This window comes from Lithobates pipiens, unplaced genomic scaffold (assembly GCF_037356315.1).
Source record: "Lithobates pipiens isolate NorthernLeopardFrog02 unplaced genomic scaffold, aLitPip1_a1.2 Scaffold_25, whole genome shotgun sequence".
Classification (NCBI taxonomy): domain Eukaryota; kingdom Metazoa; phylum Chordata; class Amphibia; order Anura; family Ranidae; genus Lithobates; species Lithobates pipiens.
The window spans coordinates 76,506,688-76,578,776 of record NW_027507787.1 but is presented as its reverse complement, the minus strand read 5'-3'; positions in this window follow the sequence as shown (position 1 = coordinate 76,578,776).

Genomic DNA, 72,089 nt, shown 5'->3' with positions numbered 1-72,089 from the left:
TATAGCCCTTCTCTTCTGTGCCTTCCAAAGTACCATTGTGTGTCTTTTGATGACCCTCTATGCTATTCTCCAGCAACACAGCACTTTTTGCTTCAGATTAGTCAGAGCGATGCCCTTTGTCAACTAGTTGGATCTTTTCCTGACTCCAGTGGGTTCCCAAAGAATGTCCCTGCCATGTCACTGATTTCCATTATGATTATGCCGTGCAATAACTCACAATTTTTTGTCTTTAAACACCAGGAGCCTTAATCACCCTGAAAAATGCTTCTCTATGTGGAAAGAAGTCTGCACATCAACAGCTGGCATCCTATGTGTCCAGGAGACCCATTTTCAGGCCAATGCCATCCCTAAGTGTTCTCATAAAATGTCCCACGTGTCTTCCTGGCCTGTGCATCTGAGAATTAAAGAGATGTGCTTTTGGCAATTCCAAACTTTCCAACTGAAAGACTCCATCCTGGATTCAGACCAACAATATATAATTCTTACCTGTGACATCAATGTTAAGCCTTACGCCATACCAGCCATTTATGCACCCAATCCATGCCAACTTTGCTTACTTCGCAAAGTGTTTAACACTGTGGCATTGGTTACGTACAAGGATTTCCTTATGGGTTGAAACTTTAACTTCACAGTGGACCCACGCCTGGCTAGCTGCCCAATTGAAGGTTGTTATATTAACAGTATATACAGTCTCTGTTTCACAAGGAAGAGGTGTATGATGTTTGGAGATGCCAGCATGCCTCTGAGAGGGTTTACACCTTTTTCTCCTCCAGACATTAGACTTGGGGTTGATTTACTGAAGGCAAGTCCACTTTGCCATACAAGTGTACTGCAAGTGCACTTGGAAGTGCAGTCACTGTAGATATGAGGGGGACATGCAAGGAAAATAAAAAACAGCTTGTACATGATTGGATGTTAAAAATACACAGAGCTTCCCCTCATTTCAGATTTTCCCCTCAGATGTAAAGTGACTGCACTTTCAAGTGCACTTGCAGTGCAAAGTGGATTTGCCTTTACTACTTTAGTAAGTAGTATAATGGCAGGCTTTCTAAAGTTCTCTCAGACATCTACTACTTTGAACTCCAAACAAATCTGGTCCTACTGTTTCCTTATTCAATACCCTTACAAAATTGAGGGGAGAACTTTGTGAGCTTTTCTGTGAGCTATATGACAAGTATATTTGCCATTTAAAACTTTGCACATATGCAAGTAATAAAGCTAGAAAACACCTAGTAAATAGGATTAGGTAATAAAATCTAAAATTATAATCTCTCATCTGATCCATCCTACCTTTAAAGATATATGCAAATAAATTGTAGGTGTTTTAATGGGGAGCTTTAATATGTGTATTTAAAAGAAATGATGGTACCCTACTAGTACTAATAATTCATATACTGTATATACAGTGTAGATACATAGTGTTTCACAGCTATTTTAATCTCCTATTTGTTAAATAGATATACCATCAATTCATATATATATATATATATTGTGGTAGTGTGGTACCCCACCAGCAGAAGGATGCAGGGTTCTCAACCAGACAGGTTGAGGGGCTCCAGGGGAGTTGTTTATTTGGGAGGAAACTGGCTTTTCAGCTTCCTCATTGTTTACTAAAGTCCACTTTGAGATCTGGAGCCCAAGGATTTCATAGTGATTCAGGTGGGATGAAATCCCCAGTCCTGGGTCCCAGTTTTGAGATCCACCAGCAAACTGACTGGTCAGGTGTGTGCTGGGCTATTTGTAGACACCTAACCATGGTTCTGGGCTCCACCCTCCCGAGGAGTCCAGGCAAGCAAGGGAGAAGTGTGCATGTCCGCACAGTTCTGTCAGAGCAGACAGAGGGTCCAAGCCTGTGGGCTGGAACAGCAAGGAAGCTGGAAGAGTGCTGAGGTATAGAGTGTACAGGAACTCCATTATAGAGCCGAGAGGGCTGAAGCAAAAACCAGAGCAGCAGTGCTGCTAAAGAGAGCCAGGTGGCTTGGTATTTTCTGTTCAACTTTCTGTGTTTTCTGTGGAAAGCTGATACCCCTGTGTGGGCAACCCTTCTGTTATTGGACTTGTTTTATTTTTTTTTCATTTAATAAAAGTGGGCCAACAAGCCCTTAAATGGCATGACTGACGTTGACTCTGCTCACTGGTGAGCTCTACACAGAAGCTAAAGAACCCCCAATATCACTATATATATATATATATATATATATATATATATATACACATAAAGTACAAATGCAAGAGTGCTCCTTATTACTTGTGCAAAATTATTTGTAGTTAGCCCTACTGGGAGTTGATACCACTATCGCAGCACTGTACATTAAAGTGCAAAAAGTTATATGCAGAGTGACAAATAGCTATAAACAATTATAAGTAACAATCCCGTATCTTCAAATTATCAGTGAAAATGTCTCTAATGCCCAGTAGACATGAGTGGATTTTCCGTTGGAAAAAACTTGGATAGTTTTTCTGACGGAATTCTGCTCAAGCATGGCTTGCATACACATGGTCACACAAAAGTTCTCTGAACTTTCGACCATCAAGAACGTGATGACGGATGGGGGCCGTGGCTACCGAGCTACTGCATGGACGTGTAAGCAGATAGCTCCGTGCCAGAGTCGGGGAAAACATCGTTTTAAGGGGTTCATCCCAGCTCATCCTCTCGCCATCCCTTCAGGAGACACCCCTCACTCTTTCACCATGGCTAAGAAGAGGAAAGGAGCCTCTTAATTGCATCAACGCCCAGCCCGAGCTCCTGGAAGGCCTCACACCAACAACCTCCGGAGATCTCCACTCCACTATCCCGCAGCCCGGCAAAATCAAAACCACGGCTGACGACGGACTCAGACGGCGATAAGGTGAGCGGAGACCATGATGGGCTAGATGATACCAGGGAGCTGGCTGAGACGCTCCACTCCTTCCCTACTACTAATAACTAATAACTGGTGTCCGACACCACGATGAAGGACATGCCCTATCTCATGCCCATACCATCTTGCAAAGTTTTAGCCGAATTTCATATTACAAAATCAATTTTTCCAAATCATTAATCCTACCTATCAATGTCCCCTCCGACCTTAAGGCTAGATTACAAAGATTATTCCCTTACACCTGGAGTACAGGATGTATAACCTACTTAGGCCTCCAGTTAGTTGCAGACCCAACTAGACTGGCTGAAGTCAACTACCACCTACTTTCAGACCAATTACTTAAAGAAACCAATCGATTAGCTAGAGTGGAGCTTACGTGGTCGGGGAGACTGGCATCATTTAAGATGCTCCTCCTCCCACGGATCTTATATGTCTTTAGAACTTTGCCATTGCCTCTTTCAACCACACACTTAAGAAAGTAAGGCCGCGTACACACGCGGGGACTGTTCGCTCAACTTTGTCCGTCAAACAGTTTCAGCGGACAGTCCGCTCAAAATTAGCATGGACGGACTTGCCCACACACGACGAACGAACAGTCCGCTGAAACCGTGCGCGATGACGTGAACGGCACATACGACGGGACGAAAAATACGACGTCCTATACACTGCAATGCAAACTTCGGCGTGTAAATCCTTTCTGAGCATGCGCGGAACTTAGTTTGACGAACAAGCCTACACACGAGGGGACTGTTCGCTGAAACAGAGTTTCAGCGGACAGTTTTTCGGAATTTCCGAAAAACTTTGTTCAGCAGACTGTCCGCTGAAACTGTCCGCTGAAAGCCCACACACGAGCGGACTGTCCGCCGAAACACTGTTCAGCGGACAAAGTTGAGCGAACAGTCCCCGTGTGTGTACGCGGCCTTAGACTCTATATTGACCAAATATGTCTGGCAATCCAAAAAACCTAGATGCTCAAAAGCTCAACTAGCGAAACACAGGAATGCAGGAGGGATGGGATACCCAATCATTTTAGACTATTACAGAGCATCAATACTTGTCCAAATTAGAACGTGGCTTCTTAACACAGAAGTCTCTCCGTGGGGTGCTATTGAACGGGAAATGGGCCCTACTAAGGACCTATCGTCTATGCTTTTAGTGGACATGTGGAGACCAATGGTTCCCCATTGACAACGTCAGATGTGACGAAACGCGTCTGGGAGGGCACGCAGTGACGCTACCACGCTGTTTGAGAGGAGGACGGGCTCCTGTTTCTGCCAGCCGGCTTTTCATGTACCGTTTATACAAGCTGTAAATTATCCATACACATGTAAGTGTGCTACCTTTTTTTCTTTTAATAAACTATCCAAACGATATTATGCCATGTTAGCTCCTTTCTTTTTTGGGCATTACTGAGCACCCCATTTGGGATCACGAAGTATATTATTATCTGGAGGGCACTATTATGAGATGAAGAGTTGACCCACTAAAAAGGAGGATATCTTCTGATGGGACCCATTGAATATATACAAACGCCCTAACTTGCCTATTTTCTGGTAAGCGCATTTAATATACGGTGACGGGCACTTTATGCGCTTTTGGATCGTGTTGAATCACTGTGGTGTCACAAACGCTTATCCGGATTCACATACGAACTTTTCATGATTGGACTTTTGTTTATGACACTATTTCTTTATGCATTGCTGTGTTTTATTTTGCACTTAAGGTGTTTTTATTGTTATAATCATTTGTGATAATCACCTACACATTTCGATAATATATTTCATATTTTTTATTTTTTTTTTATTTATTATTTTTTTCATTATTATTATTTTTATTAGTATAGGGTTGGCGCAGTTTTCTATTTTTGCATATCTGTTGGGTGTTATATCACATCCATTGCTGCAGCCTGTTTCACATATAGTTTATTTGTATTTATGTTTTTTTCTTAGCGCGGTATATTTTTTCCATGTGGAGACCATTCCCACTTAAAAAATTGCCTTTGACTATCCAGGCCTCTATACAGGCCTGGAGAGCACTTTGTAATACCCTGTCACCAAGTGATAACAAAACTGACGTTCCAATACCCCTAGAAATAATAGCAGATATCATCCCAAATGTGCCACTCGGGAGATGGCGGTCCAAGGGGATTAAGACTATAACTGACTTGTTTCATAACAACTCCTTACGTTCCTTTGACACTCTCCAAATAGAATACTGGCTTCAAACTAACGACAGGTACGCATATGGTCAAATTTCTCACTTTTTTGGGTCTCTTCAAACCCACAAATTGTTTGTCCACGAGACCGCGTGGAAATATCTTACTTCACCACAGACCCAAAAGAGGGGAATATCCATATTCTACTTGCTCTTCCAACACAAGACTGTGTTTGCTAAAACAACGCCATATCTAAAATGGGAAAAAGAGGTGGGGACCACATATACCACTCAACAATGGCAATCCGCCTTTACAACTCTGTATAAAGCAACTAGGTGTATTAACCATTGGGAGCTTTACCAAAAGGTAGTCTTGAGGTGGTACCTAACACCTTAGGCCGCGTACACACGGGCGGACTGTTCGCCCAACTTTGTCCGCTGAACAGTGTTTGGGCGGACAGTCCGCTCGTGTGTGGGCTTTCAGCGGACAGTTTCAGCGGACAGTTGGACGGACAAGGTTTTTCGGAAATTCCGAAAAACTGTCCGCTGAAACCTTGTTTGAGCGAACAGTCCGCCCGTGTGTAGGCTTGTTCGTCAAACAAAGTTGCGCGCATGCTCAGAAAGGATTTTCACGCCGAAAGCTATAATGCAGTGTATAGGACGTTGTATTTTTCGTCCCGTCGTACGTGCCGTTCACGTCATCGCGCACGGTTTCAGCAAACTGTTCGTCCGTCATGTGTGGCCATGTCCGTCCATGCTAAGTTTGAGCGGACTGTTTGCCGAAACTGTTGGACGGACAAAGTTGGGCGAACAGTCCGCGCGTGTGTACGCGGCCTTACTGTATGAATAAATTCTCCCACAGTCACTCACAGCTATGCTGGAGGGGATGTGGAGAAATTGGAAACCTTGTACATATTTTATGGTCTTGTAAGAACCTGCATAGTTTCTGGAATTCAGTATTTCACTTGATCTCTTCAGTCACGGGGATGATTACCCATCCAAATGTAAGCCTAGCTCTTCTGAATTTGGGAATTGAGGTTTTCCCCCCGGATCTCCACGCAGTGGTTATTCATGTGCTTTTGGCCGCTAGACTGCTTATAACCAGAAAATGGAGAAGCGATGCGGCACCAAACATATCTGAAATCTACTCAACTATACTAGACTCACTCTGTGTATGAAATCCTTTTGGCCCGGAGAGGGGGATCGGGGGGGGGGGGGGGGAAGGCCACACGCCAGTGGAAAATTTGGACAGAGCAATTCCCTGTATAAGATTAATGATGACTACTTATTGTAACTTTGTGATCTCCTTCTTTTTCAATTTAACATATTGGCAATATATATATCTCTGCTGCATGCCACAATGTGATAAAGGACCATCCGAAACCCACTCCTATAGTACCCTGTTAGTTTCCCTTATCCTTTTCCTGTCCTCTCTTTATTTTTATGTTTTCTTTCTTCCTTTTACATACACTTGAATAGCTACGCTCTAAGCCCACGTACACACGGTCGGAGATTTTGCCAACCAAATCCGTCGGATGTTGCCCGTCGGATTTAGTCCGACGGATTGTGTCCGAAACTGTTGCATACACACGGTCGGGCCAAGTTGGCGAAAAATCTGAGCTAGTAGCCAATAGCTTTGATGTAGGAATTTGATCTGAGCATGCGTGGCACTTGGTCCGATCGGAATTCTCTACACATGATCGGAGTATGTCCGATCAGACCAGTTTGTCGGAAAATATTTCCAGCAAGTTGGAAAATTTGGTCCGACGGATATTCCATCGGAAACAGTCTGATGCATACCACACACAGTCGGATTATCCGACAAAACGGTCCGATATGACACATTCCAACGGATTCTCCGACCGTGTGTACAAGGGCTAAGAACGATCAAGCAGCAGGACAGCTGCCATGATTGTTCTTATGGTGTAGGGAATCGCCGGCTGAAAAAGCTGATATCTGAATGATGCCTGTAGCTACACTCATCATTCAGAAATCCCTGCACAAATTCAAGGACATCATACGACGGCTGGCTGGGTATTGCGAGATATCACCGACTATGGCTGGGTATTGCAGGGTATCACCGGCTATTGCTGGGTATTGCAGAGTATCGCCAAGTATGGCTGGGTTTAGATCCGTCCGGCCCAGTTGGTCGGGAAATATTTCCAACATGTTGGAAAATTGGGTCGGACGGAGATTCGGACGGAATCAGTCCGATGCATACCACACACAGTCGGATTATCTGACGACACGGTCCGATAAGACTCATTCCGACAGATTCTCTGACCGTGTGTACAAGGGCTCAGAGGTACTTCTCTTTAACGTATCTTTGTAATGTGTAGATGTGACTGTATAATCCATTACTACTGTTATTACTGAGAACACGATATTATACAATCCCAATGGAGCGATTCTCATTAGGTCAATACTAATTTTAGTTTGAAAGGTGTTTATTTGAATGCTGTACGTTGTATTTTTGATACGGCACTTTCTAATGTATGTACAGATTTCTGTTCTTTGTTTTCTAAAAACCCTTAATAAAAACGAATGTGAAAAAAAAAAAGAACGTGATGACGTACAAAACTACGACTAACTGAGAAAATGAAGTTCAATGCTTCTGAACATGCATCGAATTGTTTCCAAATTTTGCGCGTCAGAATTTGTACAGACGATCGGAATTTACGATCGGAATGTTTTCTGACCAAAAAATAGAGAACCCGCTCTTAATCTTTTGCTGGCTGGAATTCTGCCAGCAAAAGTCCAATGGAGCATACACACGGTCAGAATTTCTGACCAAAAGCTCACATCTGACTTTTGCTGGCAGAATTTCTGATCGTGTGTATGGGGCTTAAGTGTCCATAACCAAAGGTTTCCATCTTCCTTCAAAAAGAATATCCAGCATAAATAACCTCCTTATATTGTGTATTCCAACAACAACTTATATCCACTACATGCTCCACCCTTGTGCTAAAGTGGCAGCTCACCTCTAATATAGACCCATACTCTCATATAGGTCAGAAACGCTTGATAGTAAAATTCTCCTAGGTATTAGGATCTCCCATGTGTTCACTGTATACCTCTGCTCTTACTCTTATTGATGGTATATCCCACAGCAGCATTCACATAAATAAAATAAACTTTTCTACAGCGTAAATCTGTAACACTAATTGTATTAAGAACACACAGATTTACACTCACATTTTAGATAAAAACACCCATCTACTGGGTGTAAGCTCTTAATACACAATGCAATGTCTCCTCTGCGGACTGCTTGTCTCGGCTGTGACACAGACGTGATGTCAACAGGCTCCTCCAGACCCATTCTGTCACAACACAGGTGACTTCTTAAGGGGTAGAGTTGAGTGGATAATGTCCAAGTATTTATAGCCATATATTGTTTATTTGTTATGGTTACCCATCGTGATTGCAAATACAATTGTACACCAGTTAACTATAATATTTCATTCTCTCAATGCCTTAAAGGGGTGTTTCTGCCTTTTTTTTTTTTAAAGTCAGCAGCTGCAAACACTGTAGCTGCTGAATTTTGATAAGGACACTTACCTGTCCAGCAATGTCAGTCGCCCCGAGGCCGATCCGTCCATCGAATCGGCTGACGGCACTGCCATTATAACTAAGGGAAATAGGCAGTGGAGTCTTGCATCTTTACTGCCTGTTTCTTACTGCGCATGCCAGAGCCGTGCAGCACTTTGTGGATGGCCCCGTTGTTTCCTGGGACACACACATGTCCCAGAAGATAACGGGGCCATGCACCGATAAGGAGGAATTGAAGAAACAACGTTGTGGAATAGGAAGAGGCAGATTAGGAAGACTGCCTAGCAACAGGGGTTTCTGGTGAGTAAAAAAAGTTGTTTTTTTTCAAAAAAAAATTATATTTTTTTAAGAATGTTTTAGGGTGGCCCTCCACTTTAAACTTCATTTAGATTTACATTTTTAGAAAACAGGCTGATTAATTTAAATTAGGTATTTGAAAACAAGACACTAAATAGGAGACCTAGAAAGTGCCTTTAGGAAATTGAGCCGCCTCATAGAGAAAAAAGATCTATGCAAATCTGTCGGCCAGACGCCTGATGAATATTATGCCTTTCCTGATACAACATGATCAGATGGGCTTTAGAGGGAGGCAGGTCTCTGATGCTACTAGTAGAATTCTGAATATTATATATAATGCAGAGAGAGGACGTCGTCTCTGCTTCTTTCCATTGATGTACAGAAGGCATTTGATAGAGTCCATTGGACCTACATGTCTAGGGTTCTTTCAGAATATGAATTCCAGGTCACCATTTTATCTACTAAAATGGCATTATTCTCCAACCCATCTGCTCAAGGTTATACCTCCAGCCTTCTATCAAAGCCTTTCCATATCTCAAATGGTACATGACAAGGATGTCTCCCACAATACTCAATCTCACGATTGAACCATTAGCAGAGGCGATCTGATCTCACCTTTCTATCAATGGCTTCCAGTTCCTCAACAGACCTCATAAAATGAATCTGTTTGAAGATGGTGTAATCTTGTTTCTGACCAACCCTGCAATCTCATTACCAAAAGCTTACCAGAACTTAACTCAGTTTAGCCATGTATTCTATTACAAAGTGAACTTTACAAAGTCTTTAATTCTGGAACTTGGTGTTGACATCGCCTCTAAGAATATCGTACACATGGACTACACAAGGTCTAATGTTCCTAGGTAATACTCTTACTCTTATGAGGGCCTCCCTTGTAACTTCTAACTTTAAAGTGGTATACAAGTTTTTTTTTGTTTTTTTAATAAAAAAACATGTTATACTTACCTGCTTTGTGCAGTGGTTTTGCACAGAGCAGCTCCAATCCTTTTCTTTTTCGGGTTCCCCCACTGGTGCTTCTGGCTCCTCCCCCTTAAACAGTGCCCCAGAGAAATCCACTTGCCCTGGGGACACCACTGTGTGCTCACTCCCAAGTGGCTGCTCTATGCGTCCATAAGACACATAGAGCTGTGGCTCAGCCTCACCCCCCCCCCCATTCTCTCCTCATTGGCTCACTGGCTGTGATTGACAGCTGTGGGAGTCAATGAGTTCTCGCTGCTATCTCAGCCAATGAAAGGGGAGAGTCCTGAGATAGCCGAGACCATGAACATTGCTGGATCAGAGGCAGCTCAGGTAAAGATTGGGCACACAGAAGATTTTGTATCTTCATGCATTGAATGCATAAAGGAAAAAACCTTCAGCCTTTAGAACCACTTTAAGCCCTTTATAGCGAAAGTGGAATCAGAACTTATGCACCTGTTTCAATTTGACCTTTCCTGGTCTGCATAGCCTAAGAAGACAATTCTGTCTCAATTTATGTATGTTTTTAGGGTACTCCCCATCTCCATAGCAACCTCTTATATGACATCCTTGTCGGGCGTACTATGAAAATATATTTGGAAGGATAATAAAGCAAGATGCTGGCATTCCCAACTAAGCAAACATATAAGGGTTGGGAGAGCGGGACTAGAGGATATCAGAGATTATTATCTAGCGGTCCACATGCACCAACCTAAGTACTGGTTTATTAATATGGAAAGAGCGCTATGGTTAGAGTTTGAATCCATTTAAAACCCTACGCCCAATTTACGCACAATGATTATGGTTGATCTTTGGAAACCATGGGACCAATGGTCTCATCCTCCGACAACTCAAGCTTCACTATTAGCTTGGAGAACCCTCAACAGTAAAAGAGTGTGTGAGTCACCTAATAGAGATGTCTAAGTTCATCTAACAGCCTTAGTCAATTGTCCCTATGCTCTCTATACAATCTTTGATTCACTATGGTATATCAAATCTAGATGACGTCATGTATGGGTCCAGTCCCAAAAGCCTGGAGAGGCTAGTGAAGGACTTTAATCTGTTGAGAGCAGTACACTTTACTGTTCGTATTCTGTATTTCCTAGATAAACATCCTATCCCACTGATTACACTACATCCTAAAGCATGGTAATTTTATATTTTAGTCAGCCCCATAAATATAGTATCTCCCTCTTCTATACTCTACTAAGACAAACATGCTTTTAGTAAAACACCTGCAATGATAAAATGGGAAAATTACCTCAAAACCACATTCACTCCTCTCCAATGGCAAACAGCCTTCTGCTCTGTATACAGGGCAACACACTGTGTTATCACTGGGGAATAGTATATAAGATCACTGCCAGGTGGTACCCTACCCTATACTGATTGTCCATATTTTCTTCCTCTAGCTCCCCCGCATGTTGATGGGGCTGTGGAAGAGTGGGACACTTATTACACATTCTATGGGATTGTCCTAGCCTTTCCAGTTTTTGGAAGCATATTTTCCAGATAATATCTACTGTCACAGGGATTCTAACTTCTAACTTTTTATCTTTATACATTTTTTCATTTATATTCAATGCCTTAGAGAAATATGTAACATTCCCTTGTGATTGTGCCACATTAGAAACATTGCGTTATGTCCAGTTATACACCATTAAGCAGATGTTGTTCTCTTGTATGCTCAGATTACCTGTAATATATATTTACTATTTAGCGGTTGTCTTTATTTGATATAGTTTCATTTAACATGTGCTCTTTTTACTTGCTGACAGGATGTCCAGACGCACCTCTCCTTTCTTTCCTCTAGATGGTGCCACCTGTTGTGCTCTCTTGGCGTCGCTTATAGGGCGGACCCCTTCGGCATGGCTTCCCGGCCAGAGAAGGGGCGGGGCATATTGTGCACGCATGCCCCTCCCCTGTGATCCCAGGTATGAGCGGGGTGATCCCACCCGCCCCCCTGGGGGATTGTATCTGGCCGGCGGCATTCTGGGACAGCTTTGGACGCGGCGCTTCACTGCGCACGCACGTTTTGCGCGTGCGACATGACGTGCCGACGTCACGCCGGTGCGACAAAGCTGGGTACCCTTCCGCCATGTTGGAAGGGTCATTTCCAGAACGCCGGGGGGACCACATCCGGTCGCCCAAGATGGCGACCGAATTATTAGACTGACAGAAGGGCAGGACTCCCTGATAGGGCTTGCAACTGATTCAGCTGGGCTTGTAATGGAGCCAGCTGAACCAATTAGATATAAGGTATTTATACCTCCCCTTCATGGATAAGGAATTCATTCCATCTGTGACAGGACACCTGATACACTGACATTATGCTTGAGGGTAAGCTACTGGTCTGTCTTTGCTGACACTGCAACTTCTTTTTGATACAATCGGGTTGTTGTATTGCTCACTCTTCATTATTTTTATTTATTTGTAGACGAAAGTCTCCCTCTGTTTTTGCACGGTTCCTAAATAGAAAGGGGTGGACTTGCGCAAATCCGCAGGACCTCTTCCTCCTGTTTTAATATATTGCCTTTTTTTGGGCTCATCCAACACATGAGCACGTATTGCAAGATTACATAGGTAATTACACAGACAGCTTCACCATTTCATTCAGCCTTTTCTGATCTGTGCTCACTGTGGCATGTGATGTATTTGGCTTTTCTTTTTCCTTTCTTTCCTTTTTCTTTTTTTGTTTTTTCTTTCCCTTGTTTTGTTTCTTTGCCCTCACGGTTATAGTTTTTTCACACTTCCATGTTATTCACAGGTGTTCTTTCTATGGTTGTTCACTCTTTTTGGTTTCATAGTGTGCTGATCTATCTGGGAATCCATACACAAGTTTCCCTATATTTATACACTATTCTGGTGGGACCTGTGTTCTCCATTTATAGACTAGATAGTACCCAATTAGTGTACCTTATATACACTTATACATATAAACTTTTTTATTACCTTTATATTTTGTCCTATTGCAGGGTGTCGCCCTTGACCCTGGGCTGTCCACGTCTATACTCCCCTCCAACCTACACACAGGAGGTGGAATTAGGGATGTGATCCCCCGCAAGCCATCCCGTTTGTTGGATTCCGTTTCCCTGCCCTCCTTTGATGGTAGGACACAGCGACCTATACCAGCTAGATGAGCTGTGGCACATCAATGAATGATTGATATGAGGGATGTGTCTGAGCATATTCCTGTCTTTTAAAGAGGATCTCCACTGTTGATTATACAGGTATTCACCTGTGATATATAGTAACCAATATTTGTACAATATCACTATATCAGACATTCACTCTGTCTATAGTAGGTTACCTTCAATATATCATAATGTATGGATATATATTTATGTTTGTCCTCTCTTTTACAATAGATAAACCTTCTGAAGAAGACCCCTGAGTGGGTCGAAACGCGTAAAGGATTACTTTTATCTATGTTTTACTGTGTATACAGATGTAATAGGGTTCATATGATGTAATTTCCCTGTCTATACATGTACCATTATTCACCAAGTGGAGTTCAATTTCCTGACCACTGTGTCACCCATTTAATTCTTTTATCAATAAATAATTGTATTACAAACTTTCCGCGTCACTTCAGTAGTTATTCCTACTGTGTATATACATCAGTCCTTACAGGTAATATATGCTGTTAAAAACCCCACCTAGGGGATATCTTTTTGTTTTTTCTTTACTTACTAGGGGTGACCAGCGCCCTCTGACCCTTTATTGGGGTGTTACTGCCTTTTCTCTTTTTTCTAGTACGAAACCGGGTGGTTAAACACCCTTCCCCATTCGGTAACACAAGAGGTTTGAGATATGAGTTCAACTTGGTGTAATACTGTTTGAATTGGCACTCATTCGGTAATTGTTGTGTTGTTTATTAACCACAACGAATAGTTTTCAAGGTGATGACTGGAATAACACAATGTCCAGTTTTGAGACTGAGTTTGATACTTTGCGGCTTTGCGATTTAATCGCCATTTAGGAATTTCCTTGTATTCCTTAAGAGTAGATACATGACTCATTATATATTTACGTATACATTTATGGAAATTGGGCTGCTTACTTACCCAGTCATTTATCTATTTATATTTTATTTTTATCTTTATACATTTTTTCATTTATATTCAATGCCTTAGAGAAATATGTAACATTCCCTTGTGATTGTGCCACATTAGAAACATTGCGTTATGTCCAGTTATACACCATTAAGCAGATGTTGTTCTCTTGTATGCTCAGATTACCTGTAATATATATTTACTATTTAGCGGTTGTCTTTATTTGATATAGTTTCATTTAACATGTGCTCTTTTTACTTGCTGACAGGATGTCCAGACGCACCTCTCCTTTCTTTCCTCTAGATGGTGCCACCTGTTGTGCTCTCTTGGCGTCGCTTATAGGGCGGACCCCTTCGGCATGGCTTCCCGGCCAGAGAAGGGGCGGGGCATATTGTGCACGCATGCCCCTCCCCTGTGATCCCAGGTATGAGCGGGGTGATCCCACCCGCCCCCCTGGGGGATTGTATCTGGCCGGCGGCATTCTGGGACAGCTTTGGACGCGGCGCTTCACTGCGCACGCACGTTTTGCGCGTGCGACATGACGTGCCGACGTCACGCCGGTGCGACAAAGCTGGGTACCCTTCCGCCATGTTGGAAGGGTCATTTCCAGAACGCCGGGGGGACCACATCCGGTCGCCCAAGATGGCGACCGAATTATTAGACTGACAGAAGGGCAGGACTCCCTGATAGGGCTTGCAACTGATTCAGCTGGGCTTGTAATGGAGCCAGCTGAACCAATTAGATATAAGGTATTTATACCTCCCCTTCATGGATAAGGAATTCATTCCATCTGTGACAGGACACCTGATACACTGACATTATGCTTGAGGGTAAGCTACTGGTCTGTCTTTGCTGACACTGCAACTTCTTTTTGATACAATCGGGTTGTTGTATTGCTCACTCTTCATTATTTTTATTTATTTGTAGACGAAAGTCTCCCTCTGTTTTTGCACGGTTCCTAAATAGAAAGGGGTGGACTTGCGCAAATCCGCAGGACCTCTTCCTCCTGTTTTAATATATTGCCTTTTTTTGGGCTCATCCAACACATGAGCACGTATTGCAAGATTACATAGGTAATTACACAGACAGCTTCACCATTTCATTCAGCCTTTTCTGATCTGTGCTCACTGTGGCATGTGATGTATTTGGCTTTTCTTTTTCCTTTCTTTCCTTTTTCTTTTTTTGTTTTTTCTTTCCCTTGTTTTGTTTCTTTGCCCTCACGGTTATAGTTTTTTCACACTTCCATGTTATTCACAGGTGTTCTTTCTATGGTTGTTCACTCTTTTTGGTTTCATAGTGTGCTGATCTATCTGGGAATCCATACACAAGTTTCCCTATATTTATACACTATTCTGGTGGGACCTGTGTTCTCCATTTATAGACTAGATAGTACCCAATTAGTGTACCTTATATACACTTATACATATAAACTTTTTTATTACCTTTATATTTTGTCCTATTGCAGGGTGTCGCCCTTGACCCTGGGCTGTCCACGTCTATACTCCCCTCCAACCTACACACAGGAGGTGGAATTAGGGATGTGATCCCCCGCAAGCCATCCCGTTTGTTGGATTCCGTTTCCCTGCCCTCCTTTGATGGTAGGACACAGCGACCTATACCAGCTAGATGAGCTGTGGCACATCAATGAATGATTGATATGAGGGATGTGTCTGAGCATATTCCTGTCTTTTAAAGAGGATCTCCACTGTTGATTATACAGGTATTCACCTGTGATATATAGTAACCAATATTTGTACAATATCACTATATCAGACATTCACTCTGTCTATAGTAGGTTACCTTCAATATATCATAATGTATGGATATATATTTATGTTTGTCCTCTCTTTTACAATAGATAAACCTTCTGAAGAAGACCCCTGAGTGGGTCGAAACGCGTAAAGGATTACTTTTATCTATGTTTTACTGTGTATACAGATGTAATAGGGTTCATATGATGTAATTTCCCTGTCTATACATGTACCATTATTCACCAAGTGGAGTTCAATTTCCTGACCACTGTGTCACCCATTTAATTCTTTTATCAATAAATAATTGTATTACAAACTTTCCGCGTCACTTCAGTAGTTATTCCTACTGTGTATATACATCAGTCCTTACAGGTAATATATGCTGTTAAAAACCCCACCTAGGGGATATCTTTTTGTTTTTTCTTTACTTACTAGGGGTGACCAGCGCCCTCTGACCCTTTATTGGGGTGTTACTGCCTTTTCTCTTTTTTCTAGTACGAAACCGGGTGGTTAAACACCCTTCCCCATTCGGTAACACAAGAGGTTTGAGATATGAGTTCAACTTGGTGTAATACTGTTTGAATTGGCACTCATTCGGTAATTGTTGTGTTGTTTATTAACCACAACGAATAGTTTTCAAGGTGATGACTGGAATAACACAATGTCCAGTTTTGAGACTGAGTTTGATACTTTGCGGCTTTGCGATTTAATCGCCATTTAGGAATTTCCTTGTATTCCTTAAGAGTAGATACATGACTCATTATATATTTACGTATACATTTATGGAAATTGGGCTGCTTACTTACCCAGTCATTTATCTATTTATATTTTATTTTTATCTTTATACATTTTTTCATTTATATTCAATGCCTTAGAGAAATATGTAACATTCCCTTGTGATTGTGCCACATTAGAAACATTGCGTTATGTCCAGTTATACACCATTAAGCAGATGTTGTTCTCTTGTATGCTCAGATTACCTGTAATATATATTTACTATTTAGCGGTTGTCTTTATTTGATATAGTTTCATTTAACATGTGCTCTTTTTACTTGCTGACAGGATGTCCAGACGCACCTCTCCTTTCTTTCCTCTAGATGGTGCCACCTGTTGTGCTCTCTTGGCGTCGCTTATAGGGCGGACCCCTTCGGCATGGCTTCCCGGCCAGAGAAGGGGCGGGGCATATTGTGCACGCATGCCCCTCCCCTGTGATCCCAGGTATGAGCGGGGTGATCCCACCCGCCCCCCTGGGGGATTGTATCTGGCCGGCGGCATTCTGGGACAGCTTTGGACGCGGCGCTTCACTGCGCACGCACGTTTTGCGCGTGCGACATGACGTGCCGACGTCACGCCGGTGCGACAAAGCTGGGTACCCTTCCGCCATGTTGGAAGGGTCATTTCCAGAACGCCGGGGGGACCACATCCGGTCGCCCAAGATGGCGACCGAATTATTAGACTGACAGAAGGGCAGGACTCCCTGATAGGGCTTGCAACTGATTCAGCTGGGCTTGTAATGGAGCCAGCTGAACCAATTAGATATAAGGTATTTATACCTCCCCTTCATGGATAAGGAATTCATTCCATCTGTGACAGGACACCTGATACACTGACATTATGCTTGAGGGTAAGCTACTGGTCTGTCTTTGCTGACACTGCAACTTCTTTTTGATACAATCGGGTTGTTGTATTGCTCACTCTTCATTATTTTTATTTATTTGTAGACGAAAGTCTCCCTCTGTTTTTGCACGGTTCCTAAATAGAAAGGGGTGGACTTGCGCAAATCCGCAGGACCTCTTCCTCCTGTTTTAATATATTGCCTTTTTTTGGGCTCATCCAACACATGAGCACGTATTGCAAGATTACATAGGTAATTACACAGACAGCTTCACCATTTCATTCAGCCTTTTCTGATCTGTGCTCACTGTGGCATGTGATGTATTTGGCTTTTCTTTTTCCTTTCTTTCCTTTTTCTTTTTTTGTTTTTTCTTTCCCTTGTTTTGTTTCTTTGCCCTCACGGTTATAGTTTTTTCACACTTCCATGTTATTCACAGGTGTTCTTTCTATGGTTGTTCACTCTTTTTGGTTTCATAGTGTGCTGATCTATCTGGGAATCCATACACAAGTTTCCCTATATTTATACACTATTCTGGTGGGACCTGTGTTCTCCATTTATAGACTAGATAGTACCCAATTAGTGTACCTTATATACACTTATACATATAAACTTTTTTATTACCTTTATATTTTGTCCTATTGCAGGGTGTCGCCCTTGACCCTGGGCTGTCCACGTCTATACTCCCCTCCAACCTACACACAGGAGGTGGAATTAGGGATGTGATCCCCCGCAAGCCATCCCGTTTGTTGGATTCCGTTTCCCTGCCCTCCTTTGATGGTAGGACACAGCGACCTATACCAGCTAGATGAGCTGTGGCACATCAATGAATGATTGATATGAGGGATGTGTCTGAGCATATTCCTGTCTTTTAAAGAGGATCTCCACTGTTGATTATACAGGTATTCACCTGTGATATATAGTAACCAATATTTGTACAATATCACTATATCAGACATTCACTCTGTCTATAGTAGGTTACCTTCAATATATCATAATGTATGGATATATATTTATGTTTGTCCTCTCTTTTACAATAGATAAACCTTCTGAAGAAGACCCCTGAGTGGGTCGAAACGCGTAAAGGATTACTTTTATCTATGTTTTACTGTGTATACAGATGTAATAGGGTTCATATGATGTAATTTCCCTGTCTATACATGTACCATTATTCACCAAGTGGAGTTCAATTTCCTGACCACTGTGTCACCCATTTAATTCTTTTATCAATAAATAATTGTATTACAAACTTTCCGCGTCACTTCAGTAGTTATTCCTACTGTGTATATACATCAGTCCTTACAGGTAATATATGCTGTTAAAAACCCCACCTAGGGGATATCTTTTTGTTTTTTCTAACTTCTCCCCATCCAGCTTTTGCTCTCCTAATATAGGTTTTGACAAATACCCATCAACTTTCTGCTGTGTTGTCACACATATTCTATTGGCAGCACATACAGTCATACTTAGGAATTGGAATTGTCATGTTGTGAAAAATATGGACAGACTGGTATAAATTTTAATGTATACTGTTACTGAAATGCATGATTTAACTGTGTATTGGGCCTTTTACTTAAGCTTACATTTGGTCGAACATATTTCACCCCTTTCTCTACTGTATGTGTATTGTTGTCATCATTAGCTTTTTCTTTGTAGTTTCCCTATACTCTTTGTAATTGTAAAACTTTAATAAAAAGTATTGTCATAAAAAAAGAATTCTACCAAACGTTTGTGACTCCTGAACTTTAAAAGAACAATTTTAACAGCAAAACCACATGTGGGTCTGCACATATTCCTTTATACTTTGGACAAAAAGCAAGAACAGCATCTCCAAAATTACATATTTTGTGTTAAGTACAGCATGTGGCAAGAGTAAGTGTAAGCAAAAGTAAGACTGTGTAAGCTGCTGGTCTGCTGTCAGGTTAATAGGTAACAAGACTCGGATGAACAGACCAAAGGCAAATAGAATCATTCTGGGACACCTTCTCCACAATTGAAATAAAATCTAAAATTCAGTTAAATATTTACTGTTCCATGAGAAAGAAAGAAAAGAGAACGAGTATATATTGGATCTCTATTGTATTATCTGGTTGAATTCTATATAGTTAATAAAAAAAAAAAAAAAAAAAAAACTACAAGCCTTTTGAGACTATGAAACAGTTTGTGTTGCTTGGCTAGATCTTGTATGCAGTATAATATAAAATTTTTAAAGTTATCAAAGTTTATCTCCTTGCAAAAACTTTTGTAGCTTTTTGTAGATCGTTGAAGAGTTAGAACCTCTGTCAAGTGTAGACCAGCTAAGCTTCCCTAATTTCTGGAGAGAATTTCTATTTTGAGGATGCTGTCCCTTGAAAAAAGTTTCTTTAGATGTTTTCTTATTTAAAAAGATAGAACCCCAGCCCAAAATTCTTCCAGGTGCACTACTGGCCAACCCCATCTCCTTTTTGCATCCTGGCAGAGCCCTGGTTCATGATGTGAAGCTCAATGCAGATATCCAGTTCTATTGCCTGCTTGGGGTGGAATTTTGTGAGCAGACTTCTTTTTCCCCCCAATTGAACGATCAGTAGAACACATAAGTGGAGTTTACAGTGGAGAACACGTGTTGCGGTTAAGCTACTGGAGTGGTAATTGTCATTTAAACCACTTAAGCCCTGAATCATTTGGCTGCCCAAAGAACAGAGCACATTTTGCGATTCATGACTGAGTCGTTTTAACTGACAATTGTGCGTTCATGCGACGTGGCTCCCAAACAAAATTGACATCCTTTTTTCCCCACAAATAGAGATTTCTTTTGGTCGTATTTGATCACCTCTGCATTTTTTTTGCGTTATAAACAAAAAATAGCGACAATTTTGAAAAAAACTCATTATTTTTTACTTTTTGTTATAATAAATATCCCCAAAAAATATATTACATTTTTTTCCTCAATTTAGGCCGATACGTATTCTTCTACATATTCTTGGTTAAAAAAATCGCAATAAGCGGTTATTGATTGGTTTGCGCAAAAGTTATAGCATCTACAAAATAGGAGATAGCTTATGGCATTTTTATACATTTTTTTTTTTACTAGTAATGCCGGTGATCAGCAATTTTTATCATGACTGCAACATTATGCTGGACAGATCGGACACTTTTGGCGCCATTTTGTAACCATTCACATTTATACAGCGATCAGTGCAATTAAAAATGCATTGATTACTGTGTAAATGTGACTGGCAGTGAAGTGATTAACCATTAGCTGGCGCTGTAGGTGTTAAGTGTGTCCTAGGGAGTGTTTATAACTGTGGGGAGGGAGGGGCTATGTGTGACATGACACAGATCACCACTCCTGATTACAGGGAGCTGGGTCACTGATTACCGCTCCTGATTACAGGGAGCTAGGTCCTCTCCATGAGACGATCGTGGGTACCCCCATGGACAATGAGTCTGTGGGATCCATGATCACACTCACAGAGGTCGCAGCAGGAGCCCGCAAACTGCTTCTTAAAGGGCAGCATACAGATACGTTAATATGCCTGTACCTGCCCTTCTGCTGACGTATATCGGCATGAGCCCCGTCGGCAAGCGGTTAAATAAAACTTTTAAAATGGTAATAGACTATCCAGTTTCCTCTGTTTTCCATATGAATATTGTTGCAAGCAACCTTCCAAGGATCTGAATGCTGACCATAAACCCAGAGGTGGTTTAACCGCTTCCCGACCGGCGCACGCCGATGTACGTTGGCAGAATGGCACGGGCAGGCATATTGGTGTACAGGTACATCCAATCTTCAATGCCGACCTGCCATCACGAGCGCACCGCCGGCGATGCGCTCGCGTGCCTGTCGGGACCCCCGTGAGTCCAGTCGCGGGTCCCGCAGACTCGATCGCCGTGGGCATACCCGTGATCGTCTCACGGGACGGCTGAATGGAGGAAATGCTGTGTAAACAGCATTTCCCCATTCTGCCTAGCAACTAGTGACGCTGATCTCTGCTCCATGTGATTAGAGCAGAGATCAGTGTTCACTAAATGAAAGCCCAACCCCCCACAGTTAGTAACACACCCCTAGGAACACTTAACCCCTACACTGCCACCCACTGGTTAACCCCTTCACTGCCAGTGTCATTTACACAGGAATCACTGCATTTATATAGCAGTGATTACTGTATAAATGACAATGGTCCCAAAAATGTGTCAAAAATGTGTCAAAAATGTGTCAAAAATGTGTCAAAAATGTCTGATGTGTCCGCCATAATGTTGCAGTCACAATAAAAATCTCTGATTGCCGCCATTACTAGTAAAAAAAAATAATAAAAAATTATTAATAAAAATGAGATAAAACTATCCTAATTTTGTAAACGCTATAACTTTTGCGCAAACCAATCAATAATCGCTTATTGTGATTTTTTTTTACCAAAAATATGTAGAATACGTATCGGCCTAAACTGAGGGAAAACATTTTTATTTATATATATTTTTGGGGGATATTTATTATAACAAAAAGAAAAAAAATAATGTGTTTTTTTCAAAATTGTCGCTCTATTTTTGTTTATAGCGCAAAAAATAAAAACTGCAGGGGTGATCAAATACCACCTAAAGAAAGCTCTATTTGTGGGAAAAAAGGATGTCAATTTTGTTTGGGAGCTACGTAGCACGCAATTGTCAGTTAAAGCGACGCAGTACCGAATCGCAAAAAGTGGTCTGGTCTTTGACCTCTTTGACCAGCAAAATGGTCTGGTCTGTAAGTGGTTAAGAGCGTGTTTTGACCAAGCTTAGGTGCAAGGTCTCATGCTCTAAGGTGGGGCACAAGCGTGGACATGAGCACTTTACTGTTTTATCATCTGCAATGAGTACCAGAATAATGGAGTAGCTATGAGTAGTTATGTTGCGATTTTGTGGACACAGATTAATGCATTAATTAGTTTGGCACAAAGCACTTTAAACACGGTTCCCTTTATTTCTATATTGATTATTGTATATTGATGCACTTTTATATAGATTTATGTAAATTACAGGTTGACGCTGAAATTATGGCAATTATCAAAAATATGCATGGTTGTATATTTCTCCATTGCATATGAATGCAACATGTGTATACAGAGCTGTATATGCTACACAGGTTGACATTGGGAGTATTGCATGATTATTAATGCATTTTTTTATATAGATTCATGTAAATTATAGGTTGTCACTGCAATTATCGCATTTATCGCAATTATTTCACAGGGTTGCATATTTCTCTGTTGCATATGAATGCAATGTGTGTATGCTACACAGGTTGACATTGGGAGTATTGCATAGGGTTGAAAATTTTAATTGTTTATGATCGCAAATTTAACTGCATAAGATTTCATTATTATGTTCACTAGATTTTTTTACATAGGAATGGAATATCTCACCACTAATATTTAACTGCAGTCAGTAATATTAGGATTTAGTATGATTATCATTTGAATACATTTGGATAGCGCAGCATTATATTGGTATAAATGGTAATGTACTTGCCTGGATGGAAAAACAAACTTTGCTGCATGCCTGAAAGGCTTCCATTCTGACGAACTGATCAGCTGTTTATGACTGGACGGTCAGGCTTGCTCTGTCTTGAACAACTGACTTATTGTTCTCAGCATTGTGACGTTCACTGTTTGCACCCAGCTTTAATATGACTCAAAGCTCCTATATTCATTGTCACGTATGCCAGGTCACTGTATCTATTTCTGGGTTTGACTATTGAGCACATCTGTTGGATATCTTTATATCAGTATACAGCAGGCAGTCTCAGTGTCTTTCAGATCCCCCTTCCTCTCACAGAAGCATATAGGGAACCTTAGTTCCTTAGTTCGGTGCACCTCAAGGAGCCACCTCCCCAGCTCCTCTCCTTCATCCAACCCACATTGATGCCAAGTCAGGCTTTCTTGGGGTGGAATTTTGTGAGCAGACTTCCTTTTTTCCCTTTTCTTCCTCTGAAACCAATGTAACAGCATTTTTTCCTCTCATTTATACCAAAGCAGGAACATTTTTTTCCCTCCAGTGACACCACTGACCCAGGAACATTTTTTTTTCTCCATACTGATGCCTGGGCATTTCTTCCTTCACCACTGTTGTCCCTATTTTGAACTGCTGTTACAAAGTGTTCAATTTGCTGCAACAACCACTAGCACTATTGGGCACATGTTAAAACCCTTAAATGTTTAAAGTTTTTTTTCTTGATACCCGCAGGGCATCCCTCCTAACTATGCACGCATATCTTGGTGCCAGTTTTTTGAAGTTTGTTTATTCTGTATTTGTATCCGAAGAGCTCAGCTATGAGGAAAGATTAGAGGAACTGAATTTATTCACTCTTGATAAGAGGAGATTAAGGGGGGGTATGATCAACATTTACAAATATATAAGGGGTCCATATAGTGAACTTGGAGTTGAGTTATTCACTTTAGAGTCAACAAAGAGGACAAGGGGGCACTCTTTACGTCTAGAGGAAAAGAGATTTAATCTCCAAATATGGAAAGGTTTCTTCACAGTAAGAGCTGTGAAAATGTGGAATAGACTCCCTGCAGAGGTGGTTCTGGCCAGCTCAGTAGATTGCTTTAAGAAAGGCCTGGATTATTTCCCAAGTGTACATAATATAACTGGGTACTAACATTTCTAGGTAAAGTTGATCCAAGGAAAATCAGTTTGCCTCTCGGTGGATCAGTAAGGAATTTTTTCCCCTGCTTTAGCAAATTGGATCATGCTCTGCTGTTTTTTTTGCCTTCCTCTGGATCAAATGTGGTTATAGAATTGGGTATATGGCATTGTATGATATTATATTATTTCTTTTTTTTTTTTGTGGTTGAACTGGATGTACTTGTGTTTTTTTTTAACCTAACTATGTAACTATGTCTGTCTCTCGTTTCAAAAGTTTGTAACCAATTACAAATGCATGTTAAAAATGGGGTTGGTGTTCTATAGACTGGGCTACTAATGGAGCGATTTTTTGTGGGTGGTTAAGTGGGCATGGTTAGCATGGTTAGCATGGTGTCCCTGGATTTCATTTTGAAAACCTGGTCACCTTATACCTTTGAACATTGTCACAAGAAAGAAAGTGATGGGAAATCCAAAACTGTCCCCAGAACAAGAGGTAAGGGTAATTCTTCCAATGTAGACATCTGTTCCACAGACAACTGTCTAAAAAGGGAATTCCCCCAACTTTATGGATTTCCTCTAACTTCCGATTTCATTTCTGGGGCAGAAAGTAAAGGAAACATTGCACAATGATACACAGACAGCAAAACATTAACTCATAGTGGTTTCAGCCATTCTCCACTTTATTGAAAGAGAAAAAAAAAAGTGTTGGCTTTACAGATACTTTAAATGGAATGGATAGCAGTGGAAGAGCTAAAACAAAATATGTAATGGTGAGTCAGGAGGATCAGTTCGTTATTTTAGGAACAGAATCTATGTGTCTAGTCTGTGTGGATGCACAGGATGCATTTTTAGATTGTCATTGATTGTTAAAGTATTAAAAAGCACAAATAACAGATACTCTCCTTGGTCAGAAGTGTGAAAACTTCACTGCGATGTTATTTGCTACCAGGAAATACTTTTGCAATAAAAATTCTCTGAAATTCTCTCATAAGATTCATACATTCAGAGCTCATGCCTAATTAACTACTTGCCTACAGGACACTTTCACCCTCTTCCTGCCCAGGCCAATTCTGATCTTTCATCGTTGTTGCACTTTGAATGACGATTGCATGGTCATGCAACACTGTAACCAAGTGTTTTTTTTTTATCATTTTCTTCACACAAATAGAGATTTCTTTTGGTGGTATTTAATCACTGCTGGGTTTTATATTTTTTCTACAACAAAAAAAAAATTTGAAATAAAAAAAATGTTTTCTTAGTTTCTGTCTGTAAATTTTCTAAATAAGTAATTTTTCTCCTTCACTGATGTATGCTCATTAGGCGGCACTGATGAGGCAGCACTTATGGGCACTAAATAGGTGGCACTGATGAGGAGGCACTAATATGCCACACTGATGGGCATTGATAGGCAGCACAAATAGGCAGCACTGATGGGAACTGATGGGGGGTACTGATGGGCATTGATGGGTAACACTGATGGACATTGATGGGCAGCATTGATGGATATTGATGGGCAGCAATGATAGGCATTGATTGGCAGCACTAACAGGTGGCACTGATAGCCAGCACTGAGTGGCATCACTAGTGGGCACTGATTGCTGGCAATGATGGTGTGTTATTGTAATCATGCCCTGATTACATATCTTGATGTCCCCTGGGAGTCAATGCCGCTTGTCAGCTCTCCTCTCCACACACTCTGTCAGTGTGAGGCTAAGAGATTTTACCAGCATCTCCGTGTTTACATGGGACTGGCTGACTGGCTGTGATTGGACAAAAGGCGATCTCATGATTAATGAATACTTCCCATCGCAAATGTTCCTGGTATAAGGCTCTCAAGATTTGGGTGCTGCAGCAACAATAACAATAACAATGGATACTGGTTCAAGTCAGAATGTAGATATTTGCCAGCACACCAAGGATCGGCACAAAGTGGACGGTACTTTGTGCCAATCCTTGGTGTGCTGGCAAATATCTATGTTGGCACATGGTTAAAGAGCCGTGCCATGTCCTAGCAACACGGTGCAGCCAAGATCATCATGCTGCACCCCCCCACTGGCATACGGGGGCTGGCGTTCTGGGACTATGTCATGTAACGTGGTCCCAGAACAAGAGTCACACCGCCCAGCTGTCATTTGATGGTGGGGGGGGAAGCAAGCAGTTAAAAAAAAGAGAAGTCCTGACAGCAATTAAACATTTCAGTTCAGTAGTCACTTTTACCCCCTTCCTGCCAAGGCCGAGTTTGCACTTTTCAATGACAGTTATGCAGCGCTCTACCCAAGCTACATTTTTAGAATTTTGTTCACACAACTAGATATATCTTTTGGTGGTATTTAATCACCACTGCATTTTTTATTTTCTGCTAAATAAATTAAAAAAGACCAACATTTTTTTTTTAAAAATACATATTTTTTATATATTTGAAAATTGATTAATCATGATGAAATCTCATTTCTTGAGGCCCAAAAATGTCAGGACAGTATGAATATACCCAAATTACCCCTTTTTGGAAAGTAGACGGTTCAAGGTATTTAGTAAGAGGCATGACAAGTTTTTTTAACCATTTCCCGGCCGGCGCACGCCGATGTACGTCGGCAGAATGGCAAATGGGCGTACCTGTACGTCACTTTAAATTTGCCGCCCTGCCATCGTGAGCGCGCCGCCGTCGTGTGCCGGTCGGGTCCCCCGTGAGTCTGGTCGTGGGTCCCGCAGACTCGATGGCCGCGGGCATACCCGCGATCGTCTCATGGGGCGGCTGAACTAGGATATGCCATTATAAACAGCATCTCCCAGTTCTGCCTAGCAACAAGTGATGCTGATCTCTGCTCCATATGATTAGAGCAGAGATCAGTTTTCACTTAAAGAAAGCCCAGCCCCCAACAGTTAGTAACACCTAACCCCTACACTGCCACCCACTGGTTAACCTCTTCACTGCCAGTGTCATTTACACAGGAATCACTGCATTTGTATAGCAGTGATTGCTGTATAAATGACAATGGTCCCAAAAATGTGTCAAAAATGTCAGATGTGTCCGCCATAATGTCGCAGTCACAATAAAAATCGCTGATTACTGCCATTACTAGTAAAAAAAAAATTATTAATAAAAATGCCATAAAACTCTCCCCTATTTTGTAAACGCTATAGCTTTTGCGCAAACCAATCAATAATCGCTTATTGTGATTTTTTTAACCAAAAACATGTAGAAGAATACGTATCAGCCTAAACTGAGGGAAAAAACATTTTTTTTTATATATTTTTGGGGGATATTTGTTATAACAAAAAGTAAAAAATAATGCGTTTTTTTCAAAATTGTCGCTCTATTTTTGTTTATAGCACAAAAAAAACGCAGGGGTGCTCAAATACCACCAAAAGAAAGCTCTATTTGTGGGAAAAAAAGGATGTCAATTTTGTTTGGGAGCCACGTCGCACGACCACGCAATTGTCAGTTAAAGTGACGCAGTGCCGAATCGCAAAAAGTGGTCTGGTCCTAACACAATGGTCCGGGGCTGAAGTGGTTACATTTTTGTCATCATTTTTCAAAAATTAAGAAATTAAAAAAAAAAATCCCTTTTTTTTAAATATGGTCACGAGTGCAGTACAGTGTCATTATATAACTGGCATGGCGGTGATCAGGGACACTAACTGGTGACAGTAGCAAAATAAATACATTTAAAAATATATATTTTTTTATTACGTTTTAACTTTTTTTTTACTTTTTTTTTAACACACTGTAACCAGAGCAATATAATGTTACCATAGTAACATTGCACTACTCTCGGGAAGTGATAAATAAATAAATCGCTTCATTGAATTTGTTTTATTGTGATTAACTGTGATTGGCCAGAGCTAATCACATGGTAACTATGGGCTCTGATTGGCCCTGTTTGTAAAATGTGATCACAATGACCAATCACAGCTAGCAACACAATTGTACACAATGAATGGCATGAAATGAAGCCATCCATTGTTTACAACTGTCACATGATCTGGTGTGATCGGTCACAGTATACTGGCAATAAGCTCATACACTAATCAGTCATCTGCTGTGTCCGATGGACACAACTGGTGACAGATTGTACCGCAGCACAGCCCCATCTGAGAAAACCTCATATGACATCCCCCCGGATGAATGAAAATCCTGCCCAGTTGTCATTTTGCTATAGGCCAGGCGGGAACTGGTTAAAGACACGGTGGCTTTCAAACCATCCAATGTCATTCTAGATGATTTTGGATGGGATACCAGCTTTGTTTACGAAACCATCAGACCCCTTTGGATCACTGCTCTGGCACTGACCCCTGGTGCTCCCTGGTAAAATTCAGAGGACAACTTGCAGCTTATTTTAAAACTGTGGGTATGTTCTCTAGACACAATTACCATCTCAAAAGAAAACAAATTGTTCCCTTTTGCTCATGTTCATGCCCCTGAAGAAGAAAACCCATTTTTGAAATGCGTTGGGTGTTTTCCATAATTATTCCCTTTGCCAATATACTGTATCTAGTCCTAGTACCCAGCATATATTTAATAATTTAGCTAATTTTCAGAATCTGTAAACTTTTAATAACCTTTTCAATCTTTTCTTTCTACTAATGTACTCTTTGACTTAGTGCCTGAAAAGTCCCACTATGAGGGTAAAAAGTACATAAGGAGTATAAAAATTATGGGCAATAGGGGACACCCTTGCCTAGTTCTGTTGGTTATATTTATTGGTTTAGAGGTGATACCTGAGGAGAGAACAGTGACAGAGGGAGTGGAGTAGAGAGAAAGGATAGTAGTCTGCAGCCACCCTAGGACACCAAATGCATCTAGTACTGCTTTAAGGTACCCCTAGTGGACCCTATCAAATGTCTTCTCCACATCCAAGGAGAGGAGCAGAGAAGGCAATCAAGAGGATCCAGCCTGAGAGATTAAGTTGATGAGGCGCCTAGTTCCACCTGTGGCTTGGTGATCCGGGACAAAGCCCACCTGGTCGGGGTGGACAAGGCATGGTAGAATTTGTTGTAGTCTAAGCGCTAGCAGTTTGGCTTATATCTTTACATGTGTATTGAGAAGTGATATAGGCCTGTAATTAGTAGGGCTGGTGGGGTCTTTACTTGGTTTAGGAATAGTTACTATCACAGCTCTTAACATTTTAGAAGGGAAATATCCAGAGGAGGAGCAAGACTGAAAACGGCTTGTAAGTGCAGGGCAATTTAATTGGAAACATGTTTATAATACCCATTCGAGAAGCCATCATCTCCTGGAGATTTATGGTTTGGGAGTTTATTAATAACCGTGCATATTTCTTGGGTGGTAAATGGTTGGTCGTTATTTAGACTGGGAAGCCTCATTTTGCTCAGGAAGTCATTAATAAGCTCCTGTCCTGGGAAGGTTGAGGGGTGTTTTTATCTCTGCAGAGATCATAGAGAGATTGATAATAATCCGCAAAAGCATTAGCAATGTCTTTGGGGTTAAATAGGGTTTTATGAGAGATGGGGTGATTAAGTTTGCTACGTTATGTTTAAGCTGCTTCATCTTAACTTTTTTGGCTAGCCAGGCTCCCGCTTTGTTATGCAGACCATAATAATTAGCCTTGAAATATTTCAGGTGATTTTTAAATTTGTACATTAATAGGGATCTTAGTTTTTGTCTCTCCTGAAGAATATCACCTGTTAAACTATGGGTTGGGTTAGCCTTGTTATTTCTTTTTTTGATGGATATAGATTGGAGCAGGTCATCGATCTGCCTCATCCTCTGTTTCTTAGTATAAGAAGCTAGTTTGATTAAAACCCCTCTCATATAGACCTTTTATGTACTCCACAGGGCATACTTACTAATCTCCAGTGTATCATTATACTGGAAAAAGATATGGTGTTACTGTACTATCGTTTGGTACAATTGCTTGTTCTCCAGAAGGGAGGCATTTAGTCTCCAAAGGGGAGGGGGAGAGTTACGAAGACTATCGTCGAATTCCAACATAACTGGGTCATGATCCGACCAAGAAATTGTACCAATGTCAACATGGAGAACATTTTGTAAAGACTTTTTATCGGTTAAGAAAAAGACAATACAGGAGTAGGAGTCATGGGCTGCCAATAGAAAAGTAAAGTGCTTCTCCGAGCCGTGAAAGCGCCGTCAGATGTCGTACAGTTAATGCTTGCATATAAGTGGAGCTATGGTGTTCTCAAATCTCCTCGTAGGGGTAGTAGAATCCATATCCGGGTTGAGGATTGTATTAATCCCCTGCTTTGAGGGAGCGAACTTTCTTCAACAGGGCAGCATGATTAAAAGGGCTGTTAAGTTCCTTAGTGTTGAGAGAAATAATTTTCAAAGGCATGGCGAACATTGGTTTTAGGCTATGAAGTTGCCACATACTAATGTGTCATGTGAGGGAGAAAAAGGAACTGTGTACCTGGTATATGAAAAAGTTAGCATCCTTGAGGTAGGTTCACATGCAACATAGTTGTTCAGATCGGTCATCTCCAATGGAATAGATGTGGGTTCTACAGATCGAGAAAATAGTATTCTCATCAGAGTCCATGGGTAGAAACTTTCGTCCTTATACTCAACTTTCAGAGCGGTGACTAGGAGGGAATGGAACATCAGAAAAGGGGGTGTCAGGGTTTCTCCCGCACAGAACGGGCGGATGCGCAGGTGCGCGTATGTGATATGCGCATACGCGTGTGTGGCGTTCGCGTACGCGATCACGACGTTCGCAATCGCGGCATTTTGATTTTTTCGGGGTCTCTCAAACAGCATTGGGGTCACGTGGGCAGGGTGTTACTCCGGCTCCGTCAGCATGGACTGTATGTCAAGACTGAGAAGTGTAGCTTTGAGCAACGGAACATCCAATTCCTCGGGCTTGAGATCTCCCCGGCTGGCATCAAGATGGATCCTCAGAAGGTTTCCGCTGTTCTGGACTGGCCTGCACCTACGGATAAAAAGGGGGTACAACATTTTGTGGGCATTGCAAATTTTTACAGAAAATTTATTAAGGGATTTTCCGCCATAATTGCCCCCATTACCCAGTTGACAAAACAGTGTGTATGCTTCCACTAGGGGTCGGAAGCCCAGGAGGCCTTTGAGAGACTCAAAAGACTGTTCACCTCTGCCCCCATCCTCAGCCACCCAGATCCTTCCCTACCATATATTCTTGAAGTGGACGCTTCCGAAGTAGCTGTGGGGGCAGTTGTGTCCCAGAGGCAAGGCGGCAACGATTTGATGCATCCCGTAGGGTTCTTCTCCCGAAAGCTTTCCCCTGCCGAGAAGAATTAGGACCGTGAATTACTCACTATCAAATCTGCCTTGGAGGAATGGATGTACTTGTTGAAAGGTGCAGTTCATCCAGTGCTGATCTACACCAACCACAAGAACCTCGAATACCTGAGGACTGCCAAGCATCTGAAGCCCCGACAGGCCCGTTGGGCCCTGTTTTTCTCACGTTTCTGTTTCCACATTACTTACCGTCCCGGATCTAAAAATGTGAAACCAGACGCGCTCTCGCGTATGTACGATTGCCCCAAAGACCTTGCTGCTCCGGACACTATACTACCTGCGAGTACCTTTCTACTTGTGCAACCAGACTTGCTGGCGCAGATCAGGGAGGCATCCACTAATTCACCTGCACCACCAGAGGTCACACTGATTTCCAGAGGAGGTCTTCTATGGAAGGAGAGCCAAGTTTTTGTGCCTGAAAGCATCCGGATTAAAGTTCTAGCCCTCCTCCATGATCACCCATTAGCAGGACACTTTGGGCCCCGTAAGACCTTGGAATTGGTGGCCCGGCCTGAAGGATTTCTGCAAGAAGTATGTCAACTCCTGTCCTGTGTGCATCTGGAGCAAGGCAACAAGGAATCGGGCCTGGAGACTTCTGAAGCCTATTCCTGCACCTGATCGGCCTTGGAGGATGATCACGATGGACTTCATTGTCAAGCTTCCCTGCTCTGAAGGTTGCACGGCCATTTTTGTGGTTGTAGATAGACTGACTAAGATGGCCCATTTCTTGCCCTTGAAAGGGACTCCATCTGCTCCAGAGACTGCCCGTGTCTTCATAAAGGAGATAGTCAGACTGCATGGAGTACCTGCTAACATCGTGTCTGACAGGGGGGTCCAATTCACCTCCCGGTTCTGGAGGGCCCTGTGTGAGTGTTTGAAGATCGAGCTGGCTCTGTCATCTGCCTACCACCCCCAGACCAATGGACAGACTGAGCGTACCAACCAGACCCTGGAGCAGTATATTAGATGTTTCACGTCCTTTGTCCAGGATGATAGGGTATCTCTGCTGCCCCTTGCGGAGTTTGCCTACAACAACGCTAGTCACTCAGCCACAGGGCAGTCCCCGTTTTTTGCTAATTACGGGTTTCACTTAACCTTTCTGCCTGACTTTCTTCCAGAGTCACCAGTTCCAGCAGTCCAGGACACAGTGACCTTCCTCAGTCATAACAATCGGGTGTTACAAGAGGCGGTATCCAAAGCTCAAGCAGACAGCAAGAAGGCCTTTGATCGTAAGAGAAGAGGGGAATTGAACCTGCAGGTCGGAGATCAGGTATGGCTTTCCACGAACAATCTTAAATTAGCCTGTCCTTCTAAGAAACTTGCACCCAAATTTTTGGGACCCTTTCCTGTAAAGAGAAGGATTAATGAGGTGTCGTATGAGTTGGTCTTGCCTGATTCAATGAAAATCCACCCGGTCTTTCATGTGTCCTTGCTGAAGCTCTTGGTGCCTGATCCCTTCCCGGATAGAAGTTCCAGACCACCTCAACCCGTTTTTATCGATGGTAGTAAAGAGTATGAGGTGGAGGCTATCCTCGATTGTAGAAGGAGACAAGGTCAGAGACAGTTTTTGGTTAAGTGGAAGGGGTACGGTCCAGAAAGTAATTTGTGGGAACCCGATGGTAATTTGCATGCCAACGGACTGGTCCGTGCCTTTTTCTCGGCTCATCCGGAAAAGAAGCACCTTGTGGGCACCCGGAGGTTGCCCCTTGTGGGGGGGGGCAATGTCAGGGTTTCTCCCGCACGGAACGGGCGGATGCGCAGGTGCGCGTACGCAATGTGCACGTACGTGGGCCTATGTAAAGGAGGCTGCTGCATCTACTCAGTGCTGTTTGTCTGCAGCTCTGTACCTGAACTACTTGCTATCTGCCTGCTGTTGTGATATCTGACCCGGCTACCGTCTGACCTCGCTGACCTCTCCTGCTCTGACCCCGGCCTGCCTGACCTTGCTTTGGACTGTACCTCTGTTGCCGAACCTCTGCCTGCCTGCACTTCTCTTCTGCCTGCTGTACTTACCTGTCTGCTTATCCATTGTGACCCGCCTGACTACTCTTCTGCTGTTCAAGTGTGCTGCACCCAGTCCTTGCTGCCACTGCCTTGCCTGCTGATCGCTGCCTGCTTGTCTACCAACTTCTCTGCAGTTCCAGCATCCAGCAGTAACCAGCCGCTGCTTCCAGTCAGACACTCCTACCCCGCTGCGCTCACGGGGCCACTGTCTCCATTCCAGTGGTTCCTGAATCAGAGCTGTAAGAGAAGTCTTCTTCCGTCAAATCAGGCTCATCAACAGGAATCTAACAGTACAAACAGCCATGACTGAGCCTGCGGGAGAAGCTTCTGCCATGAAGGAGATCTGCACCCACTTAGCGGCCCTTACACAGGCTGTGAAGTCGCTCCAAGAGGGATATACCAGATTGGAAGAGCAAGTTCAACACCTTTCCAGTACCAGTCCTTCCACCTCAGCATCACCTCCTCTTCATACTCAGCCTGCTACCCAGCCTGCAGTGGTGATGCTCCCTCCTGAACCGAGAGTACCTGTTCCAGAAAGGTTCTCGGGAGACCGATCCAAGTTCTGGGCCTTTCGTAATGCCTGTCAGCTATACTTCACCCTCCAACCCAGGACTTTTTCACTTGAAGCTACTAAGGTGGGGTTTATGATATCGCTACTACAGGGAGAACCCCAGACGTGGGCACACCGTCTCCTGGAGGGTGACAGTGCTATTACCCATTCCCTTTCTTCATTCTTTGAGGCTATGGCACAGCTTTATGAAGATCCTCAGCGATCTGCCACAGCCGAATCCGCTCTGTCTGCGCTCCAGCAGGGCCGCCGTGTGGCCGAGGACTATGTTACTGACTTTCGGCGCTGGAGCGCAGACACCCAATGGAATGACTCTAAGACATCAGTTCCACATGGGCCTCTCTGAGGGATTGAAAGATGAGCTGGCCCGTGTCGGTATCCCGGACTCTTTGGAGGAGTTGATCACCTTGCCCATACAAATTGACTGTCGACTTCGGGAACGGTGGGCCGAGCGCTCAACTCAGCCCCAGCGCTCGAATTGGATGACTGCAAGGGTTCCTATTCCCGCCTTCTGTCCTCAGCCTGCTCTGCAAAGGGACCCTGCCAGTCCTGCTCCTGACACTCCTGAGCCAATGCAGCTGGGATTGATGCGTCCCACCTTGTCTCCAGAGGAACGTGCCCGTCGTCGCCAGCTGAATTTGTGTCTTTACTGCGGGGGGTCCGGACATTATGTTAACAACTGCCCTGTTAAGACATGTAAGTGCCTTTCCTCTGTGTCTCCTGTTCCTGTTTCCCTGCCAGCCAGCACAACCCACCTTGCTCTCCCTCTCTCAATGCAGTTCCAGGGAAGGACGGTCTCCACCAGCGCCATCATTGATTCTGGGGCTGGAAGTTGTTTTGTCGATGCCAGTCTGCAAGCCTTGCCCCTTCAGAAGAAAACCCATGGACTGTCTGTGTTCTTGGCTGATGAGTCCCGCATCAAATCAGGGCAAGTAACCCAAGAGACACTACCCCTGATGGCTTGTACCACTTCCCAGCACAAGGAGCTCCTCACCCTTAATGTGATTTCTTCCCCTCTATTTCTTGTGATCCTGGGCATCCCCTGGCTTCAGGCCCATAATCCCTGCATCAACTGGGCTACAGGGGAGATCAAGTTCCAGTCCAGCTACTGCCATGAGCACTGTCTTCGTGTGAATTCTGTTGTGCCCTCTACCCTTCTTTGCCTTGATTCTGATCAGGACTTATGCCAGCTGGTGCCTGAACCATACCATGAATTTTTAGATGTTTTCAGCAAGTGAGGAGCAGACACACTTCCACCTCACCGCCCCTATGACTGCCCCATTGAACTTCTTCCAGGAGCTGAGATCCCGTTTGGGGCGTATCTTCCCCCTGTCTAAAAAAGGAGCAGGAGGCCTTAAAGGTTTATATTACAGAAAACTTGGAGAAGGGGTTCATTCGTCATTCCACCTCCCCAGCAGGCGCTGGAATATTTTTTGTGACCAAGAAAGACTAGTCGCTCCGGCCCAGCGTGGACTAGCATGAGCTTAACAAGATCACGGTCAAGAACCGTTACCCTCTTCCTCTGATGCCGGAGCTCTTTCAGAAACTGAGATCAGCCACGATTTTCTCCAAGTTAGACTTAAGGGGGGTTTACAATCTGGTTCGCATTCGGGCTGGGGACGAGTGGAAGACAGCATTCAGGACCCGTTTCGGGCATTACGAATACCTAGTCATGCCCTTTGGCCTTTGTAATGCTCCTGTCACCTTCCAGCATCTCATTAATGACGTGTTCAAGGACTTCCTGGACATTTTGTGATCGTCTACTTGGACGACATTTTGATTTTTTCAGGTTCTCTCGAACAGCATCGGGGTCACGTGGGCAGGGTGTTACTCCGGCTCCGTCAGCATGGACTGTATGCTAAGGCTGAGAAGTGTAGATTTGAGCAACGGAACATCCAATTCCTCGGGCTTGAGATCTCCCCGGCTGGCATCAAGATGGATCCTCAGAAGGTTTCCGCTGTTCTGGACTGGCCTGCACCTACGGATAAAAAGGGGGTACAACGTTTTGTGGGCTTTGCAAATTTTTACAGAAAATGTATTAAGGGATTTTCCGCCATAATTGCCCCCATTACCCAGTTGACAAAACAGTGTGTACGCTTCCACTGGGGGTCGGAAGCCCAGGATGCCTTTAAGAGACTCAAAAGACTGTTCACCTCTGCCCCCATCCTCAGCCACCCAGATCCTTCCCTACCATATATTCTTGAAGTGGACGCTTCCGAAGTAGCTGTGGGGGCAGTTGTGTCCCAGAGGCAAGGCGACAACGATTTGATGCATCCCGTAGGGTTCTTCTCCCGAAAGCTTTCCCCTGCCGAGAAGAATTATGATGTCGGTGACCGTGAATTACTCGCTATCAAATCTGTCTTGGAGGAATGGATGTACTTGTTGGAAGGTGCAGTTCATCCAGTGCTGATCTACACCAACCACAAGAACCTCGAATACCTGAGGACTGCCAAGCATCTGAAGCCCCAACAGGCCCGTTGGGCCCTGTTTTTCTCACGTTTCTGTTTCCACATTACTTACCGTCCCGGATCTAAAAATGTGAAACCAGACGCGCTCTCGTGTATGTACGATTGCCCCAAAGACCTTGCTGCTCCGGACACTATACTACCTGCGAGTACCTTTCTACTTGTGCAACCAGACTTGCTGGCACAGATCAGGGAGGCATCCACTAATTCACCTGCACCACCAGAGGTCACACTGATTTCCAGAGGGGGTCTTCTATGGAAGGAGAGCCAAGTTTTTGTGCCTGAAAGCATCCGGATTAAAGTTCTAACCCTCCTCCATGATCACCCATTAGCAGGACACTTTGGGCCCCATAAGACCTTGGAATTGGTACAGCGTACCTTCTGGTGACCCGGCCTGAAGGATTTCTGCAAGAAGTATGTCAACTCCTGTCCTGTGTGCATCCGGAGCAAGGCAACAAGGAATCGGGCCTGGGGACTTCTGAAGCCTATTCCTGCACCTGATCGGCCTTGGAGGATGATCACGATGGACTTCATTGTCGAGCTTCCCTGCTCTGAAAGTTGCACGGCCATTTTTGTGGTTGTAGATAGACTGACTAAGATGGCCCATTTCTTGCCCTTGAAAGGGACTCCATCTGCTCCAGAGACGGCCCGTGTCTTCATAAAGGAGATAGTCAGACTGCATGGAGTACCTGCTAACATCGTGTCTGACAGGGGGGTCCAATTCACCTCCCGGTTCTGGAGGGCCCTGTGTGAGTGTTTGAAGATCGAGCTGGCTCTGTCATCTGCCTACCACCACCAGACCAATGGACAGACTGAGCGTACCAACCAGACCCTAGAGCAGTACATTAGATGTTTCACGTCCTTTGTCCAGGATGATTGGGTATCTCTGCTGCCCCTTGCGGAGTTTGCCTACAACAACGCTAGTCACTCAGCCACAGGGCAGTCCCCGTTTTTTGCTAATTATGGGTTTCACTTAACCTTTCTGCCTGACTTTCTTCCAGAGTCACCAGTTCCAGCAGTCCAAGACACAGTGACCTTCCTCAGTCATAACAATCGGGTGTTACAAGAGGCGGTATCCAAAGCTCAAGCAGACAGTAAGAAGGCCTTTGATCGTAAGAGAAGAGGGGAATTGAACCTGCATGTCGGAGATCAGGTATGGCTTTCCACGAACAATCTTAAATTAGCCTGTCCTAAGAAACTTGCGCCCAAATTTTTGGGACCCTTTCCTGTAAAGAGAAGGATTAATGAGGTGTCGTATGAGTTGGTCTTGCCTGATTCAATGAAAATCCACCCGGTCTTTCATGTATCCTTGCTGAAGCCCTTGGTGCCCGATCCCTTCCCGGATAGAAGTTCCAGACCACCTCAACCCGTTTTTATCGATGGTAGCGAAGAGTATGAGGTGGAGGCTATCCTCGATTGTAGAAGGAGACAAGGTCAGAGACAGTTTTTGGTTAAGTGGAAGGGGTACGGTCCAGAAAGTAATTCGTGGGAACCCAATGGTAATTTGCATGCCAACAGACTGGTCCGTGCCTTTTTCTCGGCTCATCCGGAAAAGAGGCACCTTGTGGGCACCCGGAGGTTGCCCCTTGTGGGGGGGCAATGTCAGGGTTTCTCACGGAAGGGGTGGATGCGCAGGTGTGTGTACCCGGAGGTTGCCCCTTGTGGGGGGGCAATGTCAGGGTTTCTCACGGAAGGGGCGGATGCGCAGGTGCGCGTATGCGATGTGCGCGTACGCACGGCATTCGCGTGCACGCGCGCACGTGCGCGTTAGCGCGGTTTGGCACCAGTGGGCCTATTTAAAGGAGGCTGCTGCATCTACTCTGTGCTGTTTGTCTGCAGCTCTGTACCCGAACTACCTGCTATCTGCCTGCTTTTGTGATATCTGACCCTGCTACCGTCTGACCTCGCTGACCTCTCCTGCTCTGACCCCGGCCTGCCTGACCTTGCTTTGGACTGTACCTCTGTTGCCGAACCCCTGCCTGCCTGCACTTCTCTTCTGCCTGCTGTACTTACCTGTCTGCTTATCCATTGTGACCCGGCCCGCCTGACTACTCTTCTGCTGTTCAAGTGTGCTGAACCCAGTCCTTGCTGCCACTGCCTTGCCTGCTGATCGCTGTCTGCCTGTCTGCCAACTTCTCTGCAGTTCCAGCATCCAGAAGTAATCAGCCACTGCTTCCAGTCAGACACTCCTACCCCGCTGCCACTGTCTCCATTCCAGTGGTCCCTGAACCAGAGCTGTAAGAGAAGTCTTCTTCCATCAAGTCAGGCTCATAACTAGGAACCTAACAGGGGGTAGGTAGAGGAGAAACAAAAAAACATGTTAAGAAATTCCTGTCAACGCAGGCACAATGGGCAGCTGGGGCTGCTATAGAATCATGGGCAAGTGAACAAGCTGTGCTGCGCACTGAACTAGTAAAGTATGTAGGACCAAGTAAGCGGGAGAGCTCCTGACCTCATGTCAGTACTGAAATAAATGATGATGACAGATAGAGGCTCTCTTACAGGTGCAACGACTCCTTTAGGTCCAGTAAGCTTGCAGGTGTTTCCGGAGCGTGCTGAGCTGGAGGCTGTGTCTTAGGTGGGAGAAGTTGCCATTGTTTAAAGAGCTGAATGCCTTTGTCCACACTGTATATGGGGTATGTTTTACCATTCCAAGTAACAAGCAGTTTAGTAGGGAACCCCGTCAGTAGATAATGCTGTTATTACGCAGGATTTTAGTGAGTGGTGTGCGTTTCTTTCTATTCATCGCTGTCTGTTGCGATATATCCGTGAATAGGGAGATACCAATAAATTCCTCCGCCGGGACTGCTGGGCTTTTCTTGGTTGCCACCATGACACGTTATTTTACGTGATAGTAATGAATGCGTGTCAAGGTATCTCTGGGCGCGGTGTCAGGTAAAAACTTGGGTTTGGGTATGCAATGTGCTCTATCAATACATAATTCGATGTCACTCAGGGCCAGGATTAATGCCTTCATGAGGCGCTGTACAAAGATAGTGAGCTCATTGGGGGGTACAGTTTCAGGAATACCTCTAAATTTGATATTATTTCTTCTGGAGTGGTCCTCCAGGTCTGCCATTTTGTTTTGGAGGCGTTGAAGTTCAGGTTACTGATTGGCGTAAGCATCCACAAGATCATTGTGTGCAGTGTAAAGCTCCCCCATCTTAGCTTCCAAGTGTTGAAATTTACCAGTATGTGTCTTTACCACATAATTTAAGGGGGCAAACATATCTGAAAAGTCACTAAGGAGCGTTCTCCTGAGGGAAAGCAGCATGTTTTTCATTGTGCTCTCTGATATTGGTTGTTCCGTGGCTGGGAATATCTCTATTAGGGCCTCCTGTGGAGTATCCTGTACTATGGCCTGTAACGTAGCCTGCTGCAGCCTGGGGGGATTCCTCCTCCTCCAAATTTGTCCTCCCTGCATAGACTGTTTGTTTGCTGGGCCAAGGGTAGTGGGGGTAGAAGGGGGATGGCATGGCACCCTGTCTCCCTGTAGCTGCGTATGGAGCCTGTGTGCGAGCCGCTCCTCTAGAGTTAGTGCCGGCGCCATGTTCCCTACCTTGTGGAGGAGCCACCGGGTAGAAATCTGTGAGCCGCTGTGGCGGTTTGTTCGCCTTCCTCCATTTGGACATCATGTCCACTGTGTTCGACGGTGTGGGGAGTGCGTTCATGGCACACAGTCCCACTGCCTGTTGTCCTGTTAGCTGCTGTCAGCGTGAGCTATCAGGAGTTCATGATCAAGCGGCCATCTCCATCGTCAGCTGGACACGCCCCTCGGCTGCTGACGTTTAATAAACACAAAAACGACTGGAACATCAAGACATGGTTTTTATCCTCATGGGACAAATACTTGTTAGCTTCACCAAACTTAGCCTGGCCATACACAATTCGTTTTTTGTTTTTGCCAGGAGGGTGAAAAAATTGAACACATTTTTATCATTGTATGGGTGGCTGTCAGGTGCTGGGAACTGAGGGTAAGTGACCAGGGAACCCATACATTCCCTAACCAGAGCCTAAAGCCATAATGAGACAGAAATCATTTTAATATTCATCTTAAGAAATGCCCAGAGAATGGGCACAAGTATCCAGTCTATAGCTACAACCTTTCCCATCCATGGCTGTTTGAAAATGAATGTATATTTTAAATACTGAAAGACTGAGATCTAAACTACACAAAATTTGTTCAAATACAAGAGATGTTTTCTTACTTAAAACATGGTGTACTTTGTTTATTTCTTCCACTGATATGCAGTTATTCAACATGAGGCAACTCTTTTACCTCTGTATGTGATTTTCCTGTAACAAAGACCAATCACTTCTGCTCAAATTGTGCACAACGATTGGTCTTATCATCGCCATCCCACTATCTACAACAACCTATAGTCAGAGTACCTATTGGGCCCCACGCACAGCTCGGCTCCTTCTTCCAGACAATGTACCACTCAGTAATGTCATGGATACTCTTACAAGGTAATATCTGTGTTTTCAAAGGTATTTAGTGCATATAAAATGGATTTATATGCTTTTTCATATTAAGGAGTATATTTACTTGGTTACAAAAGTTTTTGTGTCCAGAGCTCACCTTTAAGTAACACATAAGAGCTCAGATAAATTGTTCAGTGTAAATGTAATTATTTGAAACTAACTTTAGCTAACATTTGGATCAAAACACAGGAAAGTGTCTAATTTCTTGCTACAATTTAACATTTATGGTGCAGAAGTCTCAGATTGAACTAACATGTATCAGTACTCATGAAGATTTTATATGAAATCTCATTATGTTTTCTTCACACTGATCTTCTTATTATGTCTATTTCTACATCTGAATTATGCTTTGGTTTTCCACAAAAGTCTTCATCTGAACTTTTTCCATTAGTAAATGTTCTTACTTATCTGAACTTCAAAGTTAACACCCCCGTTGTCAGATAATCAGCCCCGTGTTCTTCCCATAATTCATTTTAATAGATTGGAAAAAAAGATTATACTTATTGATTTTTTATAAAGGAAAAATTACTTAAATTTGCAACAAAAGCAGTTCTCATTAGCTCACTCTGAGCTTCTGATAGATTGCACTGAAAAGTCTTTTTTTTAACAAAGCTTCCCTGATGGCTCCATAATTGTAAAGTTCTGTCAAATGATACCAACATTTGTGCCAATAACCCCCCACAGTGATTTACAATGAAAGCAACAGAGAAAAAGTAGTTTACTTGGGATGTCCTACTCTTTGAAAACATGTCATTGTAGTTTGTAGTTACTTCAAAATGATGCTTCTAATTAAGAGACATAGGGGGTCATTTCCTATAGTGCTGCAGCGCTAAGTATCGCTCAAACGGTATTCTCTATAGCACTGGTAAAAAATACTCCCAAAATCAAATTTACTATAGTTCCCTGAAACCAAATAGAGCCCAAACCCTTACTCTGCTAAAACCTTGAGTACTGTACATGGAAATAATGTTTAGAGCAGGATATAATTGAAATATCTTTAAAAGTTTGAGAAGAGATAAATTCCCCGTTTTTGTACAACTAGGTGCCGACACAACTGAGCATGCTTAGACCTGCAAATAGCTTTCATTTTAGCTCCAGTGTCTTTTTTACAGGGCCCTCTAGTAAATACCAGAATGAGCGCTGTGTTAAAGAGCATTTTTTGGGAGTGAAAATTGGCACTATTATAGTCCAATTCAAGTTTTAGCCATTGATTCTAATGGTACAATTGTAACTTCCCTAAATAAATACTTTTAAAGTTGAGATGAAATCTATCTTTCTCTGAAAAAAAAATTTGCTTTGCTATACGAAACATGTCGGGCTGTTTGTGCTGATACCATCACGCTTAGAATATTCCTTAGCACGGGTGTATATTTGTTCTTAATTTTAACCGTTTTTTTATGCATATTTTTTATTTGTTAGAATCGGACTTATTCGGTCATACCTTTGGTCTGTTGTGTATTTATTTTATTTTAATAAATTTGCCGACTGCTTAACGGTATGTTCACAATCGGAGTCCTCTTTTGTTTTCCCCCTCCCCTCGCTCGTGGCCGGGTGGCCCGAGCGTTTTGTGTTTCACTGCAGGTTTGCGTATTGAAAAACCTCAGTATCTGACGATTCATTGGGGAGCTTTAGATAACTCCAGGTATCCAGAGTGATCGGATGGCCACCTTGCCTTTTTCTACGGTGACCGAGAGGAGAAGCAGGACGTACGACGGTTTCCAGAACTTTTCGATCTAGGGTGGTAACCTTCTCGAATGATCCACACGGAATACACACAAAAGAACCCTGCAGAGGGCTGTCTGCTCGCGCTAACGACTCCGCTGGTTTGGAATCCACCCATTACGGTAAGAGTCAAACCATTTTCAGATCTGGATGTGATAGTGGCAAAGTCAGGAAAGTTTCACCGAATTCGTAAAAAGGACTGATTTTCCTGTTCGTTGTTTTTTTGGAACTAAGATTTCTTGATTACAAGGACTCCCTTTTTCCTTGATTGAATTTTCACATGATGCTTTTTTTGATTAATTTGTATTTTCTATGTAATTCGTATTGATTTTTTACTCTTTTCACCTTTAGTTTTCACGTATATTTAGCGCAGCTTTATGTATAATTTTTTCTGATTTAATCCATAGTTTGATATTTGATGGTTTTTAGTTGCAGCTTTTAGGTTTGCCCCAAGCGCGATATTTTTGTTTTGTTTTTATATTAATTGTTGTTCTCACAAGCTTTTTTTTATTTTTATTTGTAGCAACATTGGAATATCCATAGGCAATATGTATCAGCACAGCAATGTTTAGTTTCCTTTGGGATAACATGTGATGGGGGATTTACAGGAAGGAGAATGTGGAAGGCAGGGCAGAGCAATGTAACCCTATAACAAACTATCCAAACAAGAACCTATATATTAGTATCACCAAATGTTATTTTTCATGAAAGAAAAACTCTTTTCAAAAAAGGCAACACCGATGCATAAATGCATGCACCTTGCTCTGCCTCTGCAATCATTCACCAATGTACAGTATTTTAGAACACAAACTTGTCATTAATAAACAGCTTCCAACTTCTCTGCACCTCCCTACAAATATTGAATTTCTGAGTGTTACTGCCATTCTCCCTTGTTGCTTTACTGGGTTTAGAACCTGAAGGCACACTACATATCTTTAAAGAATAATCCCAGATATAGCATTTTTAATAGCTACATTGGTCCAGCTTGCACCAGTGTAACTATGTATACACTATACCAATGGGATCCCTTTAGAAGTTAGAAATGACTGTAGTAGACACCACTACTCATGTGACCTCCACTTGCTTCCAGGTCCAATGGCGAGTGGCTGTCCTGCTGCATTCTGAACACAGAAAATCAGCCATTCAGCAAGGGTGCCATTCAGAGAATACTTTTCATTTTCTCAATTAATGCAAAGAATCCCCTGTTTGGATGAGGTGAAGAGAGTGATGCCACCACCTTTTAACCATTCATTTAATGTTAGCTAGTTGTGTTGTTGAATAATGGTTCAGGAAACAGACAGCTTGTTTGACTATGAAGATAGCCTTATATATCACCTAGAAAGACAGGGAAAAATGCTACATGGGCTTTCTGGAGGACAGGACCCAGAAAAGGAAGGAATGATGTTACAGAGGAGTTCTGCCTAAGGAAAAAAATAAAATAAATTCTGCAGCTACAGATACTGTAGCTGCTGACCTTTAATATATGGACACTCACCGATCCAGGGAACTCGCAATGTCGTCACCCCAGCCGATTTTCAGATTGTCTCCTGAGTGCTGCCGTCGCCATTCCTGGTAAGGGAAACATGCTGTTTCGGCTTCACAGCCAGTTCCCTGTTGCAAATGCGCAAAGCATGCCAAACTTTCTAATTGACAGAGGAAGGAGAAAGGGGGCCAAACTTCAGAGGGACGGCATCACTGGGCCGCCTCCCAGAAGTGGGGAAGGGTGCCTGTCAAAAACAGAGGTGGCACCAAATGTGCCACCGGAGGGGAAGCAGATAAGCGGAGGTTCCACTTTTGTGTGGAACTCTGCTTTAGGGTTTATTAATATTGGCCTACAGATGACTGGGTACAATAAAATAATAGGATCCATTAATCTAGTGTAAGTTTGGTTCCTGTGATAGCATTTATAATATCAGTTGCTATTTTACAGTATGGTTTAATTACCAGACAAAAAGACCAAATGTGTCTAAAAGGGCCTAGATGACCATATCCCCTTGAGCATTTATCTTGAAGGTGAAGGCCATTCCCGGTGTAGGTGTACTGCTGTACCCTGTACCAGTGTGTTTGTGATTATTCTATTTTAGAGTTGCAAGACCAAATATGTGTTAATAAGATTATCTTTCACAATTATATATAATATATCACAGTAAGGAAAAGATAGATACAAAAGATATTTGTATAAGGTCAACACCCCTTTTAATGGAGGACACTTGTCATAGAAATACTTCCTTTAGGAACAAGCTTAGGCTTAGGAAGTTAGTTGTAAAAAAACAATTAATCTGACAGTATCACCAAAAATCCAATAAATGATTACGGTATCCCATTTGGATCTGATATCTTCTAGGGTAAAAAGTAGTGTTCCCTTTTAACACATGATATAGTTTCAGACAAACATCCAAGTTTTAACCACTTTATATTTGTAAAATGTAAAAAAAATATGGCGCCCAAAATTGTGAATAGGTGACACTTTAAAATGTATAGTATCTCATTCAATTTAAACTTTATGGTCCTGGAATGATTGCTTTCACTTTGACAGTCACAGTTGTATGTGTGGCAGTCTTTGTTAGAATACCAGGTACACCCTACATGAGCATCTTTATTGCTATCACAAGAGGGAAAACAAGCCCTTCGTGCAATGGCATTAGGCAGGTGACAGGCTTTATTTCTAAAGACATCAGGGGTCTATTAAACCCCTAATGCCTTCCCTGCCCTCCAAATCATCTAGCAAAGCACAGATTGTGTTTAATTATCTGCTTCTCTGTCTACGGTAGCCAAGGAATGACAACTTTCAACTTCAAAGTGCAGAAACCCTCATGTTCTAGGGTTCATTAGTAGCAGAGGCGATTGGGGAAGGAATGTGTCCTAATCTCCACCAGCTCGGTATCCTGAATCCATTCACTATGGATCTGGGATCCTCAGAGGGACAGGAGAGTCTGGGAACCACAGTAGTTTCACCAGTGGGGGAGGGGGCACTTAACTGTAAAAGTGTTCAGGTGCCCTGATCAATTTTTCAAGAAAGGTGAGAGTAACATGAAAAATAATACCAAGCTTGCAGCTGCAACAGCAGTATTAGTTTGTTTTAACCCCTTGACTACCAGCATGATAATAAGCGCATCTTGGTGGACAAAGTGTTAAACGCTTTGTGGTCTAGGTCAGAGGTAAAACCTTGAGAATCCAAACCTGACAGACATGTTTTATAACAGGAGAAGTTAGGTTGCGTAATTCCTCCTAGAATGTTTCAGCATCCAAAAAAAAGTGTAAATGGCTGTGACTTAAGGTAAATTCCATTTGGACTCAACTATTGAATCTTGTACAAAAATGCCAATATAGTGCCTAGTTAAGGATTAATAATATGATTTAAATTAGTAAGGTTCAGTCTAACATCTGACTTTGGCCACTTTAGCATTTAAATATTCAAGAGTAAAGTGCATGTTTTACTGTGTGTAACCATAATGCATGTTAATGCATAATCAAGTTGCTGTGCATTGTGGTGCCATTTATTTTAAAAGGCACCCAAACACACCTTGCCAAATTTATATGTGTTACAATGTAGATGGGAACCATCTGTCCAATGTGGTGAGATGGGTTACAAAAACATTGCAGCTCCAGTTTGGGGTATATTGTGATGCATTATCAGCCCATTTAAAATAAATAGGCTGCCTTTACACAGTTTATGTTAATGTAAGGCATATTGCCCTTTAATCTCTATGAAGTAAAATGCTGAAATGAACCTCAATATTGTGAAAGGGCCTTTAATATTTAGTGATTGAATTTGCAAGTTTACAGTTATAGTCATTTACAATTTATTAAGGATTATGTAGAAGAATTAGAGTTCATTGCAGAGACCAGTGAGTTTTCAATTTGTGTGCCACAAAGGCATGAAACATACTTAAAGTGGTTGTAAACCCTGTAATACCACTTTTACCTACAGGTAAGCCTATAATAAGGATTACCTATAGGTACCATATATATCTCCTAAATGTCCATGTTATCGGCACATATGCACACTGAAGAAACGTCTCGCTCATGCCCTTTCTTCAGGAGATGTGCCATGACTGGTGCCTCCCGCCTGCATTCACAGGAGTGACGTGATCATGGCTCTTGCCAATCACAGCGCCGGAGCCCACGAACCTTGAAATAACCCCGGAGATATGTCATCGGTCACATCGGTGTAAGGGGACCACTGCAACAGCTTTGATCTAAGGTAGTTCATAATGAGCTAGTATGTGATGCATACTAGCTCATTATGCCTTTGTCTTGCAGGTTGTTTTTATTTTTATTTTTTTTGGAGAGAGAGTTTACAACCACTTTAAACTACAGCTTTCAATGTTGCTTTAAAACAATAATGGGTGCAGTTAGGGGTGCTATATCTTGTTACCTGGTAACGTACAAAATCACAACATTATCAATATTGCACACAATACCTAATTCTGCTTCTAAACGTTTTACTTTGACCCTCTCTTTCTGTTCACTTTTTTTCTGAATGTAAAAGCTAAAAGCACTTCAAGACCATTAAATGTATAAGTCTGCAGGTTCTTAGATATTTCCTGTAAGACTGTTTTGAAATAATATTTTAAAAAAGAAAGGTGTTTGAGTGCTTTTTCTAGGTATTTGAGCAGCAAAGGATGCAAGTGTTTTATGTTCTTTTTAGGTGCACTTTTATCTAGCATTTTTTGATTGTATACTTCACCATTTATGTCTTTTATTGAAATGGGTCATACGTATAGTTTTAATGATGCATTCAGTATTCTATAATAGCTGATGAGTGCCTTATTAATTGCTAAAAAAGTGAGATGGTAAAATAATTTCAAAATGCATTTTAAAATGCAATAATAATGCATTCGTTACTTACAGCCATAACATTTTTCAAATTGTTATATTATGGATATGGTGTATAGCTAATTAATTTGTGTAATAAATTATTATACGGTTATACTTCTTATAGCAATCAGTTATCATTTTTATTACAACAACTGTACATGGTGTATTTTTTTCTTTGCAGCATCATTTTACTAAGTCACAGTAACTTTCAGACAAAAAATCTGTCACAATTAAAGTGTACTTTTGTTAAAATGATAGTGAAACCTGAGAAGCATTAAAAGATCTATTCCTGACACATTAATAAGCAAGTAGTATATATATATATATATACACAGACACACACATACACACACACATGCACACACACACACACATGCACACACACACACATATACAGTGGTGTATTTAGGTTTTGTGCTGCCCTAGGCCTAAATAAACTCATGCACCCCCTAATTTAAATATGACCCACCCTTCCTGTCAAGGCCACACCCCTTCATATTTAAGACACACTCTTTCATCTGTAAACCACACCCCTTCCTCTTTAGGCCCCACCTTTTCTTTTTAGAGCTCCACGCACCTCTTCCTCTCTGTATTAGCACACACAATCACACACCATTCACTCCATACTTGCATCAATCACTCCATCATGAAACTGAGATGATGATGTTTTTAATAACTTAGATAAAACTTTAATTAACCGAAAATATAGATATAAACTGAAATAAGTGCAAATTGCAATCAATCCATCATGAAACTGACATGATGATGTTTTTAAAGTGGTTGTAAACCCTCCCCCACAACTTTGTCCCATGTAAATCAGCATAAAAAACCCTAATGAACACTGCTTGTAGATATCTCCTTACTTGCTTAGTATTGTTGTAATCCTTGTTGTTCTGTAGAATGAAGTCACTGAGCATGCCCAGATCTCCCCTGATTTAAGGCACACTCTCTATGTCTTATCTATCAGTTATCAGGACTTCCTACGGCACAAGACTGAACTCTGCTAATCACTCAGAGCTTCCTCCTACACACCATGTGACCATGTGACATGAAATACAGTCTAAACTTGCCCATTTCTGCAGTCTTATCAGCTGAAGCTGATAAGTCTGACAAAGTTAAACATTAGACATCGGCACAAGTAAATACTATCAAATAAACAAGTAAGCTATGAACAAGGAAGCAGGGTTGCCATAGAAACGTTGGATTGAGAAGGAGGCTTGGTTAACAGTACAGGAAGTGCTCAATGTAAGGGCGCAAATACACTCCACTGTGGACTCAGAAAACAATACTTAAGATGGCGCTGCCTAACCCCTGGAAACAAATTTTTTAAAGTTTCTTTAAACAGTAAGTATTATGTGATTTGGGCTGGATTACAGTGGCTATAGTCTGATGACTTATTATAATGGACTAAATGAAAAGAAGCATCAGAGTGGGAGAGTTTACTTCCTCTTTAATAACTTATGTACAGTAACTTTAAACTAATATAGAACTATTTTAAACTGAAATAAGTGCAAATTGTTAAATCAGAGGATGCCAAAATCAAACTAAAGTGGCTTTCGCTGAACTCTCTGTGTGGCAAAGCTGTTGATAAGCTCATCGTAGTACAAAGATTTTATGAATTCTGACTCAATTGCCAACACAACCAGTGAGTTCAATCTTTCCTCTCCCATTCTGGATCATAAGTAGTTCTTTACATGTTTCAAAGTTGAGAAAAAACGCTCAGCTGGGCAGTTAGTTGCTGCTGTGCATAAAAACATTCTGCGAGCAATGTCCACATTTGGATAAATACTTTGCAGTTCTCTCTCTCTTATCACTTGGGACATAGCTAGAACAGAGGTATTGTCACGTACCTGGTTATTGAGCCCAATATGCTGAGGGAGGCCTCTCTTACAATCCTGACTCAAGGCCCCTGGTAGAGCAGATAGGAGGCACAGGAGTGCAGGACAGCACAAGTGCCTGGCAGGATCAACAGCTGGTATGCAGGTCTGATGCTTCGGATGTAGCTGGAACAGCAGGAACAGCAGGTGGAATGCAGCAGACTGGAAGCTGAAGCTGGGGGACAGGCACTTGCAGGATCCGGATGGATGGTCCCAGGGATGGAGATACAGGCAGGTCAGGCAGGCCAGGTCATACACAGGAAGGCAGTACTGGAACAGGTGCAGAAGGCAAACGGGAGGTCACTAGACAAGCCAGGTCGGTAACGGACTGGTGCAGATAAGCCAAGGGATCAGGCTGGGGTCAGATGCAGATGGATGGCAAGGATGGTCACAAGGCAAGCGGGTAGTCACATGAACGGATCAGGAACACTGGAAACACTCAGGATGTAGATCTGGCAGTAAGAATCCTCTGGCATGACAGGGTTTAAATAGTGCTTCTAGCACACAGGCGCGTGCAAGGGCGCGCACGGGACTACTACTCCCTGCAAGCCTTTCCTGATAGGTATGTTCTACAGAGGAACTTAAAGATAGAAATGAAAGTGGAAGCACTCAAAAAAGCACTCCTGTTCCAAGTCTTTGCTGTAGGAAGTACAAAGCTCTGTAGCATGTTATAATATTGCTGATGGCTCAATTTTTGTGAGGTCCATAATAAATTTAAACTTTCCAAAGAAAGAGTTGTATGCAATTTTTCTTCTCTGAAGTTCAGCATCCAAGTTGTCACAAATGACATAAAAGGTGTTGATCTGGAACTTTTCTTGAGCTTCCTCTTCTTGCGTCTTACTGGAAGTTGCTGAGCTTTTCCTCGCTTGAATACCTTTCCTCTTAATTTCATAATCCTTCATACTTGATTTTTCTATTGCTGTAGCTTCGTAAGTACAGAATATTTCTCTGGTGTTTCGAACAAACTGGATCAGTGACTCATATAGTTCCACCACAATTCCAACATCAATGGCAATACTTTGGATTTTTTTGCTAACTGCACCAAATCTTTTGAGGATAGTACCCCACAAACCACTCATAAGTGCAGTCTCCAGACATTGCAGCTTATTCAGTAGACCTTCTGCTTCCTTGCATGTTCCTGGTGACTCTGCTGTATTTTCCTTAATTATTGTTAAAGCTTGGACTACTTGAGTCCAGTTCTGATTTAAGCTCCGACAGGCATCTTCCCTGACTGGCCACCATGTGTCAGATAGTCTCTTTAAAGCTAGAGTGCTGGGCACAGATGACAAGTGTTCTTGTAAAATGTCCCATCTGTGAGTAGAAGAAGTAAAAACGGTATAAAGGTACTGTAGGAGACAAAAGAATGCACAGGCTTCTTTACCACTTTCAGCAGCATGCTTTCCTACTAGGTTTAAAGAGTGTGCAGAGCATGGAATGTACACAGCAAGTGGGTTTCTTTCAAGAATTCTGGCTTGCAAGCCTCTATAATGACCAGACATATTGCTTGCGTTGTCATATGACTGACCATGACACTTGGCATTTGGCAATATCAAGGCCATATGAATTAAGAGTAGCAAGGACCACTTCAGCCAGTTGTTCTGATTTATGTCCAGGATTTGGAATGAAGCATAGAAAGTGCTCAGTTGGTAAACCATCTTCCTTGACATACCTTAAGATGAAGACCAGCTGATCCGTGTGGGAGTTATCAGGTGTTGAATACTTTGCAGCCTTTGCCTCCTGAACTATCTGCTTTGTAACATTATCAGCCATTAGCTGAATGAACTGCTCACATGTAGCAAATGAGAGGTAAGATGTGACTCCTTTTCCTGCATTGCCATAACGGGCATTATGTTCGGCTATAAATGGGTCGAATGCTGAAAGAAATTCAAACATCATCATATAGTTTCCGTTGTGTGTGGAACCAAAACAGTCACCTTTGCCTCTGAGAGCAAGCCCTCAAGTGCCAAGTGCCTTAACAGCAGAAATAACCCTTTTTAAAACATTTCTCCAATACTGGATTTCATCAGAAAGCTGTTTTGTAAGTCTCTCATCAATTCTCCCCGATATAAATGTTCTTGATTTTAAAGCGAGCACGCAGGATTGTGTTCAGCTGAATGCTCATGTTCATTTAATCGTGCTGTGCCATTTTTCCAGTCACTGAAACCACTCTTGGTCAACTGGGATTTGCCACCAGACAAGCAGCATGGGGCATAAAACACTACTCCTTTGTTTTGGGAGTAAACCAAATAGCTCCTTTGTTGTTTCTATCCATTAAAATTGTGTTTAGTTAGCACCCTAGCTTTGTCAGCATAGAGCCTTCTAGACTGTGTGTAGTCCAGATTCACATTTTGTACTATTCAACGTTTAGCCATATGGTCTTTGGTAGAATCATTTAGAACACATTCAGAAGGGTCAGAGCTCACTCCTAATAGTACAACAGGATCATCAAATTCTTTTGAACTTGAAGGTCATTCTGCACCAGATTCATAAGCCTCAGTTTCACTGATAATACTGCTGGTAGCTTCTGAAGTATCATAACTGCATGTAGTTACTACATCATCAGTTACATCTTCCTCCGCCTCCTCACCCTGCTCAGTACTAGAAGGAGCCACAGGTTTTGTGAAAAATAGATCAATTCTTCCTGTCTGTTTAATCCCCTTGGTTTGTTTGTCACAGCTAATTTTTGATTTTTTTCTGTACTCTGCTCGCCTTTTTCTCCCATCACTCATGGCTGTTAAGGCCCAACTACAGTACACAGCAAGCCGCTAATGGTGACAGGATCACTCCTTTTTTCCAGGCAAGATACCTGCATAGATCTCATCTACATATAAAAAAAACACAGACATGGGTGGTACCATATAGCTACTATCAATATATTTTTAGCCACCCACTAAGGGTGGTAAAGTATAAATAAACACCTACAGCCTGCCTCAAAGTGATGAGTCCTATTACTCTCAGACAGACTGTACATGCTGAGATCAGTGAGATCTCAGCATGTACAGATGCCCAGAGCTTCTCATAGCTGTGACAGCAAGTCACAACCAAGCTTTAAAGTGATTGTAAAGTCTTGTTTTTTTCCATAAAAATAACAAACATGTTATACTTTCCTGCTCTGTGCAGTGGTTTTGCACAGTGCAGCCCAGATCCTTCTCTTCTTGGGTCCTTCTTCTGTGCTCCTGGCCCCTCCCTCCTGCTGAGTGCCCCCAAACAGCTTGCTATGGGGGCACTCGAGCCGAGTCACAGCTCCCTGTGTCCATTCAGACACGGAGTCATGGCCCGGCCCTGCCTCCTCTCTCTCTCTTGATTGGTTGACTGACTTTATTTGACAGCAGCAGAAGCCAATGGCACCACTACTGAGTTTCAGACAATCAGGAGGGAGAGTCTTGGACAGCCGAGACACTCGTGGACATTACTGGATAGAGATGGGGTATAGTATGCACACTTGCATAGTATACATAGTATGCATCAAGATAAAAAAAAAATCTGCCTTTACAATCCCTTAACCACTTGAGGACCGCAGTATTGCCATTGTACGTCAGCACAATGGCACAGGCAGGCACAATCACGTACATCTACGTGATTGCCTTCCAGCGGGTGGGGGGTCCGATCGGACCCCCTCCCGCTGGTTACGGCGGTCCGATTCGGTCCAGGAGCGCTCCGTGATGAGGGGATGGCCGTTGGTTTTCGGCCACCCCCTCTGGATCGCTCCTGGCCAATGAGAAGCTTCCTCCCCTGTGTATTGTTTACACAGGAAGGAGGAAGTGATGTCATTCTCCTCGGGGCGGTCTTTTTGACCGGACTACGAGGAGAAGAGTAAAAGTAAGTCTGCACGAACACTACACTGACATGTAGGTACACACAGGCACACAAACCCCCCCCGATCCCCCCCCCGATCGCCCCCCGATCCCCCCCCCGCCCCCCCTCCCCCCCAGTCACAGTGTCACTGATTGCATTGATCATTTCTTTACTGATCAATGCATTCAGTGTCAGTTGTGACAGTAAAAACTGTCAGGACAGTTAGTGTTAGGTCCAGGGTAGCCCCCTATCACCCCCCAATAAAGATTTAACCCCCTGATTGCCCCTAGAGTTAACCCTTTCACCCCCTTTTGCCAGTGTCACTAAGCGATCATTTTTCTGATCGCTGCATGTGTCGCTAGTGTCGCTAGGTAGCTAGTTATTTTTTTAGGTTCACCGCCAGGTTTTTATATCGCTAGGTACCCCGATATACTACCCAATAATGTTTTTAACCCCCTGATTGCCGCTAGTTAACCCTTTCACCCCCTTTTGCCAGTGTCACTAAGCGATCGTTTTTCTGATCGCTGCATTAGTGTCGCTACAGTCGCTAGGTAGCTAGTTATTTTTTTAGGTTCACCGCCAGGTTTTTATAGCGCTAGGTACCCCGATATACTACCCAATAATGTTTTTAACCCCCTGATTGCCGCTAGTTAACCCTTTCACCCCCTTTTGCCAGTGTCACTAAGCGATCATTTTTCTGATCGCTGCATGTGTCGCTAGGTAGCTAGTTATTTTTTTAGGTTCACCGCCAGGTTTTTATATCGCTAGGTACCCCGATATACTACCCAATAATGTTTTTAACCCCCTGATTGCCGCTAGTTAACCCTTTCACCCCCTTTTGCCAGTGTCACTAAGCGATCGTTTTTCTGATCGCTGCATTAGTGTCGCTACAGTCGCTAGGTAGCTAGTTATTTTTTTAGGTTCACCGCCAGGTTTTTATAGCGCTAGGTACCCCGATATACTACCCAATAATGGTTTTAACCCCCTGATTTCCGCTAGTTAACCCTTTCACCCCCTTTTGCCAGTGTCACTAAGCGATAATTTTTCTGAACGCTGCATCAGTGTCGCTAGTGTCGCTAGGTAGCTAGTTAACTAGGCTCCCAAAAAGTCCCCCACATGTGGTATCCCCGTACTCGGGAGAAGCAGCAGAATTTATTTTGGGGTGTAATTTGACTTCTGCCCATAGCATGTGTGAGCAATATATCATTTAGTGACAACTTTGTGCAAAAAAAAAAAAAGTTTGTAATATTCCCGCAACTTTTGGCAAAATATAAAATATTCCATGGACTCAACATGCCTCTCAGTAAATAGCTTGGGGTGTCTACTTTCCAAAATGGGGTCATTTGGGGGGGTTTTGTGCTATTTTGGCATTTTATGGCCTTCGAAACTGTGATAGGTAGTGAGGAGTTAAATCAAAAATTTGCACCCTTAGAAATCCTGAAGGTGGTGATTGGTTTTCGGGGTGCCGTGCGCGACTAGACTCCCAAAAAGTCCCACACATGTGGTATCCCCGTACTCGGGAGAAGCAGCAGAATGTATTTTGGGGTGTCATTTCACATATAACCATGGCATGTGTGAGCAATATATCATTTAGTGACAACTTTTTGTAAAAAAATTTTTTTTTTTTTTTTTTTGTCATTATTCAATCCCTTAGGACAAAAAAAATAAATATTCAATGGGCTCAACATACCCATCAGCAATTTCCTTGGGGTGTCTACTTTCCAAAATGGGGTCATTTGGGGGGGATTTGTACTGCCCTGCCATTTTAGCACCTCAAGAAATGAGATCGGCAGTCATAAATTAAAAGCTGTGTAAATTCCAGAAAATGTACTCTAGTTTGTAGACGCTATAACTTTTGCGCAAACCAAAAAATATACGCTTATTGACATTTTTTTTACTAAAGACATGTGACTGAATAAATTTTGCCCTCAATGTATGACTAAAATTTAGTTTATTCGATTTTTCTTATAACAAAAAGAAGAAAATATCTTTTTTTTTCAAAATTTTCGCTCTTTTTCCATTTATATCGCAAAAAAAAAAAATCGCAGAGGCAATCAAATACCATCAAAAGAAAGCTCTATTTGTGGGAAGAAAAGGACGCAAATTTCGTTTGGGTGCAATATTGCATGACCGCGCAATTACCAGTTAAAGCAGCGCAGTGCGAAATTGCAAAAAGACCTCTGGTCCTTAAGGTGTTTATTGGTCCGGAGCTGAAGTGGTTAAAGTGGCAGCTGACCCCAGTGCATGCTGTGATCAGCTGTCTCTGAGCTAAATGCCTATTACCTGGATGCCCCTGCAGTGGGGCAGCCAGTAATAGCCATAGATCAGATAGCCATTATTGCATTTAATCACTTTCACTATCTAATATGAATGGCAAGCCAATTTTAAACTTTGGCTTGCCATGACCACTTCTGGCAGAGAAGTTTAAGACCCCCTTTCACACTGATAGCGCTCCACATTAGCGGTAAAGCGATTTGCCGTAGTTTTAGCGGCGCTATTTGGCTGATAGTGTGGCACTTTCAACCCCCGCTAGAGGCCGAAGAAAGGGTTAAATGCGCCCGAAAAGCACAACTGACCATTGATTTCAATAGGCAGGGCGGTTAAGGATAGGTATATACACCGCTCCTCCACCGCCCCAGAGATGCTGCTTTCAGGACTTTTTCTAATGTCCTGCAAGCACACCACCCCAGTGTGAAAGCACTCAGGCTCTCACACTGGGACTGCATGGGGAGGCATTTTTCAGGCGCTTTACAGGTGCTATTTTTAGCTGTTACTGCTGTAAAAATGAATACCTTATGGTCACTATCTGCAGCAGAGCTTCAGTTAAATTCAACTAAAAAACAATCAATAATTAATATATGTATATATATATACACACACACACATATACACACACAATAAAAATATGCATATTATAAAACATTTAATGATTTAATAACTACAAGAATTAACAATGAGAAATACAGTTTTCAGATCATACCGAGTTCTTGCATTCTAATATGCATTGCACATTGTACAGTATGTTGTAGAGAAGAAATATACTACTGATCTTAGCTAAAACGTAATACTATGTGGGAATTTGTTTTAGTTAACCACTTGCCGGCAGATACTGTACATAAATGGCAGCAAGGCAGAATTGCGTACCTGTATGTGATTCTGCACTTCCGGTCTGGGACGCAGACACGCACGCCCTTGGCAACCCGCTCCGGCTGTGATTGAACACAACTGGAGCCAATCAGCGAGTCTGGCAAACTCAATGTCCGCTGTGCCCACCGATCGCTCAGGAGAGAAGCAGAACGACGGTCTGCCTATGTATTCAGCAGATCGCTGTTCTGTCAGTAGGAAAGGCATACCTCCCAACTTTTTACAATAGAGAATGAGGGACACCTATCAGCACTGGGAAACACTTTCTGAATGATAAAAAGTGCATTTTATACACAATTATATAGATCAGACCAAAATGAGGGACAAATGAGGAGGACAGAGAGACATTGCTCCAAATCAGGGACAGTTGGGAGCTATGGGAAAGCAGGAACACAAGCACATCCCACACAGTGAGCAAGCACATTTTAGGCACACATTTAACCCTTTGGTTGCCCTGATGTTAACCTCTTCCCTACACAGTGGTGTAGTGACTGGTTAGCACTTTCGCCTAGCAGCAAAAGGGTCGCTGGTTACACTATGATTTGCATGCCTGGAGTTTGCTGCAGATTGTGCCCATCAAATGCAGCCACTGTGCCATCAAATGCAGCCACTGTGGCCACCAATTGTCCCCAACTGTGCCATTCATTGCCCCCACTCTGCCATCAAACGCAGCCACTGTGCCATCAATTGCCGCCACTGTACCATCAATTGCCGCCACTGTGCCAGCAAACGCAGCCACTGTGGCCATCAATTGCTGCTACTGTGCCATCAATTGCCCTCACTGTGAAATCAAAAGCGGCCACTGTGCCATCAATTGCCACCACTGTGCCATCAAACACAGCCACTGGGCCATCAATTGCCACCACTGTGCCATCAATTGCCGCCAATGTGCCATCAATTGCCGCCACTGTGCCATCAATTCCTGCCACTGTGCAGCACAGTGGCTGTGTTTGATGGGCACAGTGGCTGAATTACTAAAGCTGATTGGGTATACAAGATTTTAATTTGGACTCCTGACTCAATCCATTTACATATCTTCCAGGGCAGGACCATTCACTCGGTCTCATCTATTACCTCAGCCGTTCCTGCCGCCATCCTCTTCTCTCTCTCTCGTCCTTCTCTAGGCTCTGGCAGTGGTTACAGGGTGACCCTTTCCCGGCCGACTCCCCGAGGAGAACAAGCAATGATGCCGCGCAGAGGTGGGTAGGCAAAGCATTAGGCAAAGTATTGTGGTCCGTTTTATGGGGGCAGCAGTCGCTCCCCCCTGCCAAGTATGCCCCCGGCCAGTGCTGAGTGCAGTGCAGTTATATAGCAAGGCAAGCCACGGGAGGCTGTATCTGTGCGGGAGCTGGCCGCGGTAAGCTGTATATATGTGGGACGTGAGAGGACAGGTCGGGGGGGTTTCATGCGGGGGGTGGCAAAAAGCCACCGCCCCCCCTGCAAAGTGCCGCCCTTGGCCAAAACACAGCTCTGCATGTATATATATATATATATATATATATATCACCCAGATCTATAAATAAATCAATCAATTGATCAAACAATAAATTAATCCATAAATCAATAGAGTAGCGCTTAACAATATATATAACCGCATATGCCTGTTAAGTGCAATAAAGGTTCATATGGTCCAAAACAATATATAAACTCAAAACATATGTTTAATCATGTAGTCCATATCAAATGTTCAATTTTATTTTTCTCCACTGATGGTCAATATGAATCTGAAAGGAATCTGGCACAGTTCTTGAGTCTTTTGACATGTATTGCACTTCTGCCCGAAAAACACCTCCACACGTGCATACAAACGCCACACACAGGAGGATCTGTGATGGATCAAGTTTAACTATTTGGATAGTAACGTAGTAATTAGGGATGAGCCGAACACCCCCCGGTTCGATTCGCACCAGAACTTTCGAACGGACCACAAATTCGTACGAACTTTAGAACCCCATTGAAGTCTATGGGACTCGAACGTTCGAAATTAAAAGTGCTAATTTTAACGGCTAATATGCAAGATACTGTCCTAAAAAGGGTTTGGGGACCTGGCTCCTGCCCCAGGGGACATGGGTCAATGCCTAAAATGTTTTTAAAAATGGCCGTTTTGGCGGGAGCACGGATTTTAATGACGATTAAAGTGAAAAAAAAAAGTGAAATATTCCTTTAAATATCGTGCCTGGGGGGTGTCTGTACTATGCCTGTGAAGTGCCACGTGTTTCCCGTGTTTAGAACAGTCCCTGCACAAAATGACATTAAACGGAAATAACATCATTTAAAACTGCTTGCGGTTTTAATGTTATATCTGGTTCCTGCAATATGGTTGAAAATCATTGAGAAAAATGGCATGGGTAGCCCTCCCTGCCCATTACCAGCCCCTTTGGGTCTTGTACGCATATTAAGGGGAACCCCATACCCATATTAAAAAAAGGAAATGCGTGTGGCCCCCAGGCCCTATATACTCAGAACAGCAGTATACAGGCGGTGCAAACAAGACAGGGACTGTGTAGGTTTGTTGTGTTAAGTTGAATCTGTTTGTAATTTTCAACTGGTACATTTTTAAAGTGTAGCTCCAGTCAAAAAAAACTATTTTTAAGCTTTTTGGAAAACATGGGGAAGGGTTATCACCCCTGTATAATTTGTTTTGTTGTCCATCTTTTTTCATCTCACTTGCTGTTGTCTCCTTCCGTTTGCAAGTAGGAGATGTTTGTAAGTTGGATGTTTGAAAGTAGGGGCCTGCCCTATATGCTCTTCAGAAATGGCGGAACAAGGTGTTGGTTTTGCCACAACATTGTAAGCCCTCAAAGTGACTCTTGGTGGGCGCTGGAGCGCCCTGCTGTGAACGATTATATCAAGAATTGTAATTACATGCCATTGTTGAACAGTGGTAGAAAAATTGACCTTTGGTGGTTGTGGTGCTGGTGCCACAACACTATAAGTCCTCACAGTTACTCTGGGTGGGCACAGGAACGGGAATTAGCCCTGCTGCAAAGCATTGCATCAAAAATTGTAATTAAACGCCCCTGTTAAACAGGGGCAGAAAAATTGGGCCTTAGGCACTGGTGCTGGTGCCACCACACTGCAACCTCTCCAATATACTCTAGTTTTATTGCAGGAATTAGCCCTGCTGCAAAGCATTGCATCAAAAATTGTAATTAAACGCCCCTGTTAAACAGGGGCAGAAAAATTAGGCCTTAGGCACTGGTGCTGGTGCCACCACACTGCAACCTCTCCCATATACTCTAGTTTTATTGCAGGAATTAGCCCTGCTGCAAAGCATTGCATCAAAAATTGTAATTAAACGCCCCTGTTAAACAGGGGCAGAAAAATTGGGCCTTAGGCACTGGTGCTGGTGCCACGACACTGCAACCTCTCCCATATACTCTAGTTTTATTGCAGGAATTAGCCCTGCTGCAAAGCATTGCATCAAAAATTGTACTTAAACGCCCCTGTTAAACAGGGGAAGAAAAATTGGGCCTTAGACACTGGTGCTGGTGCCACCACACTGCAACCTCTCCCATATACTCTAGTTTTATTGCAGGAATTAGCCCTGCTGCAAAGCATTGCATCAAAAATTGTAATTAAACGCCCCTGTTAAACAGGGGCAGAAAAATTAGGCCTTAGGCACTGGTGCTGGTGCCACCACACTGCAACCTCTCCCATATACTCTAGTTTTATTGCAGGAATTAGCCCTGCTGCAAAGCATTGCATCAAAAATTGTAATTAAACGCCCCTGTTAAACAGGGGCAGAAAAATTGGGCCTTAGGCACTGGTGCTGGTGCCACGACACTGCAACCTCTCCCATATACTCTAGTTTTATTGCAGGAATTAGCCCTGCTGCAAAGCATTGCATCAAAAATTGTAATTAAACGCCCCTGTTAAACAGGGGCAGAAAAATTAGGCCTTAGGCACTGGTGCTGGTGCCACCACACTGCAACCTCTCCCATATACTCTAGTTTTATTGCAGGAATTAGCCCTGCTGCAAAGCATTGCATCAAAAATTGTAATTAAACGCCCCTGTTAAACAGGAGCATAAAAATTGGGCCTTAGGCACTGGTGCTGGTGCCACGACACTGCAACCTCTCCCATATACTCTAGTTTTATTGCAGGAATTATCCCTGCTGCAAAGCATTGCATCAAAAATTGTAATTAAACGCCCCTGTTAAACAGGGGCAGAAAAATTGGGCCTTAGGCACTGGTGCTGGTGCCACGACACTGCAACCTCTCCCATATACTCTAGTTTTATTGCAGGAATTAGCCCTGCTGCAAAGCATTGCATCAAAAATTGTAATTAAACGCCCCTGTTAAACAGGGGCAGAAAAATTGGGCCTTAGGCACTGGTGCTGGTGCCACGACACTGCAACCTCTCCCATATACTCTAGTTTTATTGCAGGAATTAGCCCTGCTGCAAAGCATTGCATCAAAAATTGTACTTAAACGCCCCAGTTAAACAGGGGCAGAAAAATTGGGCCTTAGGCACTGGTGCTGGTGCCACGACACTGCAACCTCTCCCATATACTCTAGTTTTATTGCAGGAATTATCCCTGCTGCAAAGCATTGCATCAAAAATTGTAATTAAACGCCCTTGTTAAACAGGGGCAGAAAAATTGGGCTGATGGCATCACCCAGAACCAGAAATGTTCTTCCAACATATCAGCGGAGGAGGAAGAGGATAGACAATCAACATAACAGGACAGTCACTCAACATCAGCATAGGCAGTCTTGAAGGGATGTGATATTTCAAAAAAAATTATTCGGTTACATCAGCTTCAGGTACTTTGTAGCTGTGGGTGATCCAAGACTGATTCATCTTGATGAAGGTCAGTCGATCAACTGATTCAGTGGACAGGCGCACCCTGTGATCGGTAACAAAGCCACCAGCAGCACTAAAGGTGCGTTCCGAAAGAACGCTGGATGCAGGACAGGCCAGTAGCTCAATTGCATACTGTGCAAGCTCTGGCCAGTGATCCATCCTTAAGACCCAGTAAGCCAGAGGATTTTCGGTGGGAAAGGTGTCCAAGTCTGACCTTGCCCCTAGGTATTCCTGCACCATATAAATCAGACACTGGCGATGGTTGCTGGAACCAATCATACCTTGGGGCTGCGGACTAAAAAATTGTCTGAAAGCATCGGTCAGACGGCTACCTTCTCCACCGCTCCTTCTGACCGAAGCCTCAGCAACACGTTGTCCAGGACCAGAAGTTTGTAACCTCCCAGTCTCTGGGAACGCGTTGCACAGACCTTTCTGCAAGGCCTCTCGGAGATGTCTCATCCTCTGCTCCCTCTGCGATGGCAAGATAAGGTCGGCAACCTTACCCTTGTACCGTGAATCAAGGAGAGTGGCCAGCCAGTAATGGTCCCTCTCCTTGATCCGAAGAATACGAGGATCCTTCCGCAGGCTTTGCAGGATCAGGGAGGCCATGCAGCGTAGGTTAGCTGAGGCATTAGGTCCGGAGTCTTCTGGGTCACTAAGGGCAACATCATCCGCAGCTACCTCCTCCCAGCCACGTACAAGTCCACGTGTTTCTTGGGACTGTAAATCATCCCTACAAGACTGCTGCTGCTGCTGCTGATGCTGAGTGCCAGCCTCCACCTCCATGCTGACACAATCATCCTCCTCCTCCTCTTCCTCCTCCTCATCCTCTTCCTGTGTGATGTGTGGCAAAGCAGGAACACTGTCTGGATAAAGGGGGCCTTGAGAGGCAAGGAAGTCCTCCTCTTCCTGCCTCTGTTCTGCCTCAAGTGCCCTGTCCATTATTCCACGCAGCGTATGCTCCAAGAGGTGGACAAGAGGTACAGTGTCACTGATGCATGCACTGTCACTGCTCACCATCCTTGTGGCCTCCTCAAACGGTGACAGGACAGTGCATGCATCCCTGATCATGCCCCACGTGGTGAGAAAAAACCGAGCTCCCCTGACCCTGTCCTGGTGCCGTAGTCGCACAGGTACTCATTGATGGCCCTCTTCTGCGTGTGCAGCCGCTGCAGCACGGCCAACGTTGAGTTCCACCTGGTGGGCATGTCACATATAAGGCGGTTCTTGGGCAGGTTCAACTCCTTTTGGAGCTCAGCCAGCCGAGCACAGGCATTAAATGATCGGTGGAAATGCACACAGACTTTCCTGGCCTGCTTCAGGACATCCTGTAAGCCCGGGTACCTGCCCAAGAACCGTTGCACCACCAGGTTAAGGACGTGAGCTACACAGGGCACATGGGTCAGTTGTCCCTGTCGGAGGGTGGAGAGAAGGTTGGTGCCATTGTCGCAAACCACCATTCCTGGCTTAAGCTGGCGTGGCGTCAACCACCTCTCGGCCTGCCCCTGCAGAGCTGACAAAACATCCGCCCCAGTGTGGATCCTGTCCCCCAAACAAACCAGTGCAAGCACGGCATGGCATCCTTTTGCCTGCGTACTTGCGTAGCCCCTGGAACGCTTACGGAGCACCGCTGGTTCTGAGGACAGAGCACTGGAAGAAGCCATGGAGGAAGAAGAAGAGGAGGGGGGTTGAGGAGAGAGGTGTGTCACAACCAATAGTAGCATTTTGGAGGCGTGGTGGCGGAACAACCTCCAACACTACTGCACCTTGTCCTGCATCCTTCCCAGCTGCCAGAAGAGTGACCCAAGGGGCCATGAAAGACAGGTAACGTCCCTGTCCATGCCTGCTGGACCATGAGTCAGCGGTAATATGCACCTTACCGCTGACCGCTCTGTCCAGCGAGGCAAGGACATTGCCTTCCACATGCCGGTAGAGAGCCGGAATCGCCTTCCTTGAGAAAAAGTTGCGTTTGGGGACCTGCCACTGAGGAACCGCACATTGTACAAACTCACGGAAGGGGGCCGAGTCTACCAACTGGAAAGGCAGCAGTTTAAGTGCTAGCAATTTAGCCAAGCTAGCATTCAACCGCTGGGCATGTGGATGGCTGGGAGTGAACTTCTTTCGCTGGTCCAGCAGCTGGGGCAGGGGCATTTGCCTGCTATAATCGGACGTGGGTGTACTGCTAGCAGAGTGCCCGGAAGCACTTGGCTGTGACACACCTAATTCTACACCTTCATTCCTCTCAGAGCAGGTTTCAGAGAGGACTGAAGGTCTAGTGGGGTTGGAGATGCCAGCTGATGAGGAGCAAGGAGAGGTCCGCTTTGTTCTTTGGTGTGGGTCTTTGAGGTACGCTTGCCAACGAGCTGCATGGCAGGTCAACATATGTCTGGTCAAGCATGTGGTGCCCAAGCGGCTGATGTTTTGGCCACACGAGATACGCTTAAGACATATGTTGCAAATAGCAGCGGTGTGATCTGATGCACTCGTCTCAAAAAAGGCCCACACCAAAGAACTTTTAGAATAACGCGCAGAGGCAGCCCCCTGCACAGGCGGAGCTCTGCGGTGTGATTCAGTCGGTGTGCTGCCCCTAAGCTGGCCCCCGGAGAGCATCCTGCCTCGTTGGACATGTGCCTCCTCCTCCTCCTCCTCTCTCCTACCAGGCACCCACGTGGAGTCAGTGCCCTCATCATCCCCTCCCTCTTCATCGCTGTAGCAAACCTGGCAGTATGCTGCAGCTTGTGGAACATGACTGCCAGATTGCTGTCCTTCTTGAGCATCCCCTCTCTCTGCATTCACGCTACTGCCTTCCTCTAGCTGAGTGTCATCATCAGAGCCTACAAAACACTGGGCATCCTCCTGGAGCATGTACCCAACACTGTGCTCAAAGAGTTCAGGAGACTCCTCAGGAGGACGTGGTGGGTCTAGGGAAGGAGTCACTGATGATGACATTGAGACGAGGGAAGACGATGCGTTGGCAGCTGCTTTGCTAGTACCCTGAGACTGGGTGAGAGAGGATGAGGAGGATGAAGAGGGCTTGGTCATCCACTCTACCAAGTTGTTGGCATGTTGCGGCTCAACATGTCCAGCTGCCGAAAAGAAGGACAAGCGTGTCCCATGGCCACGTGCTGATGACAATGCACCGCATCCACGACCAGCACTGTTGTCTCTAGACACAGAGCCTGCTTGCCCTCTTTTATCGGCTCGCGCCTGTCTGCCTCTCCTTGCTGGCCTTCCAGACATGGTAATGGCCTGAAGGGAGTTGGGTAAAACAGCAGTTGGGTAGTGTATATTGTGCTGGAGGCACACAACACCCACTAACTCCTGCAGATGCCTTTATTATAGAACACCAGCAATAAAGGGTAGATAAAGGGGTATACTGTACTGGAGGCACACAACACCCACTAAGCCCTGCAGATGGCTCTATTAGAGAACAGCAATAAAGGGTAGATACAGGTGTATATTGTGCTGGAGGCACACAACACCCACTAACTCCTGTGTCACAAGGGTAGCCACGCTCATACCCTTGTGCATTAATATTTGTTCTTTACTCACGTTGATGAGTTTTTTATATATATTTTTTTGCTAGCAATCTGTTCGTTTTTAAACGTTATGTTTACTTTTTGCGACTCGGTGGAGTCATTTTTTAAGCGCTCAAATTATTCGGTTGAATAAAAATCTGCTCAAACCATATTACACGATCGGGCACATTTTTGTTTTGTTTTTCCTGGTGAAATTACGTTTTGAGGCCTATGAGAGGATCCGAGCGGATTTGGAGATTACGTGATTTCCGAAGGATTGGGTCGTTTTCCGGCTTCCTGTATCGAAGGAGTGGGTCGGCTTCCGGCTTCCTGTATCGAAACGTCTATGTGATCGTATCTGCGCAGATTGACCTCCCTTAACAGGGGGTCACTGGTGATCTGGTAAGCCTCCATTCACTATTGGTGTACAGAGGTGAAGGGTCCACGTGGTCAAGCATCATTATTGTTGTTTTGAACAAACAAGATTAATCACTTTTTGTTTCATATTTCACATGGGACTTTATATTGTGTCATATTATTTTTTATGATTATTTGGCTTTTTAGTTTGTTTTTCCCTCCATTGGATATTTGAGTTACAGATAAATGTCTTTTGACTTTATTGGACATCTGGGTTTTGAAAGTATGCTTCACTAATGATTTTTCACGTTATTTAGCTTTTTCACACTATTTATACATATATATTTTTTCTATTAAGTCACATTCATATTTAAAGACTAAGCGCTGCATTTTTACTTTTTCAACTCCTGCAGATGCCTTTATTATAGAACACCAGAGATAAAGGGGTATACTGTACTGGAGGCACACAACACCCACTAAGCCCTGCAGATGGCTCTATTAGAGAACAGCAATAAAGGGTAGATACAGGTGTATATTGTGCTGGAGGCACACAACACCCACTAACTCCTGCAGATGCCTTTATTATAGAACACCAGCAGTAAAGGGTAAATACAGATGTATACTGTGCTGTGCTGGAGGCACACAACAACACAACCAATAACTCCTGCAGATGGCAGATGGCTCAAATAGAGAAGAGCTATGTAGGTGGATATAGCGGTGTGTACTGGGTACAGAGCACACAGACAGCACGCACAAGCTCCTAACACTGACTGCAAGCTCTCTTATAAAAGATAGATATATCGCTAGCTATATAGGTGAGGTGAATATAGCGGTGTATACTGCGGTCAGGGCATGCAGACAACAACCACTACAGAAGAGCAAGATCGAAAAATCGGCCGATAACGATCGGTGTATACTGTGTTGAAGGTACACAGAACACCCACTAACTGCTTCAGACGCCAACACACTACACAAGGCCGCCGCGCTGGCGGCCTTATATAGTGTGGGGCGTGTACTACACAGCCTGAGCTATGATTGGCCACAGGCATCCTGCCTGTGGCCAATCATGGCTCTGCTCGCTGCCGGCGCTGTGATTGGCCAAGCATGCGGGGTCACAGTGCATGCTTGGCCAATCATGATCCAGCAATGCACTGCGCCATCGCAGTGCATTGTGGGCCGTGAGCGCCACACGAATTTGGCGCGAACGGCCCATAATGTTCGGAATTCGCCGAACGGGCGAACAGCCGACGTTCGAGTCGAACGTATGTTCGACTCGAACACGAAGCTCATCCCTAGTAGTAATGCAATATCTCCAGTCGAGGGGGGAGGGGGTATGGGTAGGAGAGCACCAGCTAGATAGGATATTAGTTACACCAGAGGGGATGGGTACATAGGAGAATAAATCGGGCGCATAATAATAATAGTAAAGAGCTACAAGCAGGAAAGAAAATTATGCGGCTACAGTACATTTCGGATGCGTAAGCCATATATGCCAGTCAGATAAAAACATTTTCATACTTAAGTGTTTCCAAGCAATTAGTCTTTCCATCAGGCATTGAAAGTTTAGGTCACAAATCTTGTGTGCCATAGATGGAGAATCAGTGGTTTTCCAAAGTTTAGTGATGTTCAATTTTCCGGCAAGAAGTAGGTGGATTATCACTACTCGTGTGTTTGGCGGAAATTTGTCAACGCCAAGGTGTAGTAGATATTGAGGGATTGGGAGATGTTGGGATCTGTGATATGGTGGATATCAAAGCAAAAATTTGTTTCCAGAAGGAGCTTAAGGATCTGCAAAACCATAAGATGTGCGCTATAGTACCGGTACTTCCACATGACCTCCAATAGGTAGGAGAATGGTCCGGGAAGAATTTAGAGAGACGATAGGGTGTGAGATACCATCTGTGGAGTGTTTTTTTTTTTTTTTTTTACAATAAGCTTTTATTGAAGGATTCAACATATACAAACAAAGAATCCAGTACAATAGATCTTCATAACAGAATATAATCGTGTAATAACAACCATAGTAGAAACAAATTACGTGTAAACAACATGCAGGTATTATTTCTGTGCCAGTATGACTGTCAAACTGCATCAGGTATAGTATTCAAGAGGGCCCAGAGTACAGCTCGAATTGCTAGACTTGAACAGGAAGTACCGGGTCAAAGAGGTTCAAAGAAAGAGTATACCTTCCAGCCGTCAAGTCCCGTAAACATCCGGGAGATAAATTCTAGGGATCAGCTCAGTTGGAGGGCTTAGCAGAAAGCTGTATAAAAAGGGTGTAGTATACTATAAAGAGTGCGCCAACAACAAAGAAGGAAAAAAAAAAAAAAAAAAAAAGGGGGGGGGGGGGGATAACTGAAGATAGAATTGAGAAAGCATGAAGGACATTAGGGCCTGGGAGTGGGAGTGGGAGGGACTCCGGTTACCAGCTGGGCGCATTCATCTGATGAGCGAAAATGGAGCCAACATGCCCAAGTAGCCCAGTATTTGGATGGGGTATCTTTGGCTTGCGAAATTAAGTTTTCCATGTCTGCTATAGTGGAGACTCTCTTAATCCAATCCGAAATTGAGGGGGGTGTGGACGATTTCCATCGGGAGGGAATACACATTTTCGCGGCATTCAGCAAATGTTGTGTCAAAGAGCGGTGATATGAATTTATTGGAATGGTGGAGTGGTGTAGGAGCATCATAGCTGGGGAGAAATCAATGGGGAGCGTGGTGATTCGACAGATTAGGCGGTGAACCTCAGCCCAAAATGGCTGAAGTCGAGAACAGTCCCACCAAATATGTAGAAAAGATCCAGCCCCGTCTGCGCATCGCCAGCAGGAAGGGGAGGTAGAAGGATATCGCTTGTGAAGTTTAACAGGCGTGAGATACCACTTGGAGAAAATTTTGAAATTGGTTTCTTGAACTGAAACATTGAGGGAACCTTTGTGGATATATGTAAAGATGTTCAACCAGTCTGAATCCGATAGTTGCAAGGATAAATCAGATTCCCAACTATGAACCGCTAGATTGTCTTTTGGGGAGTGAGCCGTGAAAAACATGGCATATATGCAAGAAATGATGTGACGTTGGGGTTCAGACTGGTTGCACAAGGTTTCAAACGGGGTAAGCTGCCTGGCAAAATCAAGTTTAGAGCGCCTATCCGTCAGGAAGTGTCTGATTTGGAAATACACCCACCGCGGGAAGGGGCGACCCGAGGGTTGTGAGGGGAGATCATTTATAGGTCGAAACTGGGAGTTAGAGAAAAAAAACATAGCTCTAATATCGGGAGATTGCCATAGGCCAGATAGAAATGTGTCTGATTGACCTGCTGGGAATTCCGGGTTATTATTGATTAGGGTCATTGGGCTATGATACGAGGAAATGTGGTGAGCATGACAAGCTGCGTGGTAGGCGTGCAAAGTACTAGCAATGAGGGGATGTTGTGAACACTGTCGGGGGACGTGCTCCGGGAGCAGCCATGGCAGGGATTTAATCGGATAGTGAGAGAAAGCGCTTTCCGTTATTACCCAAGCTTTGGATTGCGAGTGCACATTCCAATCTACAATTCTAGTTAGGAGGCTCGCCCAATAATATTTTTTGAAATCGGGTAGACCAATCCCTCCTTTAGATTTCGGAAGGGTTAGTCTAGCAAAGCTTATTCTGGCACGCTTACCAGCCCAAATAAAGTTGGCACAGATAGACTGGAGAGATTTAAAAAAAGCTGGGGGAAGTTTGATAGGAAATTGTTTGGAAAAGGTACAATAGGCGAGGTAGGACATTCATTTTAATAATGGAGGCCCTACCAAACCAAGAGAATAGGCCGGTAGACCAGGATTTTAGGTCGTTTTGGATGGTCTGGAGTATTTGATGAAAGTTAAGGGAGTATAGGTTTCCCAATTTGGACGGTAGTTTGATGCCTAAATAAGTGATTGCAGACGTATTCCAGCGAAAAGGGAAGTTTTTTTGGCACAGCGCTATGGTATCTCTATTTAGGGATATATTCAAAGCTTCCGATTTAGAGAAATTAATTTGTAGGTTGGATAGAGTTTTGAAATTGTCTAGGTCCTGAAGGAGATTAGGAATGGAGACAAGAGGTTCTGTAAGGAAAAGCAGTATATCGTCGGCGAATGCGGCAATTTTTTGAATCTTGGGTCCGATCTGTATCCCTTTAACATCAGGATTGGAGTGTAATCTACGGAGAAGGGGTTCTAAGGTAAGGATAAATAAAAGGGGGGAAAGTGGGCAACCCTGACGAGTCCCATTAGACACGGAGAAGGCGTCCGACAGCTGACCATTGATCCTGACCTGAGCTGTAGGAGATGCGTATAACGCCATAATAAAAGAAAGCAGACGGTCTGGGAGACCTATTTTCCTTAATACTTCTTCCATATAGTCCCAAGCCACTCTGTCGAATGCCTTCTCCGCGTCTGTGGAGTGTTTTTTGATATGACTCCCAGTGATTAGAGCAGTGGGATGCTGTGTAGGTGTGTCTAAAGGCACGTGCCCACATGTCGGATGTGACCGTAATGTTTAGTTCTTCCGTCCATCTGGAGAGAGACGGTATTTGCGAATAAGGCTGATTGTTGTTCAGGATAGAGTACATTACCGAGATACCAAGTTTTGGATATGTCGTGTTGGTGTAAAAGTTGTGTAATTTCTCAGGAATAGTTGTCGCCGTAGAGATTTTAAATTGGCGGAGAAGGTTTGAGATCCTCATGTATGTGAAGGTTTCCATGTGGGGAAAGCCAAATTCAGTTTGGAGATTAGCAAAGGTTTTCAGGGTATGGTTAGCGTCGTAAAGATCTGATAGATTCGTTATTTTCCGTATCTTCCAATTTTGTAAGTTTAAGTTTGGTATTTGTGGCATTAGTGATCTGAGAGGAATTTGTAATGTATGATACAGTTGGTCTGATATTTTCGCCTGGGTGAATTTCTTCCAGACTGTTAAAGAAGCCATGATTGATGGGGACTTAGGCATTGGAGTAGGAGGGAAGCCTGCTGAAGTAGCGAGAAGTAATTCACGTAGGGAATTTGGTTGGAAGGATGAGGATTCTAAGATAGACCAAGCCTTATTGGGGTTTGGATGCCACCAATAGTATAGTTGGTCTAGGATGGAAGCATAGTATTAGTTCTGAATATGGGGAAGGCTGGTCCCTCCTTTTTTATGATGCATGGTTAAAATATATTGAGCGCATCTAGGCGGTTTAGTTTCCCACACAAATCTGGAAAGTTGTTTTTGTATGGAGGCGAAGAAGGAGTGGGGTATTGGTAAGATTACTGTCCGGAAAAGATAAAGTAGCTTGGGTAGGATTAGCATTTTAAAGGATGCGATGCGTCCTAGTTTAGAGAGACCTTTTGTGCGTAGCTGATTTAATAGTTGGGGTAATCGTTTTTGGAAGGCACGATAATTGAGATCATAAAGTTGGGATATGGATGGGGCTAAGTTTATTCCTAGATATGGAAGGGATTTGTTTGACCAAGAGTAAGGGAGAGTACTCTCTAGGAGGGATTGTTGTCTATTCGGTAGATTAAGTGGAAGGATTAGTGATTTAGAGGAGTTAAGTTTGTAAAAGGAGGCAGAGCTAAATTGGTTGATGATGTCTTGGATTGCGGGCATGGAGATGGTCAGGTTTGTGATCATTAATATGACATCATCAGCAAAGAGGCTGATTTTATGTTCCATGTCATTATGTATAATTCCTGAGATGCGCTTGTCCTCTCTGATCTTAGCCGCAAGGGGTTCCATTATTAGGGCAAAAATGAGAGGGGAGAGCGGACATCCTTGGCGGGTGCCATTAGAGATCTCGAAGGGTTTAGATAGTGTGCCGTTAGTCAGTACTCTGGCTGAAGGGTTTGAGTACAGTGAGAGTATGGCCATTTGAAACCATCCTGTGATGCCGAATTTGGATAGTACCTCTCTCAGGAATCCCCAATGTACCCTGTCGAATGCCTTCTCTGCGTCCAATGATAACAGCAGAGAAGGCGTTCAAGTTTGGGTGACTTGGTGAATCAAGTTAAGAACACTTCTAGTGGCGTCTGGGGCTTGCCTGTCTGGCATAAAGCCAACTTGATCTGGGTGTACAAGGGAGGGAAGAAATTCTAACAGTCTTGAGACAATAACCTTGGCAAATAATTTTATGTCTGTGTTGAGGAGAGAGATGGGTCTGTAATTAGTTGTGGAGGTGGGGTCTTTCTCTGGTTTGGGGATAGTGGTGATGATGGAACGCAGCATGTCTACCGGTAGAGAACCAGAGGTGGCAGCAGAGTTGAAGAGGTCCGTGAGATGGGGGGCAATTATTGAGGCAAATAATTTGTAGAATTCATTGGTGTAGCCATCTTCTCCTGGGGATTTGTGGAGCGGAAAAGAGTTGATGGCTTTTAAGATTTCATCATTGGAGAATGGTCGAGAGAGTTCCTCTAATTGGGTGTGATTTATCGTTGGAAGATCAATAGAGGATAGAAAGTTGTGGATAGTTTGGTCAGTCGGTTGAGGGGTAGTGGCATAATTTGATAGGTTGTAAAGAGAAGAATAATAGTCGCTAAAGGCGTTAGAAATGTCCTGTGGGCACACACATGAGGGGCGGGCGCAGGACGTGAGGTCGCTGTGCGCGCCTGAGGGGAGGGGCTGACCTGCGCTGTCAAGCGGCGTGCGTGCGGGGAGCTGGGGATGGATGCCGCGTCCATACCAGAGGAAGTGTGCGGCTCCGACCGGAGTGAATACGAACACCCCCCCCGCTATAACACGCCACCTAGGCTGCATCCCCCGCTCCGCCATCAGAAACGGACCGTCCGAATGAAGTGCCGCCGGCTGGCGGTTACCCGGTCCCCCTACACCCCCCCCTCCGCACTAGCAGGGAACCTGGATGAAACCCCGGAGAATACACAGAAACCCTGGAGAACCAAAAACAACAAGTGTCTGAGACAAACAAACAAACAAAGGACGGTATTGTACCATGTAGAGCGATAGAACTTAACTGCTTGTTATATGCACAGTCGAGCATGGGGATGGGATGCTCCCTGTGAGTGTAGTGTGTGGTGAATAAGGTGCTGTTTCCCTGTTGAGCATTATAACTGCTTTATTCCGACAGGGCTGTGTTCCAGAGGTGTGAGATGGGGAACTCCCCCCTTTTTTTGTTAAGGACTCTTACTCACAGATAGGCTTTCTGTCCATAGATTAAGATATAAGCTCAACATAATACATCCTGAAACAACCCTGTATTAATCCTGTTTAAGCACGAATAGCTATCTGTGTTCAGCTTCTACTAATCTACGGGTACAAGTACATGAATGTCCTACAGTGAATGGGAGAACAACTTATTGCTAGCTGAGACGAGCATTATAACAGCCCCATGCTGCCAGATGTGAAAAGTGAATAACTTGTGAGCCCTAGAGGCACATGTAGGTGAATCTTCCCCGTTGCTAACGACTC